The 60,948-nt window shown below is 37.8% G+C and overlaps 1 protein-coding gene across 2 annotated transcripts; it reads left to right on the top strand.

Moving 5' to 3' along the window:
* Nucleotides 1-746: 746 nt before the first annotated feature.
* Nucleotides 747-27,859, top strand: klhl4 (kelch-like family member 4; the record flags this gene model as incomplete). 2 transcript variants are annotated; one of them, XM_079250468.1, is made up of 11 exons in its annotated part: nt 747-865; nt 16,455-16,622; nt 17,721-17,857; nt 18,339-18,535; nt 20,866-21,078; nt 22,318-22,504; nt 22,602-22,826; nt 24,211-24,373; nt 25,399-25,611; nt 26,363-26,534; nt 26,910-27,859. In XM_079250468.1, 10 exons carry the CDS (start codon nt 16,480-16,482, stop codon nt 26,967-26,969), a joined length of 1,710 nt encoding a protein of 569 aa, XP_079106594.1. In that variant the 3' UTR covers nt 26,970-27,859. The 2 variants fall into 2 exon arrangements, with proteins under 2 accessions (XP_079106594.1, XP_079106593.1); XM_079250467.1 differs by lacking the exon at nt 747-865 and adding an exon at nt 4,973-5,433.
* Between the last annotated feature and the right edge of the window lie 33,089 nt (nt 27,860-60,948).

The raw sequence follows: 60,948 nt of genomic DNA, 5'->3' as shown, positions 1-60,948 counted from the left end.
TGGCAGAATTGGGTCAAATTCCATAGTCAATTCACAAGAGAAATTCTTTTGGTTGTCACATTGTTATTCATGACAAAGATGATTTTAGGTTGGAAAAAGTTACATTGCAAAAGTGTTGAGAAGATCACATTTTGCGGTTAAAATACACCATTATTTTGTGTAAACTTTGATAAATACAATTTTTTTTCTTTGTAAACACACTGTGCCTTATAGAATCCAATTGTCTGTTCAATGCCTTTCAATTTTTGTAACTTAGAAAGAACATTTGAGTATTCACAAAAAATCAGAAGTGGCCACGCCAGGAAACCATAAAAAACAGTGATTAACCAAACACACTGTCTATTGACAGACTCTTACAAGGATTAAACATGCCATCATATTTTAACTGCAATGTTGTTAATTATATAAAATGATTAAAAAAAACTTGGAAGTGAATTATTTCTATACCACATTTTTGTTGTTTCACACATTTTTGCAAATCTACACAATCACAAGTTGCTTTGTTCAGGCAATTCAAAGTCTTTTTCACAATAATATTAAATAAACAATTTGTGGGTCATGTCTTTGTGAAAATAGGGCTTTGCCTCAAAAACAGGACGTGATTCCAGTGTTCCTGGTTGCTTGAATGTAATTGTTGTCATAGTACAGAGGAAGGAAATTAAAAGGAGTTTCCTTAAAAAGAGGAAAGTGCCCCTTTCCTTTCTGGAGGAACAAACATATTTGCTGTGAAAGAGGGACAAAAGACAAGAGAGAATGGTCAAGCAGATCGTCTCTGTTGGTCATTTATTTTAGTGTTGGTCATTTTTTATTTGAGAAATTTCTTTCACATTTGAATGCAAAGGGAAACAAATCATTAACTTTTCAGGTAAGAAAGAGATTATTAAATACAAGTTCTGTTTCCAAATATTTCAAGAGCATTGTTGTAAGTTTATATTTGATTTCCTTAAGACAGAGGAAGATGGTGCCAGAAAAACCCTGATTTTACAACATACGTATATATTTTTTAAAAACTGTTGACACTGTATGTATTATAGCTTATTCAATTGTGTCTACGCTATGGATTCAGAAGCTACCTTTATTTTTCTAGCTGGTTCAGGCATAACACATCTATCTTGTCATATTGCTGACATATAATTGAAAGGTTGCACCACATTCTTGGGATACATGTTCATAACAAGTAATTTTATATTTTTCATTGTTTAAAAAGTCCGTTTTTTTCTAGTGTGTTGAAATTTGAGCAGTTAGTGAATATGTGTTTTGTTATAGTGTAGCAATTCTTGAGAATTGCTACACTATATTGCTCAATTCTTGAGCAATTCCCTTTTACCAACCTGGATGCAGCCTATATTTTGTATCTGCCAAAGAAAGAAAAGTGTGCAGCATGCCTTTGACAGACCTTATTTCATCTTTTCAAGCAGTGCTTTGTCAGAAATTGATCATGCAGTCTTTCTGTAATATTACTACGTAGTTTGTAGGGCTACTATTGACATTTTAGGGTGAATGCTGTTACAGCTGGTTTGCAAGTCTGAGCTCATGTACTTTTGCACACTTAAAGAATATCTAGGAAGACATGAGGGCATGTTCACCAAGAAGGCAGATGTTGGATGATAATGTAGTTTGCCACAGGACTCTGACATCTGACATCACATGTGTCATGCGGAGAGCAGCCAGATGGTGTCCTTGACTCCTGTAAATATAAAACAGGTTACCTGATATTATGGCTTGTTACCGTACATTTGGTCATATCTCACTGCAATAGGATAAATTTACAGCTGCACTTGACATTTAGATGGTGTCCAATGAGAGTGCTTTCCTTACAAATCCATTCTTATGTGCTGGTATATGGTATATCAATGGTAATGGAGATTTTGAAAACCTGCTTCAGCGTTTTAAAAGCCTACTTTTACTCAGAGTGAGAGATTTAGGATGAACTCGTCTCAACTCTCCTTTTATTTTCAGATTAATCATTGCTTTGTTCTGAATACATTACATCATATAGGACTTATTTTAAAATATAATTTTAAACAGATGATTTTATATTAAGTTAAATACAAAAGGAGACAAAAGTACCTTTAATAAAAATAAATGCACAGTAGAAGGACCTATGTCCAACACCCAAAAACATAAAAATTGTAATCTTATTGTTTTCTAGGTTAATATATATGCAATTAAGTCAAGGAATGTAGCACCAGCAGAACTTTATGTAGAAAATTATGTTGGAACCAAAAAACTGGTGCTTTTTTTTTTTTTTTTTACAGCATTTTGTTTAACATTTTTCTGCAGTTAATTAAAATTGTTATTTGCATTTATATGCCTGAAGTCAAAAGTATCGAGAGGAAGAGTGGTCAATAAAATATGATCGAAACACAATACACTGTTTTTTTCAATGTAGCATACAATGAATAACAGTGCACTTACACAGAAAATTTGTATCTGATATTGAAGGTTATCTTCATCAAACAATGCAGATTTATGCATTGTTATGCTTTTAATATACAACAGTCATAAATGTTTCCGTAAAGACAATTGTTTCCTTTTTTCTCAAATCTTGATTATCATTATTTCTAATGTCTGTGTTGTAAAACAGTTTATCTTAAAGGGTAAGGATATAAGGAATGGCAAACATTAACATATGTTCAAGCAGAAAGGAAAGCCCCGAGAACTTAATTGGTGTCATCAAAGATGTGAATAAAATCTTTCACTGATTTAGATTCCTATTGAAGAGAAGTAGCTGTAAAACAGTCCAAATCGTATATGCAATTTTATTTAAAAAATATAAACTCATCTATATTTTATATGCAGAGATAGCACTTATCAATAATTCTGCGGTTTCGTCTCTTGGTAGTAAAAATAATGTTCTAAGCTCCTCCACAGCTGTTGCAATATTTGTACGTATACCTAAGTATAAGTATAAATGTATCCATGAGCTTTATGCAGTCTTTCAACCTCTCATCATTAATTAACCTGAATAACACACTGACCTGAGCATTTCTTTTGTTGAGATTTCATGATCTACACTAGTCCTGGGGAAAGTATGGTGTCTGTGAAAATCTAAACCTATATCCTCACTGTAACAGTGTTATGGCATGGAGAACATTGGGATGACTAAAACAGGTCAAGTTAGACTAATCGGGTTGGAAGGATTTAACTTGTCTATTGGTTACCCTTAAATAAGAAGCTAATTTCTAACTGGGCAATGGGGTCCAGTCTGTATAAGTTATGGATAAACATATCCAAATCAAATATATGCCTATCTAAAGCTGCAAATAATGTACGCAATTGTTATTTGACATGATAGTTGGTTGAATCCAAATGTGCCGTGGGAGGTGGTGTAGGTGGATGAGAGCAGTTAAAGTGGGAGGTTCTCCTCTTAGCTTTGTCATAGAAGTGGAAATTGGACAAGAGAAACAAGACTGCATTATCATTTCCATTTATGTTCACATGAATAAAAGTTAAGCTGGGTGCATTTTGGTAATAAAAGCCAAAATAAAACAGAGAGCTAAAGTGCAAAACATTAACTCTGATACAGCTCTTTGGAAAAATCCTTAAACAATGACCAGATGCTATGTCACGTCAAAAAGATAGAAGGATTCAGATTATTTCTGTTGTTCATAATTCATGGGAAAAAATGAGTCCAGTTGAGATATGTAGTTTCTTTTGACAACATGCGTTAGTACAACAGATGTGTTAAGGCATCAGGATACAGCTGACAGAACACCCTGCCACACCTCCACCCCAGTTCATACATTGCATGTGTTTGTCAGAACTGATGACATGTCACCAAATTACTGAACTGTGCACTTTTTCGCTGTGATTACTAGTTTAAAGTTGAGGTCAAGAAATAATGTTACAGTCATGTTCAGTGGTGCAGTGTGAGCGTAATGCAGGGGCAGGGTTCAGCTGTGAAATGTCAAAGCGGGAAGAAAAAATAAAAACAAAATCATTTTCCAGTGCTTCGTCTGTGTGGAACAGGCAGCTTGCTGACCTTGAAGGTTCATCAGTATGTAGTTTTTCACTTGTAATCGCAGGGGGGCTCTCAAGACAGTGACTGAAGGAGAATATTTTTTCTGCATGGCTACCTACTTTGAGACATTCCCCCACGGGATTCAGGTTGATGTGAGAATAGCAGACTGCACAGATGTGTGCTGGTGTGAAATTAATTTTTCCTGCCTTTGACGACTCGAGCTGATGTGTGTTTTGTATTTATGAGCCATATTTACGCACACCTTTTTTTTGTTTACTTGTGTTAATGGATGGCAAAATCTTGTAAATAGTGCAGCTTATTTGGTAGTCTCCCTCTATCCCTCAAGCAAGCAGCAATTTACTTTGTTAAGGCATGATCTCATCATCTTGGTTCCATGATATCCCACCTCCCCCTCATAGCAAGAGCAGGCAGCCACGTTATCAATGACACATACAGACACATAGACAGAGGAGCAGCAGAGGGCTATAGGAAGAGCTTGTGAGATTTTCTCATTTTGATTCCAGGATATATGTGTCTGCTTGTTGAAGAGTGTGTGGTGTGTGTGCAAGTGTGTTCACTAGAGACAAGCAGAGGGGGAGAGAGTAAGCGAAACAGAGAAGGCGAAGGGGAGGGAGCATGGATCATGCGTGTGCATTAACTCAGCTCCAGCGGCACAGCAGCAGCAGCAAACAGAAACAGCAGCAGCACAGGAGGGAAGGAGAGAAAGAAGAAGACAGAGAAAAGGAGAGTTGAAAGGAGAATAGCAGAATCAGGCACAGGAACAAAAAGCTGCAGAAAGCCGCTTTCCATCTCTCTCTACCAAAAAAGAACAACGGAGGAGTAATTCAAAAAAAGGAGGAGGAGGTGATGATAGTAGTGAGACAATAACGGAAGAGAAGAGGCACATTGTATTCAGTGAAGGCTGAAATCAAGGCTGTTCTTTTCTCTGCTCTCCATGTTTTTGGGGACTCAACGTACCATTGCCTTCGTCTCCAAACCCAGAGGAGGATGTCTGTGTCAGGAAAGAAGGAGTTTGATGTGAAACAGATCCTCAGGCTCCGCTGGCGTTGGTTCAGCCATTCATCCCAAGGTTCTGCTGGTGGTGGAGGGGGTGGTGGTGGTGGTGTGGGAGGCTACATCCAGCAGGATGGCCTGGACCACAGAGGAACGCCTGTCCAGGGACGCTTGAAGAGCCACTCACGGGAAAGAGGCATTGGAGGACTACGGAAGACTAACAGCCCAGTCCACAGCATCCTGGCGCCAACACCAGGGCCCACACCAGTCTATGTCAGGATGGGTCATCAATCGTGGCATCATCAGCCAAGCACCATACAGGGCCTCCAGGTCAACGAGGAGTCTTCAAAGAACAGCTCTTCTCCTAGTGCAACAAGAAAGGAGGACACAAACCCTGACCAGGAAGATGTGAAAAGCAGCACACAGGAGCCTGCAGAGGTGGAGGCCAGAGAAAGGTATGGCTGTTTAAAGGTGTTAGAACTCAGCAGGCATGGACTAAACGTGGCTGATTAACCCTTTTTATTAAACAGTCAATGAGCATGGAAGAGACTATGGAATGCTATTTTTGGGGATTTAGCTATGGAAGAAAGAAAATCCAAATTCCTTTAAAATCTATGAGATAATTGTGAACAATAACCATTAAAAGTCGGACTTAGACCTGACATAGCTGCGACGTGGTAAACTTTAACTGATAAAATAAGGTTAGGGTTACCCAAGGCAACTACTTATAACTAAAAAAGAAATTAATTTATTTTTTAAGCAGGTTTAAGTTTAATCCTTCATACTAAAAATTGTTAAGCATCAACAATTTAGCATTAAATTAGCATTAACATCCTGCATAAAGATCCTTTTATTAAGCTTACACCAAATTATCTGCAAAGCTATCTTCTTGTTTGCCACTATGGCTTACCAAGGGACAGCTCCATCTCCCTGTCCATAGCATGTTAGGCAGCATAAACCAGTAAAACATCCTTTTAATTATTTAGTAGACTGCAAGCTAGGATCTTTTCCACTTCTTCCTTGTCTGTGTTGTTGTCCTAATACCGCTCACAGTATGCCTTTTCTTGGTTCCTCTGGGTATTTAGTTTTTACATGGCAGACTAATGCATCTTTCCATTCAGTGGATAGTGGGAAAGAATCATGACATCATCTAACAGGTTCTGAACCTATAAAAAGAAGCAGACGTGCAATCACATGAATTATCTAGACAGCCACAGCTACATCCACTTTATGAGCTAAAAGCTATCATCGCTAGTGGTTGGCAAAATCTTTTTACAAATCCTTATCCTGAACTCTCTGAAACTAGTTTACCAGTGACATTTTCCATCCTCGGCTGCTTTATGTTGTGTTTCTTTATGTCTGACTTGGGATCCAACATGTTCTTCCATTAAGTGAACAAGGTGGAAGTGTATGTGCAAATGTTTTCTGTCTGCATGTGTCTGGCAAAAAAAAAACCCCCAAAAAACTAAAAGCACCTCGCATGATAGATGAAAAGACTAAGTCTCCTTTCATCTTGTCTGTGACATTCTAAGGTGATTGGTCCTTCAGCTCCACTGATTCGCCAGTGCTTTTGTTCCCTGCAACTGATGGTAAAATGAACAAGCAACATAAACCTATCCCTTTGTTTTTATATAGGCCTCACTTTGTTTAAATAGGCTATTCTAAATACTTATCCTCTACCTACAGCCAGAAATGTGTCAGTGTGGATTGAATGAATGCCACAGGCAGTGGTTGGGCTCCCTGAACTGAACATGAATTATTCTGAGTTAAGATGCGGCTTCAGAGTCAACTCCACATTCTGCTCTTCGTGTTGGCATAATTGGCAGATGTTCATGTTTTGGAGTCCCTATGTGTGAAAAGTGCATGCATAAAAGATGTGCCTCACAGTAGAAACGTGTAACTCTCAAGCTTTCAGGGACCTTGAGTCCATGTTGGCCATGTAAAATACAGCAAAGCCAGCATATTTTGACAATGATATTGAATTATTGAAAAGGTTCTGCTCTGTTGGATCATAAAATTAATCTTTGGCTCAGATATGCTCTATTATAGTGATATTATTTATGATTTGATCATATTAGATTATCAGAAGGACTTTTTCCTATCTAAACTGTTTACAATGAAAAAATGGTACAATGTTTTGAAGAAATTTTACTGGAACTTAATTTAATTCCTCCCTTTATATGACAGTTTGCCCTGTCAGCAACTTGGATATCTGTTTCCTGATCATTTAGCACAAAAAATAGCTGAAAGGGCAGCAAAAATCTGTTTTATTATGCATGCTTAGCAGGGAAATCCACAGCTGTGTGTAGCTTAGTGACCCCCCTTTTTTTTTTTTTTAAAATCAAAATCATGCTTTATGGAAATACATCCACTCACTAATTGTAACTTTGGGACAAATTGCGCATGTAGATGCACTACGTATCCTGAATTAGACCAGTGACTGTGTGACACATCGTGGCTCACATCTTCATCTGTAGCTAAGCAGATGTGTGGATGTCAATGAGATATGTACATTCATTTACTTCACCAGCTGGGTGGCCCTATTACGTCTCACATCATAAATCCTTGACATGTAATTTGTCACAACCCCTCAGGCAGAATCAAGAAATCAGCCCTGCTGGCTGTGAAAAATACAAAAGTTTTAGCTGCTTCTCTGTAGCTGAAAAACATGTGTCACTCATTTTTCTGGTGTATACCCTGCAGTGATTAAATTCTTTCATACAGATTCTATGAGCCAGCCGTCCCATCAATTAATTAAATTTTGTTCCTTGTGTTAATACTTATTTATTTATTTATTTATTTAAATTAGGACAATGCATATTCATCAACACATCGGCAAAAGCTTCAATGTAAATATGCCGGAGTTAGCACAAAGCTAATTTACATCCGTAGTCCTAAGGCAGGAAAGGACAGATAACACGTAGTCCCAACACAAGAAAACAAAAAAACAATACAGACATTACATCATAACAATAGACAACAATAGACAAATCTCACAGAGTTTAAGAGGCCCCAAGAAAAAAAAAAAAAACCTAGTGTGAGCATGCTTGGTTGGTTTTCAGCCAGTGTTTCAGAGCTGTTTTAAAGGCTGAATACGTGCCACAGTTCCTGACATGGGCTGGCAGTGTGTTCCAGGTTTGTGAGCCTCTGATTGACCCCACCATTTGACCAAATTTTGTCCTACGCCGCTGTACGTTACAGTCTCCTCTGGTCGATGCTCTGGTATTTGGCCGATCACTAGGTTTTTTACCTATAAAATCCATTAAGGGAGGAGGAGCAAGTCCATTTACAACTTTAAAAATAAGGCAAGCATCCATAAAAATTTGATAACTTTCGAAATCCAAAATATTATACTTACTTAGAATGTTACAATAATGGTAGTGTAATGGCTTTTTGTCCAGAGTTTTCAGTGTTCTCTTAAAGAGGGACTTTAGTGGCTTCAAAATGGCCTCTGAAGTGTGAGACCAAGTGGTATAACAGTAGGTGATATGACTAAATATCATGGCGTGCATATAAGCCTTAGCTGATTCTGTGGTCAGAAAGGGTCTTATATGCTTGAAGTTTGACAGATTAAATTTAATCACATGCAATACTTTTTTCACATGCTGCTTAAAATGTAGATTAGAATCAAAAACTACTCCAAGATATTTAAATTGTTCCACCACATCCAGTCTCTCTCCATTGACTAACACAAATGGTTGTTCGGCCTCTGCTGGCTGCCGGGAAAAAAACATACAAACTGTTTTTTTTTGTATTAAGATGTAGACAAGCGTCATGGAGCCAGTGAGATACTGGCACCATAGCACCAGAGAGTATTGCAGCGGCTTCACTTTTGGTTTTTGCATGAACATATAATACTGTGTCATCCGCATATAATTGGATTTTCACAGTTTTACATACATTGGGTAAGTTATTGACATATAAACTGAATAAGATTGGTCCTAGTATTGAGCCTTGTGGGACTCCAGCAGAACAAGGTAGAAAAGTAGATTGGAAATGTTCTATTTGTACAGCTTGTTGCCGGTCCGACAGATATGATTTAATCCAGCAGAGAGCACTGTTAGAAAAATTAAATTGTGTTAGTTTAGCAAGGAGCACATTGTGATTGATGGTGTCAAAAGCACGTTTCAAGTCAAGGAACACAGCGCCCACAAAGCCGCCCATGTCAAGTAGATGTTTTAAATTTTCTAGAAAATAAAAGGTGGCAGTCTCTGTGGAGTGATGTTTCCTAAAACCGAACTGCATTGGATGAAGAGATGTTTCACTATTGTTTAGATGTTGAGTTAGTTGTGCAGCAACCCATTTTTCTGCTATTTTTGAAATCACTGGTAATATACTTATTGGTCGATAGTTCTCAGATTTTGTTTTGTCTCCAGATTTAAAAACTGGGGTGACCCTTGCAATCTTCCATGATGATGGCACTATTCCTTGTTTAATAGATTGGTTTACTATATGTACAATTGGACTTGCAAGGGCTTCTTTATGAAGTTTTAAGAAATGTGTTGTCAGACCAAATGTATCTCTAGCTTTTGAACTTTTTAAAGACGCTATTGTTTTTATAACTCCAGGGAAAGAGATTTCTTGTATATTAAATACAGGTTTAGTGGGATCTAAAGAAGTATTAGCGATTACAGGGCATTTAAGATTCTTTGTTAATTCTTCAACTGAGCAAATGAAAAATGTATTAAACAAATTAACAATTTTGCCTAAATCATCTGTCAGTGTACCATTTACTTGAAGCTGCAGATCCCTAATAGGTCCATTTGTATTGCGTCTTAGGAGTTTATTCAGATTATCCCATATTATCTTCCCATTTCCATTAGCACCTTTTATAATGTCAATATAGAAATTAGCTTTAGCTTTACGTAAATGTTTTATCACTTTATTGCGGAGTGATGTAAAAATCTGCCGATCACATGTAAGCCCTGTTTTGAGACATTTTTTTAGTGCTCTGTCTCTTTCCTTCATCAATTTTTTACTATCACTGTTAAACCAAGGAAGATTATCCTTAGGTTTTTTAGTTTTGGCCTCTTTTGTAAACTGTGCGAGAATTTCATTGACACTTTTAATAAAGTTGTTAGAGCAAACCTCGGTGTCCAAATTTTCCAAGACATTGAACCAATTACATTTTTCTAGTTCACTTTTTAAATGCTGTTGCAAATGTTTAGGTGTAAAACGATTGGTTCGGCCTTTGTCAGTAGTCATTGGATGCTGCCTCTTAATTTTTCTTGAGCAGAAAATAAAATTGTGGTCAGAAAGACCCGATAGGAGATTATAAGTCTTCAAAATTCTTTCCGGTTTATTTGTAAAAATTAAATCGATTGTTGTTTTTGACATATTTGTTATTCTTGTTGGTCCATTTATAACTTGCATTAAATTGTACTTGTCACTAAGTTGTTTTAATTTTCTCCTATCACTTTACATGATCATTTTAAAATAAACTGGCAAAATCAATGATAAAAGCTCATTGCTTGTGGCTGAACCTTTCTTATAGTGCAAACAGCATATATCATTCTGCTTTAGTTGATAATTTTAGCCACTTTTGTGATGTAAAATCATACATGTTTATGTTCAAACTAGCTTTATGGACCAGTTTAACATGACAAAATGATGAACAATTATTTCTTGTTTTTTGTCCTCATGTGAAATGTGGCTGGTTGTGTTTTTTTATTCTGCACAGATTCATGAGTATTGAAGATAACCTCAAAACTAAGTGAAATCCTTATTTCCCACCTAAAATTTATTGCATCTTTACATAACTGCATACCTAGCTGTTGTGTCGTCATGATCTTAATCCAAATAAGCCCTCCGTGACATTTCAAAGACAATATATGATACAAGTTAGCCTGAATGGAATAGAAACCCTGACCTGTCTCTCTTATACACTAACAGAGGCTTGAGTCAGTGGGCTGTTAGTTTGAATGATATCTCAATTCCCTTGCCACTGACTTGGAAAAGAAATACCACCAGCTCTTCCCCTGTCAGCAGCAGTAATTCACATATTTGTTGAATGCCTCATAACGCCACAAGGCTCAAATGGTTGATGCATGACACATCCAGTGGACACCTTGTTAAGATGCCATAAATTGCAAAACTCCATATTCTTGCTGCCATTTCAAATTGTTCCCTTGAAGGATTTGTATACTTTATGAATTTTGTGCAAAAAATTTCAAATATTGTTCCAATCAAATGAGAAGTCTGTATGGCAAAAACCATCTTTTATGCTAAATTTAAAGCTAAAGCAGAAAATCTCTGCACACCTAAACAAAGCATTGCCAAAAAAATGCTGGACACATAATTTCTGCTTATATATGGATCAGTCTCCTTTTTCTTTCTCCCACATGGAGCTAATTCAAAGAAACAAATCCTTGATATGGTTTTCCATTATGGATTTATCACTAGTCAAACAGTGTCATCAAACAAATAGCTAAATGCACATGGCATTCCAATGAAGTCAAGAGGATGGACAAGTGACATCAAACACAATATATGTTGGTGTAGAACAAAGGAAAAAAATGTTCTCACCAGCTGTAGGGAGTCAGAAAAGGGTCTCCTGGTTTGTTGTAGTATGCATATTTAAAGATGTGAGGTTGGGGAAAATGCTAAATTGTCAAGAAATCCTTCATTTAGAAGAACAAAATGGATTGTTAGTTCATACCTCTAAATTCTATACTACACTATGCTAGTATCCCTATATGCAGCAAAATGGAACCAACCCTTGTGTAAGGACTTAGAAGCACAAGGCACAAGCAAGTAACACCCTCTAAAGGATGAAGGATGGGGTGAATCCCCAACTATGCATGGAACATTTAAAAACCGGTGGCTCTCAAAGGCAATTGGAGAATAGGCAAAAAGTCTAAAGGCTAAAACACTTTACAATGCTGCCATAACTTTAATTAAAACCACTTTGTTGGTTGCCTTAGCAAAGCATACATACAACAACACATGGCTGTTTATAATTTTCTGATCCAGTTTAGACAACAGAATCATTTGCTTATGTTTGATAATCAAACTTTAGCGTTAAAAACAACGTGCTAATGTACCATCAATGTTTTGGGGTCATGAATGCCACTTCTGGATATATGAAAACAATTTTTTTTTTTTTCAATAGAATTTATGAAGTGCTTGACAAACACCGTGTAGAGCAAAATGTTAGAGGGAAAAAGGATTTCATATAAAGTTATAATTCAGTTTTTATTAAATTATGTTTGTTTGCTGTACCTATATGTGTAACGGCCTCTGTACAGATAACAGAAAGCAGATTAAAAGGTGCAAAGTATCAATTTATGTGTTATTTTGAGCAGAACACTGGGAAGTCACCAGTCCCCGAGAAAAGATGTCATTTTATTGTTTGATCAGCATTATTCAGCCAGTAAGTCAGCTAATAGAGGAGTATATGAGCCATTATTCAAATAAAATCAAATGTGATTCATTAAAAAGATAAAGTGCAACTTTTGTCCACTAAGGGTGCTAAACCTGCAACTTCCCACAGGCCACAGGACACTGTCACAAAATTACAGTTTCAGTCCCCAGCTTATGAGACACTTACTGTCATTGTTTTGAATAAATGTTCACATTTTGATACATTTGCACAACAGACAAAGAGCGAACTTACCAGTCTAATAATACTGATGCAAACAGAATGGGTTTTGCATCCACACTACTCTTCAGTCATTTTTTGCCAAGGTTGACTCTATCTTTCCTCTGGAGAGATCACTTTCCCACTTTCTCTTTTTGGCCTACTCAGACATGTTTTCACACTCTTACTTCATTCAGCCATGACAAACTTTTGTTTCATAGGAGTTAAAGGTTGTACAAAACCCATTCTGCTGTGTTCAGAGGGGCAGCCATAAAGCAAAGCCCTCCAGGTGACATGATCCCAGGAGAGACGGATCCACTCCTGCAAAGTTACAATGTCTGGTTTCTAAAGAGGGCAGTCCCTTCAGAGCACCACCATATGTCAAACGCTGTATATTGACCTCAGAAATCATCCATTATTACTCACAATAGGCTAATTTTTGGGTCAGAAGTTAAATGATATCCCTTTAACAACATTGTATAACCATAACAATGAGACTGTGTTGTGTTGGAGAGAATTTTGAATGAATCCATGTGATGTAAATTAAATCCGAGGACTTCTCAAATCATGTATAGAAAGAATAATTTCAAGGAATCATTACAGAAGTTTAGACGAACAACATAAATGTTTAAAAAAAACACATCAAAACATGCATTACGGAAACATGATGCTTCACTTTTTAGAAAGGGTTCAGTGTTGACAGTGAGTCTTACTTACTTGTGATGTGATAGAACACCTAACTTCCTCCTCACAGTTGATGATGTTTTCTGTTTACTGTCATTAATGTACTCATGTTGATTTTAATTGATGTTAATTTCTTCCGTTGAACATTGATGGTTATTTAAATACTACCTGATCCGCTCAGTGCAAATTATGTGTGTTGGATGTGTAGTTGTAGTGCTCATGAGCAGTGTAGTATCATAAGTATATATACTCTACACTCTAGCAGTTGCTAGGATTTAAATTATTTATTTAACCAATGAAATAAAATGTGAATAAATTATGAGCAATCCATCATGGCATACACTAGGAATGTTAACCTGCCATCAGTAAAGTAGCTAGAAATTTTCCACTAAGATCTGCACATTTCTCAGTTACAGAACACCCCCAAGCCTCCAGCACAGCACAATGCATGACTGTTTCTCTCTAAAAATGCTCATGGACATAATGCATACCTTGGAACCTTATTCCATGCTTGCACCACTTTTTAGAACTTGCAGCAGCTGTCATGACCACTGTAGAAAATGTATGTTATTTTTAATTTACATGAAAGCCGTTGCAATTTTCCAGTGTACCAAATGACATAAAGGGCTTGCTGATAACACTTTGTGGAAGCCAAGCGAGCTTGGTTCCTGTATGCAGCCAGAAGCTCTAAGTAATTACCATTATTAAGCAGGTTAATGGTGCAACGATTACTTGAACGTAACATGTTGTGAAACAACAGAGAAAGAAAAAAATTCAGAAGGGAAAATACATTTTTGGACAGAATAATCATCTCATCATATGTCTTTCCACAACATAGAGCCCAATAGTAGAAAGTCAAAGAATGGACACATGAAGGTCTCATTGGAATACACAGACTTTGCAAATGCTGCATGGGGCTTTGTAGGAGTTGTTGGATTCTCAACCCAACCCAAGCTGCTCAGCAGCCTTTTGGGGAAAATGCCTCTCATAATCCATTTTGAAAGATACATTTCCTGTTTGGACCAGACAGGCACGACTTTTCTTCTTATTGAGGGACGGAATTGAAGCTGGATGGAATAAAACAGATTTCCCCCAACATGTCTGACACTTACAGCTGAGAACTAATCTGGGCTGAGGAAGGCACATCTACAGTCCTCGAACCATTGATCTATTTATCTTCAGTAACTGCTTTGTATTATTATTCATGGGTGCTGCACTTGTTTGTGTATTGTAGGAAAAATAGCTTACGGAGACTGAATAGAGCAATTGTTTTAAAGCAGATTTCTGGTCTTGAGAAAGTGTAGAATATTGCAAAGAATTTTCATTACCTGCACCACATTAAATATGCAGCGTTATTGCAGTGTCTTAAAGGCAATTAGTCACATTGTGGTAAGATGGCTCTTGGAAAGTGTAAAGAGCAAATGACAAGGCTTCAGGTGATCTTTGCTCACTGTAGGAAATCTGCTGTGAGATAAATAAAGCAAGAATGTAAATACAGCAGAGTCCTCTATTTGGGTTTATCTCATTCAGTTCTATAGGATGATTCATCTTGTCCTGTTGCAGTTTGTGCAAAGCAAATTAAATATGTTTGGCCCCTTCGTCTTGCTTAGTAATGTGGTGTAGCAGCATTGTCCCCACAGTAGTTTCTCTGTCTCAATGTGTTCTACAGTTTTAGTGCCTCAATAAAATTGGGCTATACCTCTGATGATCTAACTCTCTTCTAGGAGCAAAATATACTCCTCACAGCAAATTTACTGCTCCTGAGAATGTGATACCAAAGCAATTAGTGTCGAAGAGATTGGTAGGTATGAAAAATCCCTACAGCATGCCTTTGAGCCAGTACAAAAGCAATGGATCTCAGTTTTATGGGCCAATTGCTTATTCAGTCTTGTTTGGTGTTTCTTTGCAAGACTCTGGAGTCAGTGGGGAATATCAAGACAGGGCAATAAATTACTCCTGCGTTTAGCATAAAGTCTCCCAATAAAGATTAGTCTATAGGACACTGCTGCAGTGCAATATAAACAATTCCCTAGGGGGAAAGCGTTGTTGCTTTTGGTAAACAAAGAGGAAAAGGTTTCATGGTTGGCTCGAAAGTTTTTAATAGTTTGTGAAACAGGACATCAATAAAAGATACCGCCGTCTCCGTGTTTCCTGTTATATCAGTATTAGTGTGTGCCAATACACGGTGCTGCCAAGCAGTTCATTTGCATTGACAAATCTTTAACTTTACCAGTTAATGCAGCTTTCATAACATTGTATGAACAATAATATGTAGTGCTGCTTTAAATAGCAGCAGCGTTTTTCTTCCATGAGCTCTATCAGTCTTCACACAGCAGAAGGACCATGAGATGACGGTAAATTCCCTTGGAGAGACGGCTTGGGTGTTTATGTAATTCTACCAAACAACCCTAAATGTCAATGAACATACTTTCTCTGTGAAGGACACCAGAGTGACTGGGCTGCATCATTTGTCATGAGTGTGAGGGATTACCAGGATGCCTGTAAAGCAGCGTGTAATCTAGCAGTCTGTGGGGACAGGGACTCAGCCTTGCCACAATGCTGCAAGAAACAGGCTGGTGTGCCTGCTGAGTCCTTGTATTTTTTTTGTTTTGTTTTTGGTGGAAACACGAATGCATGTACAGATATGCAGAGGCACATGGGAATGGTTATAAACCATGCGCACATTCTTTCTGGAAAGCATTGGTGTAGATTGTGGGGCTTGTTTGTTCCCACCGGACGACAGTGCTTAGTGAGGTACTTATGTTCAGACTTTAGTCTGAACAGTTTTAATTTCAGCTTAGACTGGCAAGAAAGATGCAGATTCACCACAGGGACGAGAGGATTCAGGAATGCCCTGTGCCAAACTAAACTCTTTTGTGTCTTCAGTAATTTTCTGCTTATCTAAGTGTGTACAGCTTCAATTTGTTCTTGCTTTATGTTTGGACAGGAGGAGTGAACACAATGAATTTGCCTAATTAATTTGTCTGTATTAATAATCTCCTGATTTATTCCACCTCCTCAAGCAAAGGTTATTGCTAATAGTTTATTGTTTTATTTTATTATCTAAACAGGCAAGGGTTTTTTGAATGCACCGAACCTTATCTGGTCTTTTATACTTACAGTTGTAGAAGACACTGCTTGTAATGTTTTGTAAAGGGCAAAAGGAGACTGATGTAAGGCGTCTTCTCCTTCCTTGTTTCTTATCTTCCACAGGCTGCTTCTGAGCAATATCTCCAGAATGAACAACAACTCCTCCGATGAGTTTTTCCAGGCTGCAAATCATGCAGAGCAGACGTTTCGTAAAATGGAGAACTACCTCCAGCACAAGCAGCTGTGTGATGTGCTCTTGATAGCGGGAGATCACAAGATACCCGCTCATAGGTTGGTGTTTGCACTTCTATCTGCTTTGATTCCATTAATTACTCTGCATATGCCATGGATTAGAAGTAAAGCAGCTCATCTGGATGTGGTTCATTAATCTGGCAATGCAGACATGAAGGCTTTGGTCTTGATCAGAGTTTGCAACATATTTTATCAACTTGAACCTTCTGAGGAAAATATCAGTGATGTTTGAAATGCAAAGCAAAGTATCTTTGGATTATCAAATGACAGCTGACTTGCAAACTCCGTATTCAAAGATTAATTTGTAAATATCTGCACCTCTGTGATCTAATTATACATCTGTCATGTTAACTTCCAAAACATGAAAGAGCAGACTGATCTGCTGCCTTAATAAAAGGTGTTAGTGTTTGGGCATCATGTTCTAGACTGAACTGAACAGAACACAAAACATTGCTTCAATTTCTAGAACCACTTTGTTCAATCTGCATGAAATGCAGTATTCATGCAGATTGTATTCATAAATGAATTACAGTATATTTTCATAGTTTATATAACAAATGACTTCAGAAAAGGCAACTAGTAGTGCCACTTAGTAATGTAATCTTGCATTTTTTTTTTTACAGTGCATTTACAGAACATCTAAATCAGTAATAAATATTGATTAACATGAGAAACCCACAACACTGTTGAATAGTCTTGCGGTGTCATATTCCCTCTGCCCCCTTTTTAATCATGGATCTACCGTTTTGTTTTGCAAGTGAGACATGTGAGCTAGAATTCTGGCCATTACTGCTTTTAGTAAAAAAAAAAAATGTACCAGTGATAAAGTCATTTGTCATCTGTTGACAAAGTGGAGTCATACAGCAGAAAGGATTATATTTCTTACAGAAACCTCAAATGGCATAAAATCTCTCAAACTGCAATGCAGCATGAAACAGGAAACAGCAGTTACATGTAATAATCACTCTGGCAGCACAACCTGAATGAACTTTCAATAAAACATGAAGATATGCTTGTGATTGAAGTGCAAAACTATGTGAGGACATGAAGCGCAAGGCTGAAATAATTCCCCATATGAATTTTAATATGACCATGTAAAAGAAATATTTATCTAATATATTTTTTCCTTCATGGCAGACTGGTCCTAAGTGCTGTTTCAGATTACTTTGCCGCTATGTTCACCAGCGATGTTAGAGAGGCAAAGCAAGAGGAGATAAAGATGGAAGGAGTTGATCCTGAGGCCCTCAGATCCCTGGTTCATTTTGCCTACACTGGTGAGTGCTCATAAAGGCATTTATTAGCTTTTCTAAATCGTAATGAGACTTCTGAAATCCTGCATGATTAAAACAGATCAATAAGACAACTCATTATTGGGCTTACTGAGTGGGCAACGCTTCAAATTAAAAATTGTTTCATTTTACCAGGCAAATTGCCCTTTAGAAAATCCCCTAGCATGTGTTGGAATTAGATAGCCCAATTTCACTGTTTTAAATTCAGGGAAACCATTATTATGTGGAAAAATTACTTTGTTTTTCTGTCAAACATAACCAAGTATAGCTCATGGGGTCAATGCGATGGTATTGCTATGAATTCAAGAGGGATTATTCTTTATTTTCTGTTCTTTCACTGTTAATACTCAATGCTTTTTGCCATTTTCTTGCTTGTATTTTTTTATTCTCCACCAGTGTTTTAACTATTGTGGAATACTATTAATTATGACATAAAACAGGTATCTTCTTCGTCCTGACATTGCAGGTGTCCTTGAGCTGAAAGAGGAGACCATTGAGAGTTTATTGGCGGCAGCTTGCCTCCTCCAGCTTTCACAAGTCATCCAAGTCTGCTGTAGCTTTCTAATGAAACAGCTACATCCCTCCAATTGCCTTGGAATACGATCCTTTGCAGATGCCCAAGGCTGTGTGGACTTGCTGAATGTGGCTCATAACTACACCATGGTAAGCTGGTGAAAACAGCCAGACCACCTCTCTGTTGGGCTGAATTATTAATTTTTCAATAAAGGTCTTTGCTCTTCATTGCATCTTTACTGGCAACTACAACAACGAATGCAATGAATCTTTATGAAAGTCCTCTACATTAAAGTAGATTGAATTAACCATTTTTAACATAATGTAGTGCGCTCTAACTAGTTTTCAACAACTATTTTGAATCTTATTTTGCTTGCATCATCTCCTATAATAACCCATGTAAACCTCTTAAATGATTATATAAACAACCCTAAATTATTGAAGCTGTGCATTACACATTCAAATTTTTCCATCAGTTCTCTGTTTTTTTTAAACTAGTTCATTTAAATAACCTAAAATATGCTGTAAAGGAATAAAATATTGTGTCCTTGGCTATTTATAACTCCTAATTTCAGCAGAGGTGATGTGCACATTTGAATAGATATTGAAACATTTCATGCATTCACTTCATGTCATGATTGTGTGCTGCGAGTACAACGACACATTGCAGCACACTAGTTGGCGCACATGTATTTCCAATATATTTCTGTGATGGATATTTGCACCGGATTAAGATTCACCCACATATTTGTCAGATTATTTGTTTTGCCAGTCATGCAGAAGTGCCAAAGTACAGCCCGAAGCAGGCGTTATCTCCTAAAGGACATCTGCTCACCCAGTTTACATAGACCCCGTCCAAGAGCAGGAGGTTAATCTAATCATCAAACTGCACAAGAGGGCTAGTTTCCTGTTCAATCACTTCTGTAATGAACAGGGGGAGCTGTGGGCTTCCTGGTACACCATCCGCTGCGTCCTGAGTGGAGCGAGTTATGTTTTGATAAGCTTGGTTTTCCTTTTTTAGAGAGGCAGCCAAGATCTGCCTCTTGACATCCCTTTCCTCTATGAAGCAGTTGCCTCTTTTATGTTGCACCATATACAAAAGTAATGTGAGATTTTAGTAAACAAATGAGTATTTCAGAGCGTAACATTACCAGTCTGCCAGCTCTGCAGATTGTTATCTAAAAGGTTTTAGAAAATGATTGTCTCTGGCAGACACCGATCAAACAGAAGAATTGCCCTTTCCAGGAAAACAAAAAACAAACAAACAGAAAAAGGAACAAAACAATCAAACATGCAACACCCTCCACCCCCCACACACATATATTAAACTTTTATTGCATCATAGTTGTTAGAAACAAAATATTTCTTCTTGCTGATGTTTGTTTTCCAGGTTGTGAAATGATTATCTGAAGACGTGTCCCATGAAATGTTTATGAAAGAAAGTTGACTGGTTTTGTCAGCTCTTCAATTCAAGGTGATCAGAACAAAATGTTCCAATATAATGTCCAGGAGGTGGATGGGATTTCTGCCCTCAACTTCACCACCAGAGATCAATAGATGTCCCTCAATTTCATTAGAGCTCTCCACGTTAAGCTTCTAAAACCTGCCCTCATTAAGATCAGACCAAAGATCCTGTGATTTGCTCCAAGCTGACAATCAATATCTTTAGTTGTTTGCTGTAATTGTTGAGAATTCACTCTACTGAGCACAAAATTAGCATGGCAGCTTGTTAATTAATGTTCAGCTATGTTTTAAGCGTAAACAGGGGAAATTACAGCCAAATATTCCTCAGTATGTCTTTCTGGTGTTTTACTGCTGGACATACTATAGATGCATGGAGGCAGGACAGGGTTTTACACAGTATATCATCTCTAATGGGAGTGCCCAGAGACAAAGACCTTGAAGAGGTAGCCATGCAGTGCTGTCATATTGGCTTGGCTTCTGGCCAATAAATGGAAGATTAATCTTTAGAAAGGCAATAGAGAGTAGCTTCCCCAAAGCTTAGAGCTGGACACAACATTAGCTGGGGTGCTGTGGTGGTATGCATGGCCTTGCTTTTCCCATTAAATGGCTTATAAAGGCTTATTGGTATCATTTATGATTAGCAACAGAAGAGATATTAGCTTTTGTAAAGGCTTTCTTAAGGGATGTTTAATGCCAGACTTATTTCTGTTATTGGAGTTTCTTTATTTAATAAGTAAAATGAAACAGATGATGGTTTCATCTTTTTTTTTTTTTTTTTTATCTAAAAAGAACAGAAGATTATTTCACACTGGTTATAAGTTCTTGAAGATAGAGACTCCCAAAATGCCATTATTGAGCCTCCTGTAGTGATTTTTCTTCACCTCGCTGTTCTTGTGCCACTTGGTCCTCATAGGTATAGAGCCACGCTGACTCTCACACATACTGCTGCACATAGCGTACTCCTCGGCTAATAACTGATGATTATCTGTCCTCTCTGTGTCTCCTTTCTGTTCCAGGAACACTTCCTGGAGGTCATTCAGAACCAGGAGTTCCTGCTGCTCCCCACGGCGGAGATTGTTAAGCTGCTCTCTAGCGATGACATCAATGTTCCTGATGAAGAAACAATCTTTCAAGCTTTGATGATGTGGGTGAGATATGATGTCCAGCATCGACAACAGGACCTTGGGGTGTTACTGGCTTACATCCGCCTGCCTCTTCTCCCTCCACAGGTAGGACAAAAGAGGATGCACATTATAAGGATTGTAATGTATATAAGCGCTCATGTTTGACTGGACATTTTATTTCTAGTCTAACCTGCTTTATTTTTACAAAGTTTAACTTTTATTTACTACTGAGATTGAACCAGTTTCTATTTTTTACCATTTTCAACACCTTGAAGGCCCCCATTTTTTAAGCAATGCCTTTACTTAATTACCCAAAATGTCAAATATGTGACGGATATTTTTTGCCAGCTTATTTTAATGTCCTGAGAATATTTTTAATAGATCATTTTTATCAGTGCATCTTACATTTTTAGAGCACGATACCTCTCAAAATAAAAAGAAACTTTCAAAACTGTGCCAATTTAATTTACCTAATATCCAGTGACAAGCATTTTCTTACATATTTTTTCAAATCAATGCAGAATAAAACCCAAAGTAAAAAGATCCCATGCCCCCAAAAAAGAACGAAGCAGCTGCTCCTATAAATGAGAAAAAAAGTTATTGAAAATATGATCTCAGGCACAAGTTATTTTGTCCATTGGTTTGGGAGAGGCTTTTTTTCTGTGAGGCAAATAAACAGAAATGAATCATTGTTTTTGCAAAGCTGGAGCTGCTTTTTTTAATTCTTTGTTAGGCATAGCGGTGCCGCTGACATTACTTGAAGGCATGGCAGGATCAGGAAATATACAGATACAGAACTTTTATTCATGAATATTAAAAATTTGGAGAACAGTTCAGTAAAGGCATGTTTGAAAAAATTCTGTAGCTTCAGGGATCCATGGACATTTTGGACGGATTACAAGGTATTTTTATAAACAGTAGAAACACATAATAATATTATCCAGTTACCCAACAGGTGCAAAACATATAAACTAAAGCAGTTTGATCAACTTAAGTTTTAATGATACGCAGTAGTTCTGTACTTGATGGTGGTGATGCAAGAAATTCCTTATTTCCATTTCCACTCTTGGCAGAATTGGCATGTTGATGCGATGAAATTTTTTTAAGAGAAAAGAAAAAATTATGTCTACTTTTTTCTGCTCAGCATTGAGATCAAATAAACATTTCTACAAGACCAGTCTATTTAGTTTTCACATACTTTTTAAAAAGTATGTGACATATTTTTTGAGCATTTTCCCTTAACTTATGAAAGGAGATTTAAGTAACTTTTTAACATTTGGCACTTTCTTTGTTTTTCGAAGATATTCTCTCTGTTTGCTGCTAATATGATGCATTGTGATGCAGCTCCTTGCAGATCTAGAAAACAACAAGATGTTTTCTGATGATCTGGAGTGCCAAAAGCTTCTGATGGAGGCCATGAAGTATCATCTGCTGCCTGAACGGCGTCCCATGTTTCAGAGTCCAAGAACAAAACCCAGGAAGTCCACTGTGGGCGCACTTTACGCTGTGGGAGGGATGGATGCTACCAAAGGTATAACTCACGTAAACTGGCTGTCAAACCATCATCAGCAAGTGTTGCTTACTGTACATTAAAACACTTGCTGTGGTTTTTTTTATTTTTATTTCAGGTTCTACCACCATAGAGAAGTATGACTTGCGGACAAACACCTGGGTCCAGGTCGGAGTCATGAACGGACGACGGCTGCAGTTTGGTGTGGCAGTGATAGACAACAAGCTGTATGTAGTAGGCGGGAGAGATGGGCTTAAGACGTCTAACATGGTGGAATGCTACAATCCTGTCAACAAAGTGTGGTCCACCATGCCTCCAATGTCCACACACAGACATGGACTTGGTAGGTGTCTTTGGCAGAACGTTGTACATAATTCTTTGTTGCATGGCCATCTGTTTCATGGTCATTAAGATACCAGTAGTTCACAGTTTAAGGAAGTATTTTATTTTTGTAAAACTATGTTAGATTTTAGAAGTGGTTAGTTCACAGGTTCTTAACTATACTGATTAGTTAACATATGTAATTGTAGAAATTGGCATGAAATAGATATTTTTACATTTTTTAAATGTTTTGCTATTACGTGGTGTGTGTACAGGATACTTGCTCAGAAGGGTCATAAATGTTATTCTGGAAAAAAAATGTTTCCACATTTCTTTGATGCAGACCTTTTGATATTTTCCTATTCCCCTATCAAAGCCTGGCAAGCTGTGCTGGCCCTGCTCTCCTTCCCATTCCCTGCCCAACACGTCTCATATCCGAAGCGTTTTGATTCACAGTTGAAACAGGTCCTGCTAACAGAACAGGGAGATCTTGTTAAAACATTCATCTCACTCACCCAGTGTGGTCAGAGGTATCAGCGAGACCAGGAGATCACACTGTACAGATTACCTGGTCCGCCTTTGATCTTCCCTGCAGCAAACGTCTCTTGCTGCTTTGCTTATCATGTGCATATTTCTGCTTGGAATATATTTGAACTTTATGTCTAAAAGCGTCCCTGGGTAGCCATTTCCTGCAGTGTGCATTGTGAGAGAAAACAAGAAAGAGTTTGTGCTTTTCATTCCAAAACCGAGCATTAGTAATAAAAACGAGCTTCATAATAAGAAGACAGTGATACATCACTAAGCCTCTGGAATGCGGCCCTGCCCTCATATTCCCTAGAAATAACTGAACTCTCACCTCAGGAAATAAGGGCTGCAAAACAAAACAAAACAAAAAAAAATACCATTGTGTTAAAATATCCCCACATTGTTGCCAGTTAAGCTTTCCTCTGTGACTTGGGAGTGAGGAATAACAAAGCTGTTTTACAGCCTCTTGTTTTCTTCTGTATGACTCAGATTGCTATAAAATGAGACCTGTGCCTCTTGCCATCTTTCTCCAAGAACAGTTGGAAATTGTTATTGCTTGATGATTCATCAACATTTGCTTTAAATTACCCTGTGCTTAATGGTAAGTTGATGAAAAAAGGTCATTTTGTTTCATTAAGCCTGAACCAGGTGTAAAGTTATACTTGGATAAAAAATGGTTTGTGAGGTAGAATAACATCAACGACCATAAAACTGTTTCACATAATCTAAATGCAAAACTTCAAAACTTTCCAGTGACGAACATGATGAGCTCAGTTCTTTGGTTTTTTGCTTTTCCCCTAAAGAGCAAAGCTAGAAAACAACACACAAATAATCAAGCATGAATCACAAATTCTTGTAATTCCCTACTTCCATTTCTGTAGGTATTGCTGTGCTTGAGGGTCCCATGTATGCGGTTGGAGGCCATGATGGTTGGAGCTACCTAAACACAGTAGAACGCTGGGATCCACAGGCCCGACAGTGGAACTATGTGGCCAGCATGTCAACTCCGCGGAGCACCATGGGAGTCACAGCCCTCAATGGAAAGTGAGTTACTAAAAGAAAAAAAACAAAAGGATAGTGAGTGTTTTTTTTCCTACTAACCAATGTACCTTTTTTTCAAAGCAGAGATTACTTCTAATTTTTTCACCATAATATTTTAACCTTAACTGAAAGAAAAGCAGATAAGTAGAGATACTCTTCTCTTTCAAGGCATTAAATAGGCTTGGTGTTAAATACCTCCTTGGTTTATTGACTTGGTATGAGCCTTCCTGAATCCCCAGATCCTTTAGATTGAGCCCTACTGGTTACTCCCAGGATGACGGCGCATTTGCTGTTTGAACCTCACACGGTGGAGCTCTTTGCCTACTGAATCAGATGCACCCAAGGCAAATACAAGATTTATGGATTTGCAAACTCAATAAATTAGCATGAATGCCCTTTTTTAATGAAGAAAACAAGCATGCAGTAATATGATTACAGTTCTGTAACTCTTAGTGTACGAGTAAGTGCATTGTTATGGCACCATTAGTTTGATAATATTAAACCCTTTGAATTAGTTTGTGGTCTGTGGAAGATAAACTTTAACTCTGCTGTGAAAGAAGGCTGTTCTGATTAACAAGGTAATTCATATAGTGTAATCTCGACCCTCTAAAAGCAAAATACTTTATGTACTTGTATGCACTGCAACACAATCTAATTGTGAATTAAGGACAGAAGCAACCAGCGCCCAGCCTAATTCAAAAAAGCAGGCTGCTGCTCAGCTGCATGCAATATTCAGTGTAAAAGTTGGTGCTGAGTTATTTTTGCAGCTAGGTCAAAAATAGATAACAGGGAAACTGTTTCTCCAGCCTTTGCTCTCTTGATGTCGGCCCTGTGAGCCACAAGCTTTTAAAACACTGGTGTGATCTAAGTAGAAAAGAACACTCAAGAATGGGGTCTTTGAAAAACACTATCTGCTGCTCATTCCTGTATCTCTTCAAAATGTTTACGTTATCTCTGCATTGACACTGCTTTTATAAACAGTTGCCCATTGAATGTGAGATATTGAACCATTTTGTTTAATTTCTCAGATTGTTTGCGGTTGGAGGCCGTGATGGCAGCTCATGTTTGAGGTCGATGGAGTGTTTCGATCCACACACCAACAAGTGGAGCATGTGTGCACCTATGGCCAAGAGAAGAGGAGGCGTGGGTGTAACGACATACAATAACTTCCTGTATGCTGTGGGTGGACACGATGCCCCCGCTTCCAACCACTGTTCTAGACTCTCTGACTGCGTTGAGAGGTCAGTACATGCTTCTGTTTGGATTTTCTGTTCATGGAACTATGCTCTGGGTTAAGTTTCTCATCACAACAAAAGGAAGGGAAACGGGATCCCCACCCTTTTCCTGCTTTTTGAGACATGCTGGTATAACACGTTCTTCAACAGATCTGATCAGGACTACGCCATTTCATTTTCTGGTGTTTGGCACCATCTGGTGGCCAAACAAATCTACCCAAAATGAAACAAATACGACTGACATGTTTTCCCATCATGTTTTCCCATCATCTGTATATTTATTCAGCAAATGAGGAATAAAACAAATGGGAACTTTATTATTTAAGTTAAATTAGATGTATTTAGTGGTTGAATTGTAGATTTAATTTTCTAAATCCACACAATTTCAACATTTTAATTCATATGGAAAATAGTGTTTACATGGAGTATTTTACTCACTTTTACTCATTTATGAGACCGAAATTCCAACAAAACTGTATGGTACCCCCTTTTAGTTACTATAGGCCTATTTATTCGTGGCCATTTCAGTCACTGTTATCCATCAAATCTTTAACCAAAGCTACAAAAAATGAAGATTCAATATTTAAATAACACAATCAGTCGCAAATGATAAAAATGAATAACATCATGTATGTGTGGTTAAAAGAGTTGAGTAGAGGACCTGCAGGCACCTATTTGATGTAATTATCCTATGAAGCTTTGGGCTGATAGGTGAGATAAATCAGTTCATCTGTTTGATGATGTACTGCATTTGCAGGTATGACCCAAAGACGGACACGTGGACCACTGTGTCCTCCCTCAGCGTTCCTCGGGATGCAGTGGGAGTGTGTTTACTGGGGGACAAGCTTTATGCGGTGGGTGGTTATGATGGCCAGTCCTACCTGAACACTGTTGAGTCCTACGATGCACAGAACAATGAATGGACTGAGGTAATTACTGCGACTTTTACGGATTAATCACGGTGATTTCAGCATAGTTACATATTCATCTGACTATAGTTATTTTTTATGAAAATAAAAATAGTACAAATTATGTTGTAAATACAGTCAATTTGGACTTTTTTTTGGACTAGCTGCTCTGCAAGAACTAGCTCATTGAAAGGCTCCAGTTAACATCCCTCTGGAGTGTAAATCTGATGAATTCATTGAAGATTATCAATATTTTATCATGGCTTTTCTTTTTTGCATTAGGTCTTTTCTCCAGTCTTGGCAGTGTAACCTTATTATCTGCATCAGGGGAAATGGGAGGTTTTGGAGACAGCCTCTGATGAAAAGCTACACGTTAACCTCTCTGTCTTTCTGTAGGAGGTCCCGCTCAACATCGGAAGGGCAGGCGCCTGCGTGGTGGTGGTGAAATTGCCTTGAGGGTTCTGTCTCATGACAGCATGAGAAACAAATGAGCGTGCGGCAGCGAGGAGTGGACAAACACAACAACAGATCGAGGACACATCCTTTGAGAGTCACGCTTTCATTCTTGTTTTCTTTAACTCTGCTCTCCAGATTTTTTCAGAGGGCAACACAGACTGAGTCTTGCCCATAAACCATTGTTTCTGTCAGTAGTGGACATATCTACCCACCGGGGAGGACTTGTACTGAAACTGGAATGCGCTGCACATTCTTCACATTCTCAACCAAACATGACTTTTCATTAACTTGGCAAAGCCGGAGATTTCTCTAGTTTAAAAAAACAAACTTATTTGAATGTCCTCAAAACAAATGATATACTTACATTTTGACAAAAGAAGCCTAACTGCAGTTTAGTTTACAATTTTACACAAACATTTCTTACCAGTGCCATCTTATACAGTATATTTTTGTCTTTAGATGTTCCTGTATAACCATCACAATGAGAGTTGTTGGAATAAACAGATCTAACTATATAGCAGTGTCTTATTTATCAAAGGCAGGGCTAAACAGATAGCTACTCTTTAGCAATGATGAGCAGTATGATAAACTATGAGGGTTGATGAGTTTGCCAAGGCTGCTCTGAAGTACAGGAATGAAATCAAACATTTTTAGAGCCTGTAGCTACAGAACACCAAAGTCATTTGCTTGTCTTAGATGTCTAGGAACACATTAAGTGAAGGTTTACAAATTTGTGAATCACAGAAAATATATCATATTGATATTTCATATTGCTGTACAGACTTTTGTTAACTTTCTGAAGCTACATTTGTGTGAAAAGATTCATGTTTTAACAGGTGCAGTCTGATGGCTACAGTCTGTGTTATTCATTAGGCTTTACTCTTGGCGATGGTAGCTGAGCTGATGTTTTATTTGGTTTTTACAATATATATATATATATATATATATATATATATATATATATATATATATATATATATATATATATATATATATATATATATGTGTGTGTGTGTGTGTGTGTGTGTGTGTGTGTGTGTGTGTGTGTGTGTGTGTATAAAAAACAATTATCTGTTTGTTTTTTTCAAGGACATAATACTTTCTTGTTTATAACATTTTCAGTTACACAACTCGGATTTTGGATTATTCTTGTAGAAACAACAAAGTGAGTGGAACCAGATGCATCGATCTGAGACTGACAGCTATTATTATATGTTTTTACATGCAGCATTAAGACATCTGATTACTTCAGCAGTTTCTACATTTGTAGTTTGATGTTCTGCAAATGAAACAAGACAATGAAAACAATTTGTAACTGTGATTATGACATATTTCTGGGGCCAACTGTTACTTTTAATGTTTCTATCATAATTTTGTACAGCATGCAAACCAATAAATAAAAGGATTTCAGTCTTCTCTGCACGATCAAATCCATGTTGAGGGCCGTAGTTCCCACAGCGGGGAGATTCTGATTCCTTTTGTTTTTTTTTCTTTCGGTAAACAAAAACTGACTCCATGACTAAACAGGCTTGGATACAAACTTTGATGTCAGCATTAACCTTAGTTGTTTTCTTACTGTGGCACCCACGTCTTAAACCAAGCAAACATGTTTGTTGATGTGCTTTTCTACTCGCCCGTCAGCAGACTGAGGACCAACTGCTTGGATTTTTTTGTCTCATCATTGTTTGTTCTTCAAATAGCCCCTCCGCTCCCAACTCTTCCAACTTGTTTGATAAGAGTTTGATTGTTTTTGCTGACAAACTAGTGGATTATAGGTCCACACAATGATTTAATTCAGATGCCTGTTGGTGTTTTCAAAACTCCAACTATTCAACAAACATTACAGCAAAGTCACTTTTGTGCATTCCATGTCTCTTGATTCTGGAAAGGAAATGTACTTTAAAACTGCAGTCTAGTTTATCTAAACCTCATGTCTTATCTCAAAGAAAGACAATAAAAACTTTCAGCTTCCATAAGAAAGAACATTTATCTGAAAGTATTAAACTGAAGGTAATGTAAAAAGTCTGCTGTAAATGATATGGCAACATCATGATGAATGTAGTTAAATGTAAACTGACCTGGACTGTTAAACGGTAAAAGTTGCAGATATAAGAGTTTTCTTTTCCATTAATTTCTTTTACAACAATTTAATGCTAATTAGCTCAGCATCACCCAACCTTAAATTCCACATCCGCTCAAACAAAATGCTTTGCCAAGTCATTCAAGTCAGAGGTTAGCAGCTTCAGCTTCTTACACACACTGATGTTCAAATAGACAATCAGAGCAGCATAATGAGGCAATGAAGCATGGCCTCAAAGCAGAATATGTCAGGTTTCCAAGTCCAAGTCTGAGTTTGGATCCAAGAAAAATAAATGGAATACAGAACACAGCTGGACAAATTGGTAAAAAAAAAAAAAGCATTAAGCAAAGAAAGTGGAGTAATTACACTGTTGCTATGATCTGCAGGGATTTCTAGAGGTTAATAGTATTCACTAATAATTGAAAAGAGGAGATAACAGTGCCATCTCATACCAAAGCTAAACAGTTGAAATTCATTATCTTTGAAATTCTGTTACGTGATCCTTTTAAGAATTTCATTTGAATTACATTTCTGGAAATAAAACAAGCCATTTAAAGTGTAAGTTAAAAAAAAAAAATAAAGATGAGGTTTTATATCACCTCCCGACTAACTCAGAAGTAAGAAATTGATGTTTTGAGATAAAAACTGGACCAAATCCAATCCAGCCACACAATCCTATCTTACAAAATACTCAATAGTTCTGTAATTTCTGAATTTTCTTCATAAAATATAACTTCCCCCTTAAAATAAGACTAATTATAAAGTTACAGATTAAACTCATAAGTTAAAGATTTTGTTGGAAATATGTGGGACCCTTGATCTTCTTTCATCACTTTCAACAACGCTCCATGTTTAATGCTGATTGAATTAGTGTAGAGGCCTTTGTTCCACACTTTTTTCCCAATTCAGGAACATTCAAAGAAGATAAAAAAAAAAAAATAAAAAAAAAATCTAACAAAAAGTTGCCGGTTTTGAAGGAATAAGAGTTATGTGGAGAATAAAATTATTGACATAAATGTGAAAGATTTAGTGCAGAGGTCCCATTAGCGATGTGCAAAGAGAGATTTAAATGTCTGTATTTTGTAATAATCATATAAAAGTTCAAAAAAGGAAACAAAGAAAGAAAAATTCTTTTCTTCTTTCCCTTCTTTGAGTCTTTTCTTGTGTCCCGAAGACAAACGGCAGCCTCTGTACAGTGATGTAATCGTATCATAAATTATCAAGAGAGGGTGCTGTTGTACCGTAGAGGTTCCACCCACCCCAGTAAAAGGCAGATCAAAATCTCCAATACCATTACAGCTCATAATAAATGTCAGCTGGCATTAAGAATGCCAAGGACAAATACTTGAGCTAATATCCCTGCATAATTATTGAGACATGATGATGAAATGTTGAGAAATTGGATGTTAAGGCATCTCATTCACTTTCTTTGAAATAAGCATCTTGCTGAGTTTTAAAAGGAAGCATGGATCCTGAATAAAATTAATTGAGACTCGAAAGATGATTTGTAAGGTTTTAAAAAGATTCTGGCATCACAAAAGTTTGAACGTTGACTCATTATCACGTGACAAAGCTTGGCAGGCTTTTTTTTAAAAAATCTTTTTTTTTTTTTTTGCAAACAGCAAGCATTTTCATTTGGGTCTTATTCTTTCTTTTGTTACAAATGAAAAAAAGCAACACTCCCTTGTATTTCCTGATTTTTGTTGCAGTGAACAGAAATGGAAAGTAATGGGATTAAATTTTCATAAACCATTGCATTACAGAAATAACATGTTTCAGACACAGAACTTTGGGTTTCACCTCACATCTGTACTGGATAAAAGATAGCGCTGCATAATTGTTTGCTGTCAAAACATAACCTCAGAATCCTGAACAGATCATTCAGCACACTGTTCACTGAAGAATGAATATATTTCTTTTTTTTAAAAACTTTTTTGTAAAGGATTTGTACGGTTTATATGTCAAAACTCGGAGCTCTGGGAAAGAATACGAGTATAAAAAGCATGCGAGAGATCTTCACCACAGGAACTAAAGACAAATGCCACAACAAACTGTCAACTTAGAATAAGATTGTCTCGTCATGCCTGCTAAGTAAGCCTGTTAAGGTGGCACTTTTGACACGTTGAAGTGGAGAATAATGCCAGGTGCAATGTTGCGTCTTCTTTTCCCATGTGATGGCAAATTTTTCTACGGTGAGATTTTTTCTTACGTGACTGGCTTTAGAAAAAACATCTGTAACCGGTGACATGTGTGTTGTGTTGCCATTCAGATGGCAATCCAGGTGAGCTCAGGAAAAATCACCTGCTCCAGCAAACCAAAGCCTTTAGTGACACTGACAATCATAAAGTGATTGGCTGAACTTCCATGTGTCCAGCACTGATACAAAGAGTGACAGTTGCTTTTCCTGTCTGATCAAAGGTAGCCGACAAGTACTGCTGAATGTTTCTCCCTTCATCCTCCCCCCGAACCCTGTCTCTATCTAATCATAGTTGAATACATTGTCATCTCATTATCTTTGAAGAGGGGAGAGATCCTTCCCGTATGAGTGGGCACTGTGTGTCTCTTGCCCTCAGTGGAGCCCAAAGATTGGTGAAGCGCATTCTTGTCTCATTATGTTGAGTGAGAGATATCAGACACATCCCATCTGCCCAACGCCTTCCACACACATGCCGCCATGCTTCAGCCATGCAAGCTGGAGCTGTTCAGCTGCAGCTCTATAACTCAGCAATGAAAGCAATGAGGCTGACATTCTAAGCGGGTTTGGACACTGATATTAACTATGTCACTGCTTGGTTAAATGATCTCCGCCACTACTAACAGGATACAGGCTTACTTTTGATTGGATTAAATGGCAAAGAGAACCATCAAAGAGCAGCTGACTCTTTGACATCTCTTTAAGCTCCATCTTGCATCATCATTAATATTGCAACATGTCATGAATGTTATTTCTAAATATTTTTTAACCAGTAGGCCAGACACTTTTTACCCCTAGGCCACTGAAATGAAAAAAAAAAAAAAAAAGAGTATAACTTCACCAGCTTATACACAAATACGTATCATTACATCACAAATTTGGAAATATCAAAAAACTAACTGATATGCTCCTATATGGGAAAAGTAGAGAAGTATCATTTTCAGTTCAGAACTACTTGCATGCCTGTTTCATAATGAATGTATAGCACTCTAAGCCAAAAGCCAGCAACAACTTGTGACACAAATGCTAAATTGGTCCCAGATTCTCTTGACTGGCTTTAACAGATGTCATGGGCTGGTTGCCAAAACATCTTATTGTGGACACAGTACAGTGAAACCACAACACTGATCTACATGATGGATGTCAGATCAAAATGAATCCAGCCATGGTTTTACCAGCTTTGAATTCATGCATGGGAAAGCCTGTCAGGGGCGAGAGATGATGTGGACGCTGGCTCTCACTGTTTGTCAAGATTTTACATCCCTCCCCCTTGCTACTCATTTGAAGCTAGTCATCTGCTGTCTAGCAGCTTGCTGCCAATACGCCTGAGAATCTAGATTCAACAATTGTGGACTTCTCGCAGGAATGAATGCAATTAGACTGCTTTGTGGGTGCAAAGCATCCCTTTGCATATACCTTGCAATCTATCATTTTAATGGGCCTCAACTTTCCAGGGAAAAGTACTTAAATTTGGCAACCACACTTGTATATCCCTTGTTTCATGTGTCTAATTCCGACAGCAAACTAGTGGCCCACCAATCGAAAACATTTTTCACAGGCACTTTGCATCTATGGGAGGCTGTGTGGAAGAAAGAAACACTAAACTAAAAGGAGATTTTTTTGAAAGTTGAGGATCAAATATTGTTTTGACATCAAACGTTATAATGAGAAAACATCAAGACCTGAAAAAAAGATTACTTGTGTCCAACCTGCTCAGTTCTTTAAATGAGATTTGTTGTTTGTTTCCTGACAGATATAGACATGACAACAAAGTTGCTGTCTAACTCAGTCCTTAAGCCTCTGCAGTGTCCTAAATTCACACAGCATCATGTCCACTTCAATAACACAAGAAATAACATGTTGAAGGACGCCCATAATGTACACTTTTACTGCTTCTGTTCTTTGATAAATCCTTGCAATGGGAGGGAAGAAACACCTAACGTTTCTTGCATGCCATCATTGTGCCTCCTCATACCCTGTATGATCTGTCTCTCCGGCACATTACTGCTGCCCGTGCAACGACCGCTTGCGAATTGCCTCCAGAGCTAAATCACTTCCTTTGTCAGACACGACTGCCTTTCTTTCCCAGACCCATGGCTTACTGCTATTGTTAGTGAAGATGAACAGCCCACGACAATTAAAGGTGTGGACCATTACTTCTGCTGTAAGGAAGGTTAAACCTGATGCTTTACAGCCAGAGGGAAAACACCGGTGTATCTTCATCTGTCATCCGGAGCCATAATGGAGGGCCTTGGAATGGATGAAGAGCCAACAAATGTCCACTGCTCAGCACACTTTTGGGTCTGCATTATGCTGCCATGGCAGAGGCGAAGAATAAAGGGTGACTATATTAAAGAAGTTAAAGTTAGTGAAACTTAGTTAAAGGACTGCAGCGAGTTACAGCAAACCAAAACAAAACAGAGGAAAAAGAAATTTCAAGAGCACACTAGAAAAACTTAACACTGCTGTTTTTCAGGATCGCTAAAAAATCTTGGATTACTTCCTTTAGATTTATCACTGATATCATAAAAACAATGTAAAATATCTTTCTTTAAATACATTTATTCATTCATTCATTTATTTTCTAAACCGCTTAATCCATTTCAGGGTCGCGGGGAAGCTGGAGCCTATCCCAGCAGTCTTAGGTCGGAAGGCAGGGTACACCCCGGACAGCTCGCCAGTCCATCGCAGGGAGGATTCAGTGTTTTTCACTTTAATGGCATCGGTATACTGTATATTTAAGTCAGCTGCAGCCACAACCCAGAAAAAAAAAAAACCCTGGTAAATATGCTTATTATCTTCAGTCATGCAACATTATAAAAGACATTGTCTTTCATTTCCTGAATGTACATGTTTTTCTGTTTGCTCCAATGTTATAAAGGTGAAGATGTGGAAGGTGTGGTAAAATACCAGCTGTGGAATATACATCTGCTTGGAAGATCCAGAATGGTAATGATGCCTCTCCCTCCACTTCCCCATCGTTATCCGGTGCTAAGCTGCTAATGGCTTTGGTTTCCCTTCTGTTTTCTTCTGTACACATAGTGTGAAGTAGGTTAGAGATAGTGAATGCAAACAGTAAATAATTCCATGTTTCTGATTGGTTGTAGAAGCAGCAAATAGATACTTTACGTTACCAAATGAATAAACATAATAACATACACTACTTTTTGCACCCTAAGCAGCTTGGTGTAGGCTAACTATGACAATTGCATGAAAAAAATGTTCATAAATCCACTGCAATTATAACATATACATGACTTTCAGCTTCAATTTGCCCACAAACCCAGTGTACCAAGCAAAAACAAACAACTTCATGATTGTGTTGCTGGCCAGGAAAATCAGTTTACGTCCACTGATCCAAGGTCGCCAGGTCTTTAGGGAAGCTAAAAAGGGCTAATTTGCCCAGGCAACTAAAACCACTTTTTCTCGGAGAAACCAAAACAAAGTGCCGTGCTCTATTGTGAGAAACAACCGGGGCTCAGTCATTCCTTAAGGTGTAAAAAACATCACTTATTAAAATGTTTACTGATAACATGCAGGCTCTCACTGTGGTGCACTATGTGGAAAATTGGAACATACAAGAAAATCCAGTAATTGTGACATTATGGTGACCAGGTTGCTGAAAAACATCTTAAAACAAATGGTTGAAACTTATTCATTCTGCACAGAAACACCAAAACATTAAACTTTTATTATAATAACACTTTCCTACACTGGTATCCCAAAATGCTTTTATTGCTACAACATGTGTCTCATTAGTTGGCTCAGTAACATCAGCTGCTATTGCACGACTTCGTGGGAGTCACTTGGGTTTTTTCATGCTTGAATACTGCAGCTTTACTCAGGTTTTTTATAGGTTAAGTTGCAGGGGGGGGGGGTTTAAAAACACTTGACAGAGTGACAAAAGCTTAATAAGGAGAAAAGCAATAAGTGACATCTGCTGTAGAGCTATTTATGAATAAAATACCTTTTCTATTAATGATAAAATGTATCACCTGTAACAAATGTGTTTACTTCTTTATTAACTTGCCGCACTCCCAATCTAATACCTTCTGTCAAAGGAGATTAATGTTTTAATATATAATATTTAAATCTAGTGTGCCTGTGTCGCCTTATAATCAACCATGTATTATCAACTCATAAATGCATTAAGCCTTTAATTCTGAATGGGATTAAATGCAGAGAGAAAATGTACATTTATCATATTGCTTTTAATGTCTTCATTCCTTCTATTTCCAAGAATAATTTCCCGTGACTACTTTGAGACTGATGAAACAGATTTTCAATCAAAACAGGACAAAAAATAGAGGAGATTTTATAGTCATTTTCACTTTGTAATGCTGGATTCTTTTTCTGTTGTGGCAAAGCCACAAGATTTCTCAAATAATCAAATGAAATAAATTTTAATAAAACACAAAACAATGTTAAACAAAGTCTTTGTGTAGCAGCTCTTAAAATATATTCATAGATGCCCTGAAGTTTATACAAGAGAACGACATGGTGTTAACCTTTTTTTTATCTACTTGCTGCTTTACTCCAGTCTGGCTGAAAATGCCTTATTTGTTGCAAATATAACAATTTTAAGGTCAGTGAACAGACCATTGGCTAATTCTACTTTCTCAGTTGCTATGGCTAAGTTTTTCATAACAGACAACAGTGTGTAAAAAGTGAAAATGTTGAATCTGTTTCATGTGACATCACAGCACAGATCTTCACATTAGTGTCAGCTAAAAGGCTCTTCTGCTGTTTGTGTTTGGCGTGTAAATGTGCCATGGGGTTCTGGTGTTGTGTTCAAGTACTAGTACTGGAAATCCTCCATTTCTAAACCAATTGACTTAAAGTGCAACTATTATGTGCCTTTCAGGCTAATTTATTTTTATTTCTGAGACCAGAAGGGCTGGGATTGATCGAGTTATTGTCACAAACCGCTTTATTTACTTCAGACCGACCCTCTCCGTAGACTGTCAGATCAGCCTGTGGGCAAAACGAGTGGATTAAGACTCTTCCGCATTAAGCCCCGCCTCCCGCCACTGCACTACATCGGGAGCGCGCACCGCAACTGCTTTCGCCGTCATTGTAACGTCTCATAAACAGAAGGATTAGGCTAATATGAACTCCACAAAAAAACAAAATATAATGTCAACACATAGCATACAGCCCTACATGTTGGAACCTGAATCAGACCCTGAAAACGAAGTGGAAAACATCAACCCACAGCAACGAATGCAGCAGGATGTCTCTCTTTGGTAAACTCACCAACCATCGTTGGAAATAACTTTATCAGACGTTTTCCACCTGCCTGATGTATTTGTACATGCCCTTGTTAACCAGTAGAAGGTAACCAATCACCGAACCTCATCCCCCGGGACGTCACAAGGATTTCCAAGTAGAAAAAACTCTTCAAAACTACGCGTGGAAACCGAACAGAGCGAGTGCTAGAACTCAAACTCAAACATGCGTTTAGGTGATAAAAAACAGTGCCGTTCACATGTCTGATGAGGATTCAACACTATAACACTGTAGAAAGCTCAGAAAACTCCAAATACCATAATAGGACCCCTTTAAGTTTTTTGAATGCTCAAGAAAAAATGAAAAAGAAAAAGAAATTAACGAAAAGAAAAAGTGTTGGTGTTTCAATGACAAGAAACACACTTCACTAGAAGCCTCTGGATTTTTCAGTCAGCTCTGTTAAGTCAGCAAAGTCAAACTTTTAAGCTGCATGCCCTGTTAGTCCATGAGAGATTGCATTTGTGACAGCGCAACTGCAATGCAGGTGAAGGTTGAATAATTTCTCCATGTATATACTCAAATAGACTCAAGTGGGATTAGGCACACTGAAGAAGCTCCAAAGCTCTATATTTTAGCATATGTGATCAATTTTCCAACAGAATATGTGTAATGAATTTAACTTACATGTAGGACAGGGTTGCCCAACTCTGGTACTCTGATCCTCAAGATCTGCTATCCTGCAACTTTTAGATGCATCCCATCTTCAGCACACTCAAATGGCTGAAAATCCCTCATGCACATGTCATTCAGCTTCGCAGTGGTGTGGTTACCTTCATTTGATCAGGTTTGTTCTGCAAATGTTTGTGTATTGGCTATCTAATCTTTGCCAAACAACATCAACAAAAACCACAAAAAAATTAAAAACGAGCTATTCTTTGTTTTGCTTGGACCCTAAAAAAAAACAAACATGCGTAAGTGCAATGTCAAACAGACAATCACAACATTAAATCCTTGCAGCCTAACATGTTCTGACATTCTACCTGATCTATTTCTCTTTTTAGATGTCAACATCACATCTTATATTTTTCCTTCTGATGCTCTGTGAGTGAAAAATCTTCTTGTGTGGGCAGAGCCAACCCTTGTAATGATCCCCTGCTATCTTCTTGTAAACACCGTTCATGGCATCTAGTCAACACATCTGATCATGCAGCTGATGGCTTTCTACTTAATATTGAAGAGAAATCCGTGGCAGATTCAGGAACGATGATTACAGTAGAAGCTCCAGTGTTATTCTTTCATCTGCTGCAGAGCATTTCCTCACCATACATAATATCTCAAATATGGTCCTGCCAAGCATCTCTGTACACCATTGTTGGTGTTGTAAAGTGCATTTGGTTAAAAAAAAAAAAAAAAAGAGGAACAGCTTGGTAATATAAAGCTTAATGTGTAATTTATGTGTCTTCTCACCCTTCTCGGTAATGGGCACTCACATTGTAATACTGACCCCATTGGTCTGATGTACTGCTTTAGACTCAAGGAAGACATTACCATAAAAGCAAGAATGTGGGTTATTTCTTCTCTTTGAGGGTGCAGAGATGTCGTGTATTTACTGTCACCTGGCAGGTCTTCAAGCCTGTTGCAAACTTGGAGTAACAGTTCTCTTGTTTGCGAAGTATTTTTCTGGAGTATAAATATCAATCTAGAACATTTGATTCATTTCAATTATCAGAATGAATCATTTCACATGCCATGACTGAATTTACGCAAAAATGTTTTGTGAAAATTACGATGGCTTTAATGAAAAGCATCTCAGAATCTTGAACAAAAAAACTATAAGTACATGTATAAACTGAAAACAGTGTTACTTGGTCCTATTAAGTCCATTCATTTTTTATTTTACAATTTGTATGAATAAAAAACACATCTGTGAATGATTAAATAATTATTGATAGTTTTAAAAATCTTGCTCCATATTTATCATGCAGGATCACAACCAAAGGGAGAAAATAAATACATGAATAAAAAAATCAGTTTGTTGTTTTTGCTGCACTTGAATAGTCAGCTTTTGAGGCACCAAAAATGATAATTATAAAAACTGGTACTTCTTTCTTTTCTGATTACCACCTTGACCTGAAAAAGCTCCTGCCTTACCTTATGGGTTTCTTTCCCATTTAACACACAAAAAAAAGAATGAAATAAAAAAAGAAAGTCCATTAAAAAATTGCAGCATATTCTCCAGTAAAGTCCTGTCAGACATGAGTGATTACAGTAACAAAAAAGATATTACATAAACCGTAATGGATTACTTTAATCTTTAAATCACTTTAAATCCTTCACATGCATCTGTGGTATTACATTCTTCATTCAAAATCCCATCGAGAAAGGCAGGTCAAACTTTAAATTTAATTCACCAAAGACAGGCATGCAACCAACTTGCGTGCACACTGCACAGTGAAAAGACAGTGGTGAACATGTAATGTGAAAATGAATGTTCTTAAGGAATAATACTGCCCAAGTACAATGAAGCAATCTAGTAACTTATCCCTTTTTTTCCCAGTGTTCGAGCGGTCGGCAATAGACCATACATACTTACCAATGGCATATGAACAGAGACATACCAGGCTTGATTTAATCAATTTTTAGAACATGCTTGCTTAACCCCAGGCGATCAGTATCACACTGGCAAAACCCACATCAGAGCCATATTGCCAGAAGGATTGCTCAGGGTGGAAAAAAGACTGAACCTCTCTTATCCTCCTATAGCCTGGTGTCAGAATCTGATAGCAAATACATGCAGATAACAACTTCAAAAGATTAATTCTGATCTTCCTAGACATTTTTTTTACAGGAGAATCTCTTGTACTCAAAGTAGCCTCAGTCTTTTCTCACATAGCCTTCAGCTTTGTAAGAAACTTCCCCTTCAAATGCATCCGGAGGCTCATTCCTGATACTCCTGTTTGATATGCAGAGGTGCTCAATTATTTACGATGAATCTGTATTTTGTTGTAAACTTGGCACTGGAATGAATACTAATATACATTTAGTTACAAGCTTTCAAAGCCACTTTGGGTGATTGTAATGTACGATATTGACCAACTAAATTCTTTGTTTTTAATACCTGATCATTACATAACTTAATGTTTCCCCTGACTACCTCGAAGCGCAACATATTTTAGTAAGAGACATTGTGAAGAGAGAATTTTCGGTGGAGAGTGTTGTGTTTGTAAGCTGGCTTTTACACATCACAATGTCAACACAAATGTCAGATAATAGTCAAAATGGCAGAGTGGGATCAGGGAAATATACCAAAGCACAACCACTAAAAGAGGTAATATATCACCACAGGAAATGTAAGAATTGCATCTAGGGGCAGCAAAAATAATAAATATCATTATTTTAATCCCCACTCTCCTTTCTCTGCATTGTATGTGTGCCTCATGTCCTTCACAGCATAGGAAACCAGGCATCCCAGCATGCCTTGGGGCATTCCAACATAGCTGCCAGCAGGATGCAACACTGCAAAAGGTGCTGGCTCTTTAAGTCTCCTGTGTGGCATGTTAAGCAATGGTAATCTGCCGCAGTGCAGACAATAAATTCCACTGCATAACAAGTGTCGCCATGGCATCGTACCTGGATGGAATATCGTATGGGCAGATGGAGGGATGGCTGCAGGGAGGCCGTGTCCCATGCAGAATAAATATGTGTTTTCAGTGTTGACACAAGAGGGACAAAACTTGACCACCAACAGTGTTACCACTTGTCCATGTGCTGTGTTTGAAGAAAACAAAGACAGCTCCACATCTTTCATTATTTCCTTCGGTTCGGTGCTGGGTTGGTCAGTATGCGATTCATTTCTTCACTCCAACAATGCTATGACAAATCTGAAGGTCTGGGCTGCCTTCCCAGTTCCCAAACGCTTAATAGCGTGCCATGTGGAGTGATGTAATGCTAAAACACTGCAAAACTTGAGTGCTTACCAGCTTTTGTGAGGGTGGGGGAACGAGACAACAAACGGAGAGAGAGAAAGACAGTAGGAGACTCACAGGGCCTGATTATTGCATATCATCTAGAATACAAGTTGTAGCACACAAATCTCCAGTGGGATCCCTGTACTGTTGGAGCTTGATAACAGAAACGAAAAGCTAGTTGTGTTGGACTTCTCTTAATGCAGCCGCCTTGTGGTGTTAAAGAAAGTGATGTTTAGTGTAGGCCTTAGACAGCAGCCCTGCAGTTATTTGACAAACTGAAAGCCATTTCAGGCTGTCACAAGCAAAATTATTTGGAATACCCTGTAGCAAGGACCTATAATCCCCAACAAAGGAATATTATTCACAACAGTGTGAAGAGAGACACACCAAAGCTGCCCTGCACTAAATGTGGGGTTTGCTTTTGGTTTTGATCATTTTCTTTCTCTTTTTTCATGAAAGATATTAGACTGGCTTTTTATTCTTTCTACTTCTTTCAGCTACAGAAGATTAAACGGCAGAGCTCTATAGTGAGCACAGTAAGTCATGATAAGACATTGCGTGTTGCATAAAGAAAATACGCAATGCAATTTTTACATGTGACAGCAAGCTGTCAAGTGGATGAGGAATGCAAACTCAGATAGAATAAAAGACTTTTGGGGTCTAATCTGTTTGTATATTTTCTTCCAAATGTGGATGCATGCACTCCACAGCGTGTACTTATAATTACTCAGGGTATTTAAAAACCTCACTCTGTGCATGAGGAACATTGCTTTTAAGTTTTCCACTGCTTACAGTCACTCTGTTGAAATAAAACCAAACAACCACATCATATTGCCGTGTTTTTTTTCCTCCCGTAACAGTGTGAAATTTAAATAGCTTGAAATGAAAAGATCATTTGATTATTTTTATTCATCAATTAAGTCTTTGTTCTTATGTTGAGGAGCAAAACATGTGCTTTCTATCAGCTCTCCATCAGTGAATTCTAGAATTTTTCTTCAACCAGATTACATTATATCATGAAAAAAAGTCATGACTGCAGTAGGTATTTTCAATTATAATTTGGTTAAAAACATTAGAGGCAAGCTGTAATGAGATCTAGCTGTTAAGAGGTCTCATAAGGGTGCTTTCCTTCATGGCAAGTCTTTATTATTGTGTGGCACAGAAATCAATTACAGTTTTATAGAGAATGTTGATCCCTTATGAAGAATTTAGCAAGGAGAAACTTGCTTTTTTTTTTTTTTAACGGGACTTCATTACGGAGAAAGGCAAGAATTGTTCTCAGAACAAGATGGTCAAGGCTTTACTAATCAACACCAATATAATAAAGTCAAACTTCATTTAAGCTTACTGACTAAATTACTTTTTCTCTTCTCCAAAGTTGTGTGGCAAACTCGCTATCAACGATTCAAAGCTGATTTTCTATTTCTATTCAGATCCCTGGCCAATTTGTTGCAGTCTGTAGAAACATGCTCTTTACTATGCATGGTGCTCTAATACCCTTGGCCTTCTCTGGACAAAAGGCAGAGGAGAGAGCCAGGGGCATTTCATTTCATGCTCTGCCTCCTCAACCCCAGATGTTCACCTCAAAAACATCTCCACTGGTACAGGTAGAAGCTTAATGGCCTGCAAATTGCCCCGAGCTCAGGTAATGAAATGCAACCTCTGTATAATTTTAATTGAGAACTCTGGATGGAAATCAAATGATAATGTGCTCCATGCATGGGAAGTTTTCAAGTAACGGTGAAATCTGTATCTGGTGTGTAAGCCAAGCTAAGGTAATGGGTTTTTTTTCCTTGTGAGCCTTTCTTCCTTTTAATTGTGCATTGCATGGTGTAATAAACGAGTTGGTCATGACTTAACATCTGGTAAATGAGGCAGAGGATGTACACACCTCTGAATGCACAATGGTGCTCCATATTTACAATTCAATCTGACAGGGTGCCTATTAGAAGCCATAAAGCTGCTCAACTGTTAGATAAGATACCCTAAATAACCCAGTCCTCTCCCCTCACCCCTGCAGTGCAGATTTACACAAACACACTCCCAATTCCTGCACTAGTTCAGTGTGTATGTCCTCATTTATATTGCATTATTTCCCAGAGTTGTCAATTCAAAGTATTTGTTTTACTTGATTAAGACCAACACAAAGCAGTACTTACACATAACCATCAGTCGTTTTTCATCTGAGCTGCTACAGCTTAAGTGACAAAGTAGGCAAAGGTTCAATGGTCCCTGCAGCACCAACCACTCTGTATCTCTGGCTACAATTTGCTGCACAGTCCTTCAGATAGTTGATTTTATTTAGGCTTATTATGTTCTTAGTAAACTCATTTACAAGTCTGAAAAAACGTGACTCTAATAATTTGCAAAGTATTAGAATAGAATAGAATAGAATAGAATAGAATAGAATAGAAATTAATTCAGCCCTTGGAAAATTAAATTTCCAGCAGCAGTGTTGCACCCATTTACATAAGAGAAACAATAGTCATAAAATATAAAATACTGAAAGAATAGAAATTAAGAATTGAAACTATAAATGGCTAATAGTGCACAAATCCAACAACTGGTTGCAAATATTTTAAAACAATATGTGTAACAACGATTTCACTCAGTTTTCCTATAAGTATCTATTTTTATTTTTATTTTTATTTTTTTATTTGGTCTCAATATCCTTCCTTCCAAGCTCATTGTCGTACAGTTGGATGGCTTTGGAGCAAAGGAGTTTCTGAGTCTGTTTGTCCTGCACTTACGAAGGAGCAGTAGGTTGCCGATCAGGCTCCTTTGTGTGCCAGTGATGGTGTGCATAAGGTGACTGGCATTGTCCATGATGGGCAGCAACTTATTCAGCATTCTCCTCTCCACAACAGTCACTCAGGATTCCAGCTTCTGTCTGCCGTGAACAGTCCTTGTTGGATGTGCTGGTACCCGAGCAGACCACTGTTTAGTACATGGTACGATGGTGACAGTGGACTGTGTTTGTGTACATGTTAAAGGACCGTAGCCTCCATGGTCTGCTTTGCCTCTTTTTGTAGAAGTGGTCTGTGTTACAAGACCAGTCATGTTTGTCATCCACTCACACATCGAGATACTTGTGTGTCTTTACTACCTCCACCTCCCTCCTCTCCATCAATCTGAACAGGGCTTGAAGGTGACGAGGACTTTCCAAAAATCTTTGACCAGTTCTTTGGCGATGGAGGCATTGAGCTTGCAGGATCTTATTGTTGCTCAAAGTCTTCACTAGACTTCTGTACTCTTCCTCCCGTTCACTTGATACACCTCACGAGGGCTGTCATCTGTAAACTTCTTCACATGACGTTGTTGTGAGCTGTAACAGATGTCTGTGGTGTACAGGGTAAGAGTAAGGGGAGCTAACACCATCCCCTGTGGAGCACCTGAACTGCAGATCACGGTGTCAGATACAATGTTCGTCAGCATGACAGACTGGATGGTGTTAAAGGAAGAGAATCCTTACTGTAGCATATATATATGTATATATACACATTACATGTGTGTGTATATGTATGTGCTACAAATTTTTGTGGATTGGATATCTAATCTTTGCCAAACAACATCACAAAAAAACTAAAAACGAGCTATTCTTTGTTTTGCTTGGACCCTAAAAAAAAAAAAAAAAAAAAAAAAATATATATATATATATATATATATATATATATATATATATATATATATATATATATATATATATATATATATACATATATATATATATATCACTTGGGGACAGTGCTAGAAATGGAGTAGGCATGCCAGTCCTAGCTGTGCGCTGCTCCTACTTGTACTGGTGCAGTTGTACGTATGTTAGTTTAGCTCTGCTGTCGAAAACACAGAAGTCATAGTGGACAAAGATCTGCTGTATGGCAGAGTGAAACTGTGTTAAATAATGCAGATTGTCCAGAGCTGCTGCTGTCTGGACTCTTTCATTGCTATATATCATTTTTGTGGTCCATCCTCTTTGAGATCAAATTGATTGTTGCCAGCCCCTCTCCTGTTGGCTTCAGCTAACTTTCAGCCAGTCAGCATTGCTTCTACATCTCCAAAGCCTACACACTCATAGTTTGTTGGAGAACTGCAGATTTGCGTTAAAAAAAATACCCATCTGTAGAGGTCAAGAGCAACACAGTTTGATACCCCCAACTATCTAAGCAAGCCCAAGTCTGTAGGAATGACTTGGTTTTTAGAGCCGTTTGGCTTCATTTTTTACCCTCTTGGCTGCCAACATGATCCGTCTGCTGCTTGGTGCTTGGCTGGTTGCTGACAGTGAAAGTATCAGAACTTTTGACAAAAATCTTATCTGCCTATTGCTGACAATGTGGTTGAGACTGAATTAAAACTGAATTTAATTTGTATATATATATATATATATATATATATATATATATATATATATATATATATATATATATATATATATATATATATATATATATATATATATATAAATTAAATTCAGTTTTAATTCAGTCTCAACTATAAATTAAATTCAGTTTTAATATATATATATATATATATATATATATATATATATATATATATATATATATATATATATATATATATATAGTGTACTGGTGTCAGCCACACATATGCTAAAAGTGCTGAAAGAGAAAGGCTTGAAGGACAGAACAGAGGAGAAAAACAGATTCCTGTCAAACTGTCAATTGAATCATTGCACCAAATGCACTATTTGAACTGAAAACTTGAGTGACACTAAAATGATTTTTTTTTCCTCATAAAAAATACACAACTGTTGAAAAATACTCAATAGTTACTCAATAGAATTTGAAACACCAGAGAGGTCAAGGCTTTGTAAATAGTTTGTAACTATTGTAAATAGTGCCTAAAAGCACTTTATATCATAATGATATTATTGCGGTTACCACATGTAGACAAACCATGTAACTGAACCGCTGGTACCATCTTAGCTTGCTTCTGCTTATTCAATATCTCCCACTTATTCATATTTTCACGAGAATCCTAATGATGTGCTTTCTCATCATCTTTCTCTTCAGTTTTCTTTAGGAAGTAGATGGAATTTATTCTCTGCCTGAAGTTCACTCTGAGGTATTTTGCACATTTATGCAAGCCTGCACAGGCACACACACACACCCACAAACACCCCCACACACTAGATACATAGACTAAGAAGATGCGTGAGCCATTTTAAGAAGCCCTCCGACAGGCAGCAGGTGATTGCGCCAGGGCCAGCTGTTCTTGCTCCACCTCTGCTCAGCTGTCCGAGCTCAGAGCAGCCTTTGAACAGCCTATTACCCCAACACAACACCAGGGGAAAGAAATCGGCTCCAGAGGCACAACGCTCTCTCACCAGATGGCGTGGGAGATGAATCGAGCCATTATATTAGGGCTGGATAATTCCTCAGATGAAGCTAATTAAAAAGAAAAATAAGTGCTATCCTCCCTCTTCTGTCCTCCTTTGCAATCTGAGGAGAAACTCCACTGATAGCCTTTCACTTTCTGAGGAATTGTACTTCTTTTTTTTGAATAATGTAATTGAATAATTGAAAACACACTCTGGCATTCTTATTTTAGGCAATAAAGAGCGTTTCTGATGAAATCCTGCTCTGCAAGCAGGGACCTGTGTGTTTTAATGGAACTCAACAGGATCATGCTCTGCATGGAATGATCCATGAAGGTTGTTTTTTATCCTGCTGTTGTTAATATGGTATGGAATTTAACAGGACAAAAGCCTAAAAAAATAAAAGAAAGAAGAAAATTTAGACGTTTAGATAATTCTCATGATTTGCTGAGGAACAACTGAAAAACACAATCTTTTCACTTTATTTTAACAATTCCTACATCTGAAAACATGTCATTCAGTGAGACACAGAGATGCAGCTCAGAGCAGAATTATCCAACTTCCACATTTTTTATCTTCACCCAACTTTGACTTCAAAACATGTTGCTTTCACTGAACCACAGACGTTTTCAAACTCCCATACTTTGCCTTTTTCTTTAAGAAAAAATTCTCGTTGGAAGTTGTATAGTTAAGAAAAAAATGAACTTATAATGACCACAAGGAATAACATGTTATTTGCAAGCATCTAAAAACTGCAGAAAAAAGCAAAGTTATTTTCTGTCAGCTCAGAGTTAGCTTGATTTGATGTGTATAAGTTCTCAGTAAACTTTTTAAAGCATTTTATGCCCCAATTTATATTTCTGCCAAAGTTGCATTCAAGACCAAAGAGAAGCTAAACCATGCAAAAGAGTGGAGTTAAGGGCTCACTTCACCCTTACAATTGGCTGCCATGTACAAAAAAAGCTGGGGCATGTAAAAAAAAACAACAAAAAAACAACAAAACCTGTGGTACTGCAGTCCCATGGTTTTATAAACAAAGTATGCCTCAGAAGTTTCAGAAGGACCCAATGCAAAAGTGTCAGCTTCTCATAAATGGCATAATATGTCTTCTTTAACACTTCAGCTGAATTAATAAAGGTACAGTACATTTTTTGAAGCACTGCTTTTCAAAGCACTTATTATGTGTGACATAGAAGCTCAACATTGTCCTAAATGCGTATCCTTTTTGTAACAGCTCTGGATGTTGTTGAAATTTACATTGTGGGATTTAAAACTAAGCTCATTCCTACTATTGTTGCAGTACTACTTTCTAAAAAATACAGACGGAAAACTATGTCAAAGAGCTTTGCAAATATACTTCCTGTGTTGGCTTAAAACTGAGCAGAGACAAGTGACAGCAGAATGTGAATCTCAGTTAGCTTCAAAGGATTTAGGTAAACTCTGAAACAGTGCTTATTGCTCTCTTATCCACTTTTTGTGTTAATGAAAAGCATGTCCTGAATCTGTCAGTGGAGATTAGGTGAATATCATTACTTTTGTCCTTTTGCCAATGTAGATTCATTGAATCCACAAGGATTATAGCCCAACCTATTCCAATTTGTATTACCTCTCTCTGCCAAGAAAATTTAAGTCAGGTTGAGCTGAGAAAGACATAAAGTCAGGCGTCAGAGAAAATTTTGACTTTCCAAACTTTTTGAAAAATTTTTCCTTTCATGATCCAAATTTTTTCCTGAATTGGAATCACAAAGAAAAGAACTGACATTTGGAGCATTTTATTCTTTTATAAAAACTAAAATGCTGCTAGGTAGCAGATATGGGAAAAAGAAGGCAGAATCTAGTATTTAGGGTGGCAGTGACTCAGATGGTGGAGCAGGTTGTCCAATGACTGAAAGGTTGGCAGTTCAAATCCCACTTCATCCTAGTCCATCTGTCGTTGTGTCCTTGGGCAAGGCACTTCGCCCTCTTTGATCTAGTTTGGGCATTGCATGCGTATGAATGTTTGGTGGTAGTAGAAGAGGCAGTTGGTGCAGATTGGCTGCCACATTTCTGTCAGTTTGCCCCAGGGCAGCTGTGGCTACACATGTAGCTCAGTGTGCCAGATGATCTTATTTTTAGAGTAATAATTCAAAATCTGATGTGCACACACAATAATTTTCAACTATCATTTAGGTAAGTCTAATTTTAACAGCATTGTGACCTCAAAGCCAGACAAAATATTAACACGCTATACTGAATGTCACTGCAAACTTAAAAAAAAAAAAAAAGACAAAAAACAAACACCTCTCGACTATTCCTGAAATTTACATGAAAATGGACAAAGTAAAAACGAAACAAACAAACTGAATCCTGCTGGTTGACAGTAATGTCAAATGGAAGGCAGCACAGCACAGGATTGAATTGTACCATGCATGTAGCAGTGTCCATAGCAACCACATCAGCAACAATCCCATCAGACCTTAGAAAATAGATTTTAAAAAGACTCTAGCTTTTCTGTTTAATACTCTGAATTTTTTTTAAATGTGTAATTTACATTTTTTTTTCTTTAAAATGCAACATAGTTCTGATGATTCGAGGTCTGCCAGGGGACTCGTGTTGGGGGTCTTCCTGCATCAGTGTTACTGATCCGCAGAATATAGATAACAGTTCACTGTCCCATACAAATTGGCTGATAACTGCTGATAAATGTTGATTAATCGAGGAAAAGTGTCTGAATCAAGATTCCATTCAGTGCGAACGCCTCATTGGTTGTTCTGCGTCTTACTATTACAGTCGTATTGTTAATACGTATTGGTAATGAAACAAACCGAGAATCAGTGGTTGGGTTTCATTCCAAATAATCTGATGACATGAAAAAAACACACACATACACCCAATAAATAAGGTTATTAGTAAGACAAATCCATTCAGTTGTTCATTTTTTTTTAACTACTTAGTCCAATAAAGGGTCAAAATTTAGTCCAGTTAAGTTGCAGTCTATCCCAGCAATCACTGGGCGAGTGACAGGGTACACCCTGGACAAATCGCCACTCCATCACAGGGCCGAGACAAACAACCATTCACACACGTATTCATACCCAAGGAGAATTTAGAGTGATTAATTAACCTAACATGCATGTTAGGTGGGATGACAGTGGGAGAGAAGCCAGAGTACTCAGAGAAAACCCACCCATTCACGGGGAGCCTGCAGCCACTTTGCAGCTGATTGTGGTGACTTCAGTCAACCAGGTGCACCACGGTGCATTTATGTTTCAGATGCCTTGCTAAAAAAGAGGTTGTTTTATTTTTGTTACTTTGTGCTTTGAAACCATGAGCAGAGTGGATCATTCAGGCAGGAAGCTGGTCAATAAAAAGCAAAGTGGATCCAGTCAATTTCACAAGTAAAACATTACATGTCCAGACTTTGCATTGCATTTCACTGTGAAAGATCAAGACTGCGGGCACCGGCACCAAGCCATCAAGGGAGAGGGCCTCACTTGATACTTGACACAACAAACAACAAGAGGTGCATCCTAGATGTGAAACTGTAGACGGCATATAAAAAGATGGACAGAACCTCTGTGACATCACCCATAGCTTTAACTTGGCCTATTAAACCTAAAATGCTTTTTAGGTTTAATGCAAACATGTTTATTTCTTCTGTGAAGTTGGTCTTTTTGACATGGGATCTATGGGAGTTTGCTTCATTTTGGAGCCCTAATGGATGAAGGGTGAACTGCAACTTTTGGCTCTTCCCCAAAGAATTCACTTTTGTCCAGGTTGCTGCTTGGTTGGCCTTGGCTTGTGTATACTACCTCTCTCCTAGTAGCTGCCAGCTCCCCTCGGCGACCCTCTACATGTTGCTATCTTTTTTTTTTTTTTTTTTTTTTTTTTTTTTTTTTTTTTTGTCTTGTCCAGCATTTAAGCAAGCAGACTGATGTTCTGGATGCTGTGTTCTGCTGAGCAAATTTATTTTGCCAAGGGGAACTTTTGTAGATGTAATGATCCCCTTGTATTTCTTGATTCTTATTTTATTTTTCAATTTGTTTTGGATAATAGCTTGTATTACAGAGTTTATGCTGCTGGACCCGACCGGAAAGGACAGGAAAGGGGCAGAAAGAGAACAGAAAAGAGAACATAAAAAAACAAAAAAAAAAAACAAAAGAAAGAGATCAATGCATACATGTATATGCACATACATACCCACCTACATATATATGTATATACACTCGCACATACATTATATATATACATATATACATACATACATACATATACACATACATACACATGCATACACACACATGTACACATACATGCATACATAAAGATAGATATACATACATACATATACACATACACATACATACACACACATATATATATATATATATACATATATACACATATACATACTCACATACATACACATACATATACACATACACACACATACACATACATATACATACATACACATACACTCACACATATGCATACATATATACATATCCATACACATACATACATACATACACATACACATACACATAAGTACACACACATACCCACCCACACACATAAATATATACACCCACACAAGCCAACTCTAGATTCGTGGAGAACAAAACCGTTGACAATCATGAGGACCAGAAACTAGCAAGTTAAGTCAAAAAGACAGAAAGAGAGGTACCTGCTGTTAGTGAATAAACTTGCTGGATGACTCAGTGACTGTGACACATGCAGAACATTCATGCAGAACATTCAGAGTGGAACGTGTTTAGAGAAGAGTGATCATGCCAATGTGACCCCGCCCGCCTACAGCTAGAGCTACATGTTGCTATCTATTAAAGATACATCAGAGCAATGTCAGTGTGTGTGAACTAATTCTCCTCGCAGATTTCAGATTGAAAAGTAGACTCAAGCTTAAATTTGTATTTGAAATCCAGCCCTGTTCTGGAGCTTTGCAAAGCATAAACCTGTAATTTATTACCATGTATCAATGTTCACTAAAGTAAAATCAAATCCAACTCTACCACGTTTCCATTGCAGACATACAAACTAAATCTTCTTTAAACATCCATCCATTGCACCTAATGCCCCACCAGCCTGAAAATAGCACAGAGTCATGAAAATTTAAAGAATAAATTCAGTTACAGTTTTCTTTAAACCAAGTTAAATCAGAGATGAACCCTTTGAGAAACATACAACATATTGTAAATGTTAGTCTCCCACATTATCATGCTGATATGCTGCGGACTGAGGATCACCTGCCCGTGTTTTTCCATGACAAGTTTGGAAGTTCAATTTAAGTTCAGAGCTTCAGAAAAGACTGAAGGCATAAATGAGATTGTCAGTGCTGTCAAAGCAGGTTACAGGCTATACATGAAGCTAAGATGAGTTTAAAAATTCATAGACTATTGATCCTCACACAGTCACAGTCAAACTAAAACACCATATATACAGGCATTATTGACATATACAGTATCTGAAGTGTAATGTTTAAGATACAAGTTGAGGAGACCGCATATTGCTGATCCATCAGGAGGTCAGCTCAGGTCTTAGCTATTACTCACAGGCTGAGCAAGATCTTTAATCTATTTTGTTGTACAGCACTTTCAGTTGACAATAGAAAAGTGAAGGTTTGTAGAGGACTTTGCTCCTTGTGTGCATGTGTGTGTTTTTAAGAGTGATTTAGTGTACAACAACAAACAGAAATAACATAGAAGAATATTAAAGGGAATCTAGATAGCACTACTGCACAATCTGTAGAACATTTTGCGATAAATGCAAAGATAAACAGTTTACAGACATAACAATCTTGTTATTTTAATAATTTTGAGCTACAAAAAAACAAACGCAAAAAAAAAAAACCTTGTAAATCAAAGTGGTCTTTTATTTGAGTCCCTACAACCATCTGGTCCCTATAATTTCAGGCTTGTGTTGAAACAACCAATCATGCAAATGGCATCAGGAGTAAAACTTATGTGTCTTCCATGGCTGACAGTTTGTACACAGTACACAGAGCTAACCCAAGTTTATCTGCAAACTGTTTCAAAATACAAGACAAAATCCATACTCAAAAGATTAGCAGACATGACTGATATACAATCAGTGGAAAATTATTCAAAAGATGGCCTGTCAATGGTCCAGGGTGTTATTTCCAGTTGAAGTTGTCATTAAAAGTAGTAAGTGTGTTCGAAGACTGTTTTGTTTCTCCACAGACTTTTTCCACTTCAGCTAGACATATATCCATCTGTTTTTATTTATTTTGTTGGTTTTTCTGACAGGGTGTTATTCAGGGTCGAAGGAACCCATCCCAGTCATCGGGGTGCTCCATAGATCGTCCACCTGTCCATCAACACAGTAAAAAAAAAAAGAAACAACAATACACACTCAAAACTAGGGTCAACTTAGACTTGTTAATCAGCACAGCGCATTATGATGATGGAAAGAAGCCAGAGAAGGGAGAACGCATCTACACTCTGGTCAAGATTGGAATCAGGGACCCTCTTGGTGTGAGGCAACAGTGCAAATCACCACGCCAACCAGTCTTCAATGTTTTCCGTGCATTTTAATAAATCAAGAAGTATGGACTTTTTCATGGAGCATTTAAAGCACAAAGTCAAAACTGATGCTACTGCTGTCTAACAAGCGCATGATGTTAATGTCTAAATTCTCTACACTGGCTTTAGTCAGAGACATAAGCAACCATAAGAGCACACAAAAATAGTATATGCAAAATAGTTAAGAATATGTTGTAAATGCAACCTTGAAATGCTAATGTTTTTGCATGTCTCAAGACTTTCTTTGACAGATATTCAGTGGAATAGTTTGATGTTTATGTAAATCATATCTCCATGACAGTTGTAATGCTGTCTTTGGCGGTGCAAACAAAGGAAAACTGGGAAGTGGGGGGGAGCGAGCACTGAAGAGCACGTCTATTGTTTCGACAGCTTGTGTCCCCAGCATCTGGCATCAAGCAGGAACAGCATGTCAAGATTAATGAAATGTTACTGGTATTGATCTACTGCATGCAGTTTATAAATATATACTTCTCTAAAAAAAAAAAACTGCAAGGACTCATATAGTACCCATCAGTGGGTGTCCAAGTTCAGTTTGCAAACTTTCTCAAGTTTTAGAGCTGCACTCAAAAGACAAGTCCTCAGCCACACTGTACCATCATTTAAAAACAAATGTTCAATGCATGGTTTAGGGAATAGATAATCTTAATGTCTTCCATGCTATATACTACAGCTTTAAATTCCAATCAATGAAGTGAAATTAAAGACCATGTGAATGACTTTCAGCTGTAGTCGACTGTGCGGACTTGTTAGTGGGAGCAGAGGCACTGTGACAAGACCGTGGCAAGAGCCTGCTCTCTCACTCTCCTCTCCCCATTTAATTTTCCAATCCACTTCCTCCACATAGTTAGGAGAAGTGAGTTTTGTTCTGGTTTGATACACCATCTAATGAGACCTACTAAGAGCCTGTTGAAATCATTCCCTAATAACATATTCTGAATGCTATGAATAAGGAATATTTTTCGTCTATCTCTCCATTCGAAGCTTAATATATTCTTTCGCTCACCTCTGTTCCATTTTCTTTCCTCAACTGTGTTTCTCTGCTTTCTGGGGTGGGGGGTGGGGGGCGGGTTGGGTTCAAAATTATCACACTTTGATTCGAACGTGACTTTATCAAGCATCTCATTTTGATGTTACAGCATGCGGTCACTGGCTGCAGATATATCAGCAGAGGAGCACAGCATGTATAGTACACATGCAAATTTCAGATCTTCAAGTAAAAATAGGTTTTATTTCAGTAAAATTGGGCTTTTTCAGGCAACCTTGATTTGATCCCAAAATTACAACACGTTTACCGGGCAGGTTTTTATGATCTTGTTTGTAAGACCATATTATATGCTGTAAAAGAATTTGGCACTTAACATAAATAATTAATGATTCTGTTCTGCGTGTAACGGACAGATCCCCTATTGAACTGTACATGACAGCATAGCTTGCTCATTCTTAATCCATTCTACTTGCTTGGCATACTCCGGCTGTAACAAGAACAAGTGACCTGACCTCTCCTGCTTTGCCGTATCCTGTCTCCTTAAAACTCCTCTGTGATTTAAATGTTATCTCTTCCAAAGATAATGCACCCTTCCCTCCACTTCCTTGGGCTGTGGGTATTAGTTACAGCTGAAACACTAGTTGGTATTCTGCTTTGAATCTTGGAATTGTGTCGGCACCTTGAGGTTTGATTGGATCTGTGCAAATACATGTATATGCAAATCTACCAGACATCAGTTCTTGCTCAGGGTGAAATGGGAAACAGCAGTTGCATTCTGACGAGGCTTCTGCATGGACTTTCCCTCCCTGTCTCCTGAGAGAGAGCAGCATTTGGTGATCTATAAATTCCCAGTAAATCTCAGAGCCTGGGTACCTTCCCTGACATTTCCACGCTCCCACATAGCATATTTTTGAGCAGGTAAAATCCATAATGTGTGTCAATGGTATCACACGAAGTATTCACAGGGGGCCCTGTGTGCACTAAACTGGCCATGGATGCAGTGCAGAGGCTCAGAGGAGGTAAAAATGTTTGTTCTTACCTCTGTTGTTATACACATGCCTTGGGGCCTACATCACAGTTACTCCTACCCCAGCAGAGACAATCCAATATTCAGCTTACAACACTCGCAAGATTGTACATACAAAAAGACTAAATCCAACCAGATTCAAACAAATCATGAAGCTATTTGTGTACTGGAGATGGTACCTTTACTAATGCTTCACAATAACAAGATCACAATGTAACAGAGTCTACAGTATGCCTGTTAAGAGCAAAGTCACAGTGAATGATCCAGATGTGCTGAGCTTGTTATAAGTTTACAGCACTCTTGTCCATGTTTTCACCCCCATTTACTCTTTTTAAATAATGGCTTTAACCATCTGTACAATATTGGGATAGTGTGAATAAAAATCATTGTGTCTTTATTAGTAAATCTACTAGTATGGATATTTCAACAGTTGTATGAAGTAGTAATGAACGTTCACTGGTTTATCAGCAGAAGACAGCAGTGAGAGCACTCTCAGTTTGGAGGCTGAGAAACCAATCCTGACGGGTGAGGCAAGCTTCAGACAGCCAATCGATCTGTGTCCATGTAACATGTCCAACATGTCCAAACTGTGCTGAAACAGACCACAGACTTTGTGGCAACACAGATGTGCTGAAGTTGACAAAATGGAGTGACAAAACAAATAAATGTCTGATGGAGAAGTGACATATCCTAAAAAAAACAAAAGCACCATCCAACTTTATCAGTCTAAGAGCTGTCAAAGATTTCAGGTTTCAAAATGTCTAGTATTTTATATGAATAGTGAAGCGGTGTGATGTTTTTGGGCAACAAGTGCACTCAGACATTTTCAATAGTTGTACATCAATGTAGCAAATCATGTTTTTAGAAATTCTACCTCAATCACTGTTGATGTAGCCAAACGTATTATATTTGATATATATAGTTTCTGAGATATTTTGCATCACTTTATGGTAGAAACTTTACTCATAACCCTTTTGCATACTATAACTCAGGTTTCTGCCCCTTGGTGGACACCAGAAAGCAGAAGATTACACTAAAGATTACATAAATGGTGCAAATACCAAAAAATAAATGGTTAAATTTTGTTTTATAGATTTTGTTAAAGAGCCAAATAAAGATGTCAGATTTAAAAACTTGGACTTTTCTGCCCTGTTGTTCTAAGGTTGGGCTTTAAGGGGTTAAAAAAGGCCCATTGTCTGCAATGCTGGTGGGCACTGATCTTCTTAGCGCTCTCTGCAACAACCCTCTTGAGTTAAAGTCAAGACTTTTTCTTGACCTCTCCAAAACATCAAATTCATCAACGACTTGGATGTTTTGGTGTTGTTTTCTTGTTTTAATTACTAAGTTTCTCTAGAAATCCAATCCACAGACAGAAGTTCTGACAGGCTAGTTAGAAATTCCAGGTGTGGGGACGCCTCCATGCTGGACCTGGTAATCTGTTTGGCCCACATTCAGCTACTGAAGTCCTCATTGCTGCTGACCTATGTACCACTCTGACCCCAAAAATAATGCTCCTCGCTCACACATGTCTTACAGTGTAAGACAGAGATGGCTTAGCCCTTACTGTCCTTGCTTGTGCGGCATTTAAAGTTTTATCTCAATGGTTGACTTGTGTTCATCACCATTACCCAAACCAAAGGAGGCCTGTAATTATTGGGGGAGTAAACTCTTCATCTCTAACTTCACAAATTATCATAGGGCTTCATCATGGAGGGATTTTTGCTGGTTGACCACGTGAGGAGAGTCAGAGTGTTTATTTATTTACTTGTTTTTTTTAATCTATTTATTTTAATAAAAAGTCATTTAAAAAAAAGGAATACTGTTTTTTTTCCCCACTCCTGTATTTGTACACAGTGTTGGATAAAGGTGGTAGAGTTCAGACAAGTTCTAGATGGTTTTGTAACCTTTTCCAGCTGCATCATCAACTCTTTTTTTTAAAGTCCTTAGATACTTCCTTTGTTGAAGCCAAGGTACACTTTCACAAATGTTTTGTAAAGATCAGGCTTTGATAGATCCTTGTTCTTGAGATAAAACATGACATTCACTCACATTTCATTGTCATCCCTTTGATCGACAAAAAGAAAACCTCACTCTGACTTCACCTTCAAAAGTAACTGCAAATCGTAGAGGTTTAAATATTTTTCTCTCTCACAGATATGTAATACAAGATCATTTGCCTCAGAAATAAATGCAAAAAAAAAAAAAAAAGAATATTTTGTTCAAATTTCTAAAACTGATACTCTCTTTATGTCCTTTTTGAGTTCACACACTTTTAAAGCGACTTTGTTTGGATTTGTGTTTGAAACATCTGTTACTGGTACTAAATGACAACTCATTAAATCTGCCAATAGTGTACACTGAAAGAAAAAGGCACAGAAGGGTGAATAATTTAAAGAGTAACTGAACTGAATACACAAAGATATTAGAAACACTTTTGCCACCAGTGTCCCATTATTGCCTGATGACAACTCGGCACATTCTAATCATTTGTGGTATTTGGATTTAGATGCGTTGCTGCTTTGATATTCATTCTCGGAGAGAAGAAGAGATAATTGTATATGATACCCACTAAAAAGTAATTATACTGCAGAGTCTTGTGAAACTGTGCATTCTGACAGTGTTAATCATTAGTCTTTCGGGGATCTTTGCAATTAATCTATCTTGACATGATAATTTGTGTCTGTTCTATTTGAGGTGTTTTTGTGAACCTTTGCATAGCAGGATGGCACGGCAGCATGCATCTCTGGAAGAAACAAGAAGCAGATGCATTGAGTGTTCCAGCCTGTTAACGCCACGCAGCCTGTTAACACTTAAGATCAGAACGCACAGGCACTGCAAGTTTTATTTATTGTGTCACCAACTAATGTGACAAGTGAAGGGAGAAATTGTGTGATTGATTAACAAAGTAATTCTGTACATGTAATTAATACACTACTAATGGCTGTCCATTTGTCTTCCATGCTGAGCAGTAAGAAAAGTAGGGCAACATATTGTGATGGAGGCTCCAGACTGAGCTGCCTGTGATGTGGAAGATTGGGATTTTGTTACCTAATGGCTTTTTGGGAAGCCATGGGGACATGTAATGGACCATGTAATGGATAAAGGATGGTATTGATTGGCATGTGTTGACTTAACAATATTGATCTGGGGAATTTATATTGATAAATGCATGAGGATTATAAGATGGGGGATAAAAAAAAAGCACTTTTTGCGGTTTAATTAATAGATGAAAGCTCAATATAGGCGTCTCCACGGAAACAAATATGTGTTTAAACACTTGCAGATAATATTGGATAACGTCAAAGCCGCTAAGCACCACAAAGCTAAAATGTGTAGGCGTGAGGTGATGCTTTGCCTCCTCTTCAATAGCACTGACATTGTCTTGTGAGAAACAAGAAAAAGAAAACTTAACATAAAAGCACTAAATTGTAATAATGAGCAACGATGCAGAGTAAGGTTTCAAAGAACTCCACATACAAACACTCAAACACAGAAATTCAGGAATCAAAGAAAAAGATGTAACAGAGGTAAAGTGTTTGATTGAGACAATGTCTCCAGGGAGCTTACTTAAACAACACCACACTGATGAGCACAAAGTATAACTACAGAATGCTTTTAGATTACGTCTTTCAATTAAACTTAAAAAGGAGTGGGATTACTCCATCAATAACATAACACATAGATGGGCATTTAGACAGGTTGAAGAGATAACATGCCTCTAATAAAAGTGTCTGAGCTAGGTTTGATGGTGGAGAAGGCAAAAGAAAAGTGAAGAGAAAGAGAGGAGAGAGATGGTGATGGATGATCCAACATCCAGCATAGTATCATATCTCTGTGGATTAAATGCTCTGGGAAGCTGGCCCCGGAGTGTGCTTGTGCATATCATTAAACCTCATGAAGAGGGGGAGGAGGGCACATTGGAGCTCCTACTTGGCCAAGTGCACGGATAGGCCACATCTCACAGCTGGCGCTTAGACTCCAAAGGCAACCGTTTCTAAGAAGGATAGGCTTTTAGAACTTGTATATTTCTTTCACCGAGTATTTGAGATGATAAACATTTCATCTGGACAGAGGGTGTAAAATCAAAGTAGCCCTGCAGGACTCGGTTGTTGTTTGTGTCTGAGTGTGCAAGATTTTGCACATGCATGCACACTGGCTTCTGCTTGTGTGGGTGTGCGCACACGGTGTGTGTGCAGTCTGTGTTGGTCTTCCAGAAGGCAGTTTTAAAAACACACTATGTCAGATATTGGAAGGCTACTGTATAATTTGACGGGTCTGTGCACAGAGGCCGGTTGCGGTATGAGTCATTGATTACATATCAGCTTAGTATGCTGCAGTGCAGACCCCTACATTGGTGGAGAGGCAACCTGAAGCCCCCAATCAATAGCTGCAGCCCTGTGAAGCTTTCCGTCAGGTCCCAAGCGAAGGACTCCCAGCCTCTCCTCTGGGTCTAGCCTAACCTTTTGCAAAGAGAGGTGATGAAGAAGCTCATCATTTCTAATGAGGAATTAGTGATTGGGCTGGAAGAAATGACTGTCAGCACCACATTGAGGAGTCCAAAAGGTCTTGGAGACGGGAAAAAGTGCCAAACAGTATTCATTAGAGAGCTGGAGATTGCTCGAGCAGCAGACGGCAGGGTTTAATGGCTGGGCTGGGAACCCCAGTGATAAAATATATGTCTGTGTTCTTTTCATAATTCTTTATGCTGTAAATTGGGAGAGAATTAATTTAGCTTTAGGGTAATCCAGTTTTCTTCACTTACACAGTGGGGAACAAAGCAATATCGAGAATTATTTGAGACCCATACTTTAATGACAAAAGTTTGAACTAACACGAGACTCTAAATGCTTCAAAATCAGAACCAGTGCAGTCTTTTTGGATTCACATGATGCATTTCATGTTGAAGTGATGAATCACGGCAATTGACAGAAACATATTCACAGCTAATTAAAAACGTAATTGCGTGCACTTTAGCCATTTAGAGGAAGATGAATGTGAAATCATTAGGCATCCTCTGAAAACCAGATGTTCATTAAATTATGTCTATACAAATGTCATTGTTCAATAGATTGCCAGAATATATGCTTACAGTAAAATGCTGGGTAATTCATCCCTTAAAGCGCCTTAATTGATTTAAGCCTGCAAAAATAAGCCATCGCCTGCACAAATAAGCCATCGTTGCAGCAAAACATCACAAACCAGAGCTGCTATGGCAGTTAGGCATTATTTCCCCCCTTTTTTCTGTTTCCATAATGCTCTTCCTCTAATAAGGTCAATTTGAAATTCAGAAAAGAATCGTGAATAAAAGAGTCTGATGAGTCAAAAATGATGCTGCTAACAGGTAATGTTGCTCTTTCATAAATATAATGCGTAACAGCTAAACTTAAGGGCGTACGCTGCTTTTGATGCATGGTAATCACAGCAGAGACAAGGCGATCTTTTCCTCCTGGCCTCTGACAAAGCTATCTCTGGAGAATGCAGCAATCATGCCCCAGTCTCTCTCTCTCTCAATTAGCCCCCACTGAGCAATTCATTGACTTTTCTGTAACAGTCCCTTAACAATACTTACCCAGTCTAGTCATTACTCAGTTCTACGAGATAGGGAGAGCCATCTGCATATTTGGGACACATAATGCACAGTCTGAAATCAACTAGCTGAAGTTTAAGTCTCCTGGTGAAGTATTTGAATAAGAAAGAAATGCTGAAATGAAAACTAAAGAAAACAACTAAATGAATCTTAGGTCAAATGTTGTTAAAGCAGCCAACAAGCTATTTGTTTTCCCATTAGTAATTATTAAGTCAAGGCTAAATGCTGGCTATAAAACACGATTTCTGCTTAGACTGCCAAGCTAAAGAAGCAGACTGGAAACAAAAATCCCAACAATATCTCTCTTTCTTCTTCTTTTGCTTTGAAGACTTTTCAAACAATGGCGAAAAAGTGGGTTTACTCGCTATCCTAGTTCAGGCAAGATGTGTTTTATGTTGTTAGACAATATCAAAAAGCTGTGCCTCAAAGTTGTTTCACTGATAGGCAAAGGGTCTTTGGCCACCTTTTATTCCCCTGCTTCACTCCTGTGCATCCTTTTCTTTAATTCACCTCTTTTTTTGTGTTTTGGCAGTTATTATGAGCCTTTTTCAGACACACCAGGAAGCCAACTCGCTGATGTTTATGTACCTAATAAAAGCCATGCTGGGTAAATGAGTAATTTCAATTACTCAGGGCTTACCAACAGCCTCTGCCTCTGCTTTTTACATTAGACTACTCTTTTGCAAGCTGTGGGTTGAACCAAAGGGAGAAAAAAATGTGCTCTTTTTCTGGAAATATGGAGGAAGGAACAATGAATTGAAAATGAAACATGACAGAGTTTAGGATTGTATATGCACCCTGCTTATTGGAATCTATTCATTGCAGATTTTTATAGGAATTTGATCTGTATTTCAATAATTAGACAAATAATTTACTTAATAAATTTAATTTCAGTATATATTCAGAATGATTCAACGAGATTTGAGGTGTATGCATCCTTTAGTGTTTGGTGCAACTGCTGCTGAGACTTTCAAAGTGTTGCTGACAAAAGGGCGTATAAAAGACAAGCTT

Source organism: Telmatherina bonti (assembly GCF_933228915.1).
Source record: "Telmatherina bonti genome assembly, chromosome: 12".
In the NCBI taxonomy this organism is placed as follows: domain Eukaryota; kingdom Metazoa; phylum Chordata; class Actinopteri; order Atheriniformes; family Telmatherinidae; genus Telmatherina; species Telmatherina bonti.
Note: the sequence above shows the minus strand (reverse complement) of the source record. Positions and strands in the feature narration are given on the sequence as shown.